We start from the raw sequence: 62,055 nt of genomic DNA on the forward strand, positions 1-62,055 counted from the left end.
TTGTTGACAGTTTTATATGTATGTAACATACATATTAATAACTGTCCTTTGTTTTGTTTTGATCGTCAATTTGTTTTATGTTTCAATTTCGTTTTGTTCCATTTGTTTTGTATGTGGCCCTACAAGAAGGGAATGTAATTATGTTTAGTTAGTTGACATTTAGCCGGCACCCTCAATCGACAAATAAAATTTGTGAATATTAATTTTGTTTAATTAAAAACCAAACGCGTTTTTCTTTTCGGGAAAAATAATAAATCTTTCTGCGCAACATTTTGGCGACCGTGACAGGACGGTGTGATAAAACTAAAGTAAATTAATTATTTAAATAATTAATTGAACAAATAAAATAAAAGTGACTCTGTGATCCAAAGTGGTAGTTGTTTTGTTGTTGCTCAACACCTTGCTGTTGGAACATAAATACGCATTCGACGCTTTATTTATAATTTCGTTGATTGGTTTTAATCACAACCGTAAACATTTATAAAACTTTGAAAAGAATTATTGTAATAAATTCTTTAGTGGAAAGAAATTTGTGACCCAAGGAAAAATTATATTACGCAATCGTGGTTATATACATAGACCAGTGTTTCGTGGAAATATTGGAAAATATATTTGTGATTGTTGCTCAATAGTACATAAAGACACCATTTTGAGTGACATTTGAAAATAAAATTGGCGCATTTATTTGTAAATAGAAGCCAACTTTTCTTGTTGATTTTCGTGTTACAAATTGCTCTGAGTTTCTCAAAATGCCAAAAGAGAGTGATATTGAAATGATTGAAGAGAATGCTAGTGGTTCGGGTATGGCTTCTCTTAAGCAGCAACGTAGCTCTATAAAAAAGAACATTTCAAATATTCAAAAGAAAATTGAGAAAGAGGGCTCGAAAATGGATTCGACCATTTTAGAATGCCGACTTGAAATTTTGGAATCCTATTTTAAACAATTATGCCAAGTGCAAAGCCAAATTGAATCAATAAATCCAAACGATAATTCAAGAATGGAACTAGAAGAAGCATTTATTGTGGCAAAGGCAAAAATAATGAAATTATTAAATAAAAATCGTGGCTCTGTGTCAGTTGATAATAGTTTAATGAATGCTTCTATGGCTTGTGGTTCTAGTTCTCGGTTGCCCTCACTAAAGTTGCCAAGATTCGATGGAAAATACAGTGAATACAAACGGTTCATTACAGCGTTTAACAATATGGTACATGAAAATCCATCAATAAATATTATTGAGAAATTTAATTATTTGTTGAACTGTCTCTCTGGTGCAGCATTAGCCGTTGTGGAGCCATATCAAATCTGTGAAGAAAATTATGAAAAGGCATTAGACAGACTGCAAGAACGATATGACAATAAAGTGTTAATATTTTTGGAACATATCGAGTCGTTGTTTAACGTTCCAAAAATGCAAAAAAGTGACAGTGTCTCATTGCGTCATCTTATTGATACAGTTTCTGCAGTTCGTGGTTCATTGCTGTCGCTCGGTACAGAAGCAGATGTAATGAATGCAATTTTAGTTCATATGGTGTTATCAAAAGTGGACGGTGATACAAAGGAGAATTATGATGAAAAACAAGACTTTAAATCGTTGCCCTCCTGGGATTTGTGTTATGAACTTTTAAGTCGTCGTTGCCAATTTCTCGAAAGTCATAGAAAAAGAACTGAAGTGTCTGACAGAGTTGTTGCTCAAAAACCCAAACCAAATCCTAAATTCAACCGGTCTGCTCATACATTTGTCAACTCAAATTCGATTTGTTCATATTGTAGCTCAAGTGAACATAACATTTCAAATTGTTCGTCATTTGCAAACATCGTCGTTTCGGAACGTTTTAACTTCGTAAAACGTAGTGGGCATTGCATTAACTGCCTTAGAAAAGGACATATGGTATCGAAGTGTCCCTCAAAATCTCGATGCAGAGTTTGTGATTCTGCACATCACACGCTGCTTCATATATTTAGTAGCCCAGAACAACCAAGTACCTCAACATCGAACATTAATTCGTCGCAGACATCAACCAGCTCAAATCCAGTATCTCTCGTTGCACGTTCATTTAAAAGAGCGATAATTCCGACTGCTGTAATTCTGATTAAGGACAACTGTGGCTCATTTCAAACGGTAAGAGCATTGCTCGATTCATGTTCTGAACTAAATTTTATTTCTGAGGAAACCGCTAAGAGGCTCAAACTAAAATTTAGACCGTTTTCTCAAGAAATCTCTGGAATTGGAGAAGTTCGAACAGCAATAAAGTTTTCAGTAGAAACTACAATAAAATCGAGAAGTAGCTCATTTGAATGGTCCTCATGTTTTGCTGTTACCAAAAGTATTTCGTCACGTCAACCTGGTGAATTGATGAACACATCACAATGGAAGATTCCCCAAAACATAGAATTAGCAGATCCGCTTTTCTACAAGCCACAACGTATCGACGTTCTTCTTAGTGCTGAAGTATTTTTTGATTTGCTGTTAGATGGTAGAATTTCATTGGGAAATGGATTGCCGTGTCTCACGAATACAGTTTTTGGTTGGATAGTTGGAGGTTCGTCGCCCAGTCGTCCAAACTCAACTTCATTAACATGTAACTTAACCGTAAGTACACATGAAGAAAAAATTGATGAAATATTGAAACGTTTTTGGGAAGTTGAGGAGTATTCCAAGTCACCCAACCCATATACAGAAGAAGAACAAGCATGTGAAGATCATTTTGTCGAAAATAGTGGTTTTGACTCTGAGGGAAGAGTACAAGTTCGACTTCCATTTAAGAAATCTCCTAAATGTCTTGGTAACTCATTTGAAATGGCTCGTAGACGTTTTTTATCGCTGGAAAGACGACTTGAACGTGACTCTACTTTGAAATCGATGTATATAGAATTTATGGAAGAATATGTGTCTCTTGGCCATATGTCACCCTACACCCAATCGTTGAATGATTCGCACTATATTATACCTCATCATTGTGTTCTCAAGCCCCAAAGTGCTACTACAAAAATTCGTGTCGTATTTGATGCATCAGCTCGTAGCTCATCGAATCATTCCTTGAATGATATATTGATGGTCGGTCCAACAATTCAGCAGGATCTGATCACCACACTTTTCTCGTTTCGATTGCACAAATACGCTCTCACTGCAGATATTTCAAAAATGTATCGGCAGTTTCGCATAGATGAAAGAGATAGAAGATATCAACTCGTATTGTGGAGAAGTAACAAAAATGATGAACTCAAGGTATTCAAATTGAACACAGTAACTTATGGCTTATCGGCCGCCCCATTTTTGGCAATTCGTAGTTTGTTTCTCATTGCAGATAAATACAACACCACTCATCCTCATGGTTCGGATGTCTTACGACAAGATCTTTACGACGATGACGTACTTACAGGCGCCGATAGCATTGAGACTCTGGCTCTTAAAAGAGACGAGTTGATCCAAATATTGAAATGGCATGGTATAGAATTGGCAAAGTGGAATAGCAACCATGCGTCGCTCACTTCGAATGATGACGAAGAAATCATCATTAAAACATCGGATAACGACATAACTAAAACCTTAGGTATGTCCTGGAAACCTCAGCGAGATGTGTTCCTTTATAGATTCGAGTTGCCCGATGTCACAAATCCGACGAAACGATCTATTTTGTCGATCGTATCTAAAATCTACGATTTGCTTGGAATTTTGAGCCCAATTGTTATTCGTTGCAAAATTCTTCTTCAAGAATTATGGGTTCAAAATATTGGATGGGATGATCCTCTAAACGACCATCTCAAGGCTTTGTGGCTCCAAATCAAAGAAGATTTATCGTACATCCATCAAATAGAAGTCCCAAGATATGTACTTACGTTGTCCAATCGACATGGCGAAATACATGGTTTCGCAGATGCTTCTCAACGTGCATATGGTTGTTGTATTTATTATCGTGTCTCAGAAAATGGTATGTACAAAACCACATTACTGATTGCAAAATCAAAGGTAGCTCCTATCAAAGCCCAATCTCTACCTCGTCTCGAATTGTGTGCTGCAGTGTTACTCAGTAAAACGTGGCTCAAAATCAAGTCTAAAATTGAAAATTTCGTCTCATCGTTGTACTTTTGGACTGATTCGAAAATAGTCCTCCAATGGCTCAAAATGCATTCGTCAACTTTGAATTGTTTCGTGGCAAATCGTGTCTCTGAACTCCAAGAAGAAACTCGAAACATCATTTGGAGACATGTCCCAACGAAAAGTAACCCAGCTGATATCGTATCTCGTGGTTGTTGTGCTCAAGAATTGTCGAATACCATCTGGTTTCGTGGCCCATCGTTTCTAGAAGAAGATGTCTCAAATTGGCCAGGAACTGAAGACGAGATGACAATTGAAGTCCCAGAACGCAGAAAAGCCGCCGTCTTTAAAAACACAGCCTGTGAAAACAATGTCATTAATGACATTCTGGATAAGCAATCTTCATATTATAAATTTATTCGAATAATTGCTTATGTTTTTCGTATTTTCAACAGGTATCCCATAAGTCGTTCTTTGAAAGTCAAAGATGTTGTCCACATAGCTCCTAAGGAACTTGAAGACACCTTTTGGAAGGTCATCTCACTGGTCCAGCGGTCATGTTACTCATCGGACATACAAGCAATTGAAAGTGGAACCGTCGTTCATCCATCTCTGCAAAAATTAACCCCATTTTTGCACAAAATGAAAGTGGGAAATGAAGAGATCAATGTTCTTCGAGTTGGCGGACGTTTAACAAATGCTCCGATTCCGTATGATGCAAGATTTCCTGCCTTGTTGCCCAAAGACCATCGATTCGTCAAGCTGTTTGTAGAGCATTTGCATCGAATTCATTTGCACGCCGGTCCAAAGGTGTTGTTGGGCATTTTACGCCAGAAGATATGGGTAATCAATGCCAGAGAAGTAGTTCGGAAGATTGTCCGAAAGTGCGTGCACTGTTTCCACTACAAGCCAAAATTGTTGGGGCAAATAATGGGAAATTTGCCAGTTGATCGTCTTCGAGCTCAACGTCCATTCTTGGTAACTGGAGTTGACTTTTGTGGCCCTTTCATGACGTCGTATAGAATTCGAGGGAAGTCGCCCTACAAAACATACGTAGCAGTTTTCGTTTGCTTCAGTTCCAAAGCTACCCATTTGGAACTCGTATCGGATTTGTCAGCAAACAATTTCATATTGTGTCTCAAACGATTCGTGGGAAGACGTGGAATTCCCCAGAAGCTTTATTGCGACAACGCAACTAATTTCGTCGGAGCTTGTAACAAACTGAAAGAGCTCAAAGAATCATTTTTTAATGATGAAGTTGTCCAAAGAATGAAATCATTTTGCTGCCAAATGGGTCTAGAATTCAATTTTATACCTCCACGTGCCCCACACTTCGGCGGATTGTGGGAGGCAGCGGTAAAATCTACAAAAACGTTGCTCAATAAGAACATAATGGAGTCGTATCTTACATTTGAAGAGTTACAGACACTGGTAGTCGAAATAGAGGCAATATTAAATTCTCGTCCAATTGCTCCCATGTCAGACGATCCCAACGACGGCGAGGCGTTAACTCCAGGTCATCTCCTTATTGGCTCATCTCTGGTGGCAATACCTGAGCAACATCTTGATGTTACCAAACCCTCGTTGCTAAATAGATGGCAACGTATTTCGTACCTGAAACAACAGTTTTGGCAAATGTGGTCCAGGGATTATCTTCTGTCTCTCCAGCAACGGTCAAAGTGGTTCACCGACGAGAAGAATATTAATGAAGGACAATTGGTCATCATACACGAGGACAACACACCCCCTCAGCAGTGGCTCTTGGCTCGAATAATTAAAACAATACCAGGTCGTGATGGAAAGGTCCGAGTGGTCGAGTTAAAAACGAAAAATGGAACATCGTGTCGCCCAATCCATAAAATAGCCCCTTTACCAAGCGCAGAAGATGTTTGAAATTTTGGCATTTCAACGGGGGGAGGATGTTGGAGGAGATTATTTTATAATTTTTTATGTTTTACTTTATTATTTTAAATTTTAATTCATTTATTATAATTTCATATTTTGTTCGGCCCACCTTAATGTTTTTTGTTAATTTTAATAATCGGCCCACCCTAATGTTTTTGCATTCTTTTTTGTCGCCCTTTTTGTCGTTCGTCTTGTTAGGAAAGCAACAACAACAATATTCAAATATTGTTTGAATATTTGCTTGTTACTGCTTTCCTAGTTCTTCGTCGTAACAAAACAACAACAATGCAGTGATCTGTCGTTGACTGCATTGTTGACAGTTTTATATGTATGTAACATACATATTAATAACTGTCCTTTGTTTTGTTTTGATCGTCAATTTGTTTTATGTTTCAATTTCGTTTTGTTCCATTTGTTTTGTATGTGGCCCTACAAGAAGGGAATGTAATTATGTTTAGGCAGTTGACATTTAGCCGGCACCCTCAATCAACAATAAAAATTTGTGAACTTTTAAATTAAAAACCAAACGCGTTTTTCTTTTCGGGAAAAATAATAAATCTTTCTGCGCAACATAGGGGGCTTGCGTTTTATGGGCATCATTATTGGTCATTTTGGGTAGTGAAATCATTTTTAGCACAGATATGTGGAGGTACCGTTACATAGGGGTACATACAAACTTGGTTCAATGTTAATCATTTTTAGTACATGTGCTATACAATAAACCCTGTGCCACAGTGCGGTAAAGGGTATAAAAACATGTTAAAAAATCCCATAACACCGAATATGGGGTAGTACCATTAGACGTATCCAAAACCTCCGTTATATGGGGGCTACACCAAAACGTGGGTTTTAATGGCATTTCTGAGAAAATACGGATACAGTTCTACATGCTTCCTCAATGATGAGGCACTGTCCATGGCAAAACTACAGCAATGCAGTCTTATTTTCTCAGAAATGTTATTTAAAATCTTAAAACCGAAGAAAATTTTCTGGATATCTCCAACGGCACAGGCAAATAAAATAACAATAATGTTGCAATTTAAATGGTGGTTCTATTTATACCCTTCACCACTCTGTGGTACAGGGTATTATGTCTTTGTGCATATGTTTGTAACGTGCAAAAGGAATCAAGATAGAGTCATGGTTCCTTTTGAAAATATGCATAGAATCACTTTCTGAGTCAATTTACGATTGGGACACAATTTTGCACAGCGCACTGAATCAGTTCCATACTTTTGTATGCAAAGTTTTGTTGGAATCGGTTCAGATTTAGATATAGCTGTATATATATAGTTGCCACCGTTTTTGTTTTTTTTTTTTTTTTTTTGTGAATGATGCACCAAACTCCCAATATTTGTCCGATTGAGACAAAATTTTACACAGAGTACTGAATTAGGTCCAGATTGATGTCTGCCAAGTTTTGTAACAAATCGGTTCAGATTTAGATACATCTCCCATATATAGTTTCGTCCGATTTTATGTGAATGACGCACCAAACTCCCAATGTTTGTCCGATTGGGACATTATTTTGCACAGAGTACTGAATTAGGTCCAGATTGATGTCTACCAAGTTTTGTAAAAAATCGTTTCAGATTTAGATATAGCTCACATATATATTGTTTCGTCCAATTAGGACAACATTTTGCATAGGAATACAATTGAGGAAAAAAAATGTGTGATAAGGTTTGTTTAAATCGTTTCAGATTTTGATATAGGTCTTATATATTTTTTCGTTCGATTTTATGTAAATGGTCACCTAAGGCCCTATGTTTGTTCGATTTACACGAAATTTGGCAGAGGGTATTAAATTTAATATAGAGGGATAAGAAAAATCACATGGTGTATGCAACGGTTTCTCATTTAGGTCCATGTGTTTATATATAGCTCCCCTGCATAATTTTACTCGATTTCATATAAATGTTACACCAAAGAATCCAAATCTGCCCGTTTGACATGCAATTTTTTCAATTGATTCAAATGTCCATCTATCATTTAATTTCGCCCGATTCCATCTCAATGGTCCTCCAAATATTCTATGTCTGTTCTATCTACACGATATTGTAGATATTAACATCTCTTGTATGTACCCAAGTCGGTCCCGTCCTACTTTTGAACTTTCCTTACTGGTTCATTTTTCTATCAAGTCAGTCAATCCGTCAATCGCGTTACCCTTTCATTAGTATAGATTGCCGGGGAAGATGTTTTCTTAGAAGACATAAACCTTTTTCTGCATGAACTTTAGAGTTACAAACAAAAAACTCATCACGCCATTGCTAAAATCCTTGACTTATGTCGAATTTGTCCTTCTAGTTCTTAATATACGGGCGAAATTTTATTCAATGGACAAAAAGAGCACTGTCCATTGCATAACTACAGCAATTCAGCCGCATTTTCTCAGAAATGATATTTAAAAACTTAAAACCGAAGAAAATATTCTGGATATCTCCAACGTTGCAATTTAAATGATGGTTCTTTTTTAGTTTTCAATTAAATATCTGAATAGTATAGATATTCCGATATTCCGATATTCCGTTTTCCGTTTGTATATACCTCATAATTATCTATGCCTTTAAAAATATTAGGTTGGGGAAATCCATTATTTTTCGTCGAAAATGTCGATAAAATCGGCTAACCAGTGGCTAAAAACCATACCATAAAACCATAAAAACTATTTTAAAACATTTACCCAAACCTAGATTTAAAAAGAAGCTCGATGTTTTTGTGCCACACCAATTAACATAAAAAATAGGATGAATCGAATTTCCATCTGCGAAGCCGTTTGGCCAAACGGAATGAGATAGACACATTCTTAAATGGATGGTGACTGGATATGACAAATGGATCAAATACGATAACCCTGTGCTAAAACGATCGTGGTCAAAGAGCGGTGAAGCACCTCAAAGGGTGGCCAAACCCGGTCTAACGGCCAGGAAGGTTCTGCTATGCATTTGGTGGGACTGGAAGGGGATTATTTATTATGACCAAAAGCTAAATTCTGATCTCTACTGTCAACAACTGGACCGTTTGAATATAGCAATTGACCACACACATCTACAATGACTCGCCAGAATATTCGGGAGCTTGGTTGAGAAATTTTATTGCATCCGTCATATAGTCCGGACTTGTCACCATATTTTAATTGTATTGCAGAGTTTCTTTAATGATAAATAATTGGAAGTATTGCGAAAATCAGGACTTTTATGAGAGATGCACTATGAAGTTACCTCTACAATGGCAACAAACCATACAAGAAAACGGTGCATATTTGGGCCAAATCGGATTGTCCGAAGCATGTTAATAAAATTCCTATAGTTCTTATCTCCGTACCAAAAATTATTAATATTGACCCAAGTTTCAGGGTAGCCATCATATAACAGTATCCCTCAGTATTCGGTATTTTGGGGATTTTTGGACCAGTTTTCTAACCAACTTGTCTGTAATTTTGTATTTTAGGTTATTATAGCATATCACATTTCCGCCCCCTTCAATATTGTACCCCCAATATTGGCATTTTTACACGTATTTCAATGAAAATGGCTCTAATGTGGTATTTGTATACCATCAGCCTTATGGCTAATGAGGGTATATACCGTACGGTAAAAATGTGCCTCATCGAAATATTGATTTTAGACCCCATGTTTCTTTAGACCAAATACGTTTCAGAAAATTTTGAGTCGATTTACACATGTTCGTTCGTCCGTTGTCCGTCTGTCTGTCTGGTTGGTGCGCACGATAACTCTTGAAACTTCGATTTCATTCAAACTTTGCTCATCTTAATATTTCTTCCAAACTTAGTTTAAGTTCGAATATGGGAAATATCGGCCCACTCCTTCTGGTACCTCCCCCACCAAATGGTCAAAATTGTGATAAAATTAATTTTATAATTACATGCACACGGACTATCCGATTTTAACTAAACTTTGTACAACATATTATTTTTACCAAGCCTAGATCAAGTAGGAAGATGGGCATCATTGGTCCACTCCTTCTGGTACCTCCCCCACAAATGATCAAACTGTTCAATATTAGTAAATACAGTATCAGGCGAATGGAATTTTTGATTTGAACAAAACTTTGCACAACCTATTATCTTTACCAAGATTTGATAAAACTTGAAAATGGGACCCATTGGTCCACTCCTTCTGGTACCTGCCCCACAAATTGTAAATATTTTCAATATTTATAAATGCAATATCAGGCTATTGGAATGTCATATTTCAAGGTAACCTTGCAAAACCTATTATCTTTACCAACCTTATATCAATTCCGAAAATGGGACCCAGGAAGGAGTGGGCTACTTCCGGTCCACTCCAAATTGTCAATCTATACTAATAAAAGAGTAAAGAGATTGACTGACTGACTGATTTAACGATTCGTCAACGCCCAGACGAAACGGCTGAAGCTAGAATCTTGAAATTTTGGGTGAGGGTCACTCTTGGTCCAAATGTTTTTGGAAATTCGTACTAGAACGGTACGAAAAGTACTAAATGCGATACCATTTGTATTTGGCGAACCGGTGGAGCTAGAACTCTGAAATTTGGGTTGGTAGTCGTTGATGGAGTGTAGGATAGATGTACTAAAGGGTTTTTGGAAATTCGAGTTATAACTATCTGAAAAGTTCGAAAATGTACTAAATTTTGTACAATAGCGCTAAAAACTGAAATTTGGACTGTGAATTATGGTTGAGTAGTAGGTTCCATTTAAGGAGATGGTTTTGAAAGCGTGTACTCATGTGTACGTATGGTACTATATTCACAGAAAAAAAAGCCACCCCGAAAATTTTGATTAAAAGCTTCATCAGCGTTCGACAAAAATATGTCGATAACATATTTCAAACGTAGTCGGAAATGTTTATCAAACACCAACAATTCACAAAAAACCATCAACAAACGAGTTTGACCAAAAAAATTATTAAATTTGTTGGACAATTTTTAATAATTTTGTTGTAATATGCCATATTATTTTTTATTACGTTATTACAAAGTACTTTGTTGAATAGATTGTAAAAGATGGATAACAAATATAAGTTTTTATTCGGTATAGAGCTACACATTTAGTTTAAAGCCGTTAAAATACTGAAAATTTGGAGTTATTTTTGTGGGAGAGCTGTAATAATAAGGGTAAAAGTCGGCAATTGCTGTTTAAAAGGTTTTGTATCGTACTACAAGAAATTTAATTTGAAATAATAATAACACAGTGACACATTTTTCAACTTTAAAATCTTGAACCAATCGAGACCCCCAAAATCTTGAAGCTTGTGATGGTGGAAGAAAATCCCTAGCTGGGTTTTGCATTATTAGCTAAGGATTTCTTTTAAATTAATTTTTAAAATATTCGACTGGGGCGGATTTTAGCACAATTTTCGAATAATACGTACTTATTATTGAGTCTATATCTCGTGAACTATTCGAAATATTGCTGTTCTCTCTTAAGCAATATTTTTCCTCTTAATTAGGTCTACAAATTTTCTCTTGAGATAAAATCAATTAAACAACATCATACTGAAAATAGCACAACTGCAAAAAAAATTAAAATTTAGACATACTTTTTCCATGTTTTTCACACTTATTTCAGAAACTGCTACTGACTCGGACAAAAAATATATGACAAAAAGATAGCCAATGGCAAATCAAACAACTCTTCTTAAAACCCCGATTTCATTGGTTGACTCCTTCACATAGTTATAGCCTCACAAATTCATCAAAATGAACCAAAGAAATTCACTCCCAATTGTATGTTTATAGAAATAAAAATTGCTATGCTTTATGAGCGCCTAGAAACAGCATATGACCGTTGCCCTGGCCATGACATTAAAATTCTGCTAGGAGATTTTAATGCAAAAATCGGAAGGGAAAATATCTTTGGCCCCACCGTCGGAAAATTCAGCCTTCATGAAGAAACATCCGATAACGGCATGAGGTTGATTGACTTCGCGGCAGCAAAAAACATGGTAGTTAGCAGCACCAGATTCAAGCATCTCGATATACACAAGGCCACCTGGATTTCTCCTGATCAAGTAACGAGAAATCAAATTGATCATGTTGTGATAGACGGAAGGCATGCATCCAGTGTTTTAGACGTCCGATCGATCCGAGGAGCGAATATCGATTCGGACCATTACCTTGTGGCAGCCAAGGTACGCACCCGTCTAAATGTTGCAGCAAAGGTGCGATCTAATACAACACGGAAACTCGACGTCGAAAAGCTGCAAACACAACAGGTAGCCGAGGCCTACTCCGCTCAACTTACCCATCTGCTTGAAGAAAGCACTTCTTGTCCCGATAATAGTATAGAAGCACAATGGCAAAGAATTGCCCACTCCCTACAAACTGCAGCAAAAAGAACAATTGGGTACCAAAAACCACCACCAAGAAACCCATGGTACGATCAGGAGTGTCGTATTGCTACTGATGTGAAAAACGCAGCGTATAGGGCAACCCTGCAGACAGTAGCAACACGTAACGTGATGGAGAATTATCGGGAGAAAAGGAGAGAGGAGAAACGTGTTTTCAGAAAAAAGAAGAAAGAACAAGAAAAACGTGAGCGTGAGCAAATCGAGATGTACAGGAGTCAGAATGAAGTCCGGAAATTTTACCAACGAGTAAAACACCAAACCGAAGGCTTTGGTGCAGGCACATCCTCCTGTAGAGATGAAGAAGGAAACCTGGTGACAGATACAGACGAACCAATAGGAGATGATGGTATAGAGCGTATACCACCTAGCCAAGATGAGGTCATAAAAGCAATTAATCGGCTCAAGAACAACAAAGCAGCAGAAGCCGATGGGTTACCAGCCGAACTATTCAAGACTGGTGGCCAGATGCTGGTCAGGAGCATGCACCAGCTGATTAACACAATTTGGCTAGATGAATGCATGCCCAATGATTGGAACCTCAGCATCCTGTGTCCCGTGCACAAAAAAGGAGACAAGACGATATGTGCCAACTATAGAGGAATAAGTCTCCTTCCCATCGCATATAAAGTGCTATCCAGTGTGCTGTGTGAACGATTGAAGCCAATGGTCAATGACATCATCGGACCATACCAATGCGGCTTCAGACCTGGCAAATCGACCATAGACCAGATTTTCACTCTGCGCCAAACCCTGGAAAAGACCCACGAAAAACACATCGACACATATCACCTATTTGTCGACTATAAAGCCGCATTCGACAGCCCTATCCGTTCAGAGGTGTTTAAAGCCATGTCTGCGTTCGGCATTCCTGCAAAATTAATACGGCTATGCAGGATAACTTTAAGTGGCACAAGGTCAGCCGTTAAAGTAGGAAAGGACCTATCGGAGCCCTTCACTACCGAACGAGGATTCAGACAAGGTGACAGTTTGTCGTGTGATCTTTTTAACATCCTACTGGAAAAGGTCATACGAAACGCAAAGGTGAACAGAAATGGCACTCTGTACACCAAACAACACCAGTTACTCGCCTACGCCGATGACATCGATATAATGGGTCGAACATTGCGAGCGGTAACAGCCACCTTTGAACAAATTGAAAAGGAGTCTGCCAAAGTGGGTCTGGCAGTAAACGGCGAGAAGACCAAGCTGATGGTATCAACGCGCAAGACGTCCAGTAGACTCGGACCAACTGTGGAACTTGAGAACTACAGCTTCGAGGTAGTTAAAGACTTTATATACCTTGGTACCGCCATAAATAAAACGAATGATATCAGTTTTGAAATTCGGAGAAGGATTGTGATGGCCAACAGATGCTACTATGGTCTAAGTAAGCAGTTTAGAAACAAGGCCACCTCTCGCCAGACCAAACTCACACTTTACAAGACGCTGATACTACCCGTGCTATTATATGGATCAGAAGCATGGGTACTTGCGCAAGCAGATGAGGCAGCGCTTGGGGTGTTTGAGAGAAAAATTCTCCGAAAGATCTACGGGCCGATCTGCGTCGACGGTGAATATCGGCGTCGAATGAACCACGAGCTCTACAATTTATACGCAGACATCGACATAGTCAGTCGTATTGAGCTGCAGCGACTACGGTGGCTAGGCCATGTTGTGCGGATGAATGAAGAAGCCCCAGCTCAAAAGGCATATAAAAATGAGCCTACGGATGGTTCCCGTAGAAGGGGAAGGCCACGAATTAGATGGAAAGACCAAGTAGAAAACAACATCTTGGAACGTGGTCTTCCAAATTGGTGGACTTGCGCACAAGACCGGCGCGCTTGGAAATCTTTTTTAAGCTCGGCTTATGGAACAACCGTTCTGTAACAAGCCAGCTAAGTAAGTAAGTATGCTTTTTTCAATAAATAGGTACAAAATTGAAGTAAAAATTAAACATGGAAAAAGTAAGTCGAAATTTTAATTTTCTTGCAGTTGTGCTATTTTCAGTATGATGGTGTTGTTTTATTGATTTTATCTCAAATGAAAATTTTTAGATCTAATTAAGAGGAAAAATATTGCTTAAGAGAGAAAAGCAATATTTCGAATAGTTTACGAGATATAGATATAGTATTATTCGAAAATTGTGCTAAAATCCAACCCCAGTCGAATATTTTAAAAATTAATTTAAAAAAAAAAAACTTAGCTAATAATGCAAAACCCAGCTAGGGATTTTCTTCCACCATCACAAGCTTCAAGATTTTGGGGGTCTCGATTGGTTCAAGATTTTAGTGCTGCACAGTGTAATAATTTGATAAACAAGATTGTCAATATGAAAAATATTTTATCCATTAACAAAATAAAATTCAACAAAATTTTTAGTATATATGAGAATTGCTTTATCAAAATATTTTCGAATGGGATTACATTTTTTTTTATTCGAAAATTGTGCTAAAATCCAACCCCAGTCGAATATTTTAAAAATTAATTTAAAAAAAAACTTAGCTAATAATGCAAAACCCAGCTAGGGATTTTCTTCCACCATCACAAGCTTCAAGATTTTGGGGGTCTCGATTGGTTCAAGATTTTAGTGCTGCACAGTGTAATAATTTGATAAACAAGATTGTCAATATGAAAAATATTTTATCCATTAACAAAATAAAATTCAACAAAATTTTTAGTATATATGAGAATTGCTTTATCAAAATATTTTCGAATGGGATTACAATTTTTTTTATTCGAAAATTGTGCTAAAATCCAACCCCAGTCGAATATTTTAAAAATTAATTTAAAAAAAAAACTTAGCTAATAATGCAAAACCCAGCTAGGGATTTTCTTCCACCATCACAAGCTTCAAGATTTTGGGGGTCTCGATTGGTTCAAGATTTTAGTGCTGCACAGTGTAATAATTTGATAAACAAGATTGTCAATATGAAAAATATTTTATCCATTAACAAAATAAAATTCAACAAAATTTTTAGTATATATGAGAATTGCTTTATCAAAATATTTTCGAATGGGATTACAATTTTTTTTATCGGCGATTGTAAATATGAACATTATTTTTATCGGCGAAAAATCAATAAAATTTTAATTGGATTTTTGAATTTTTTTATCAAATGGTTACAATTTTTATACCCTACACAACTATGTTGTCAGGGTATTATGCCTTTGTGCAGCCCCAAATGTTTGTAACGCCGCGAAATATTGGTCCTAGACCCACCTTTAAGTATACCGATCGTCATATCTCGACTAGCTGAGTCGATCTAGACATGTGTGTCCGTCCGTCCGTCTGTCCATTATAATTTGTAAACACGATACAGGCCTCAGTTATGGACCAATCTTCACGAAATTTTGCATGTAGGATGGGTTCTGGCCAATGAAGACCCCTATTGTTTTTGGAAAAGATCGGTTAATATTTAGGGGATGAAATGGACCAAATACTAAATTTTTGTCGGTTTTTCTGGTCGCTCCAGAGGCCGCAATTATGGCCCAAACACCGCGAATATTTGCATGGAGAAGGGGATCGGGCCAGAGAATAAGCATGCATGTTTTGATAAAGATCGGTCAATATTTAGCGGGTTAAATGGACCCTGACTTTTGTGTGAAAAATGACAAAATTTGTATTCTATGGCATATATATTTACTCCTGGAGGATGTAGACCCCAGGAGTTGATAGCATATCCAAGAGGAGTGGTTGGCCTTTAAATTGATACCAAATATAGTGATGTATCTACTCAGATGTGGGAGTTACAGTCAAATATTTACAGGTGCTTACGTATTCAGATATTATTTAGTAACCCATTACCACATTGGAGGGAGAAATATCGCGCTGATGGCTTTGAAATTTTTCATGAAGTTCCAGTTATAGTCAAGAACAACGCCTACAATTTTCGGCGATGATCAGATTAAAATTTTGGGATGAAATGGACGAAAAACATAAGTTATTGTGTGTTTTCGAGTAGAGTATAATCCGAAAATCACAACACAACCCACCGTGAAGGTAATCTGGACAAGTAATTAGAAGGACTGTACTGAATATTCGAAAAAAGTAAGAAAGAGGTGTTGTTAACCTCTAATCGGACAAGAGGGGGCAAATGGCACGAACTATTACTTAGACTCGGAATAAACATCCTCAGAAAGTTAGAGTTCGTGGTAGTTGTGTAGGGTATCGTATGGTCGGCCCGTCCGACTATACTGCTCCGCTCACTGGTTTTTTTCTGTGTTTGGTGCAAATTTATTTTGGAAGTACAAATCGAGCTGGAATCCTGAAATTTGAAATTAACATTACCGTCGGAGTGCAGAGCGGAAACAATGAAATTTGGAGTCAGGATCACTGTATGGGTGTAGGATTGGGGTCAGGATTCAGTTTAAGCAATTTAGATTCATGGGTACTAAATGGTGCTAAATTTGATACAATTTGAATTTTAAGTGATCCAATAGAGCTAGAATCATGAAATTTGGAGTCATGATCACTGTTGAGGTGTAAGATCGAGATATGTAGAAATTTTTAAAAATTTTTACTAATGTGTACTAAATTTGGTAGAATTTCAATTGTGGGTGAACCGATAGAGTTGGAATCCTGAAGCTTGGATTTAGGAACACTGTGGGAGTGTAGGATTGGTGTGTGTAGAAAATTTTGGAAATTGGTACTACTGTGTACTACTTTTGGTACAATTTAAATTGTGGGTGAACCGATAGAGATGGAATCCTGAAACTTGGAATTAGGATCACTGTGGGGGTGAAGGTTTGGGGTATGTAGGAAGTTTTGGAAATTGGTACTACTGTGTACTAAATTTGGTACAATTTGAATTGTGGGTGAAGCGATAGAATTCTAATCCTGAAACATGGATTTAGGATCACTGTGGGGGTGTAGGATTGGGGTATGTAGGAAGTTTTTGGAATTTCGTGTAATTTCGAAGACCCCCGCAAACCATCGTTTGGGTGGTATGTGTCTATCGGCAACACCGACTGACACTTTTATACTTTTTGGTTCTCATAACGGTATCACATCATCTCCGCCCAAAAAATTTTTAATATTGGCCCAAGTCGGTATTTTTGACGCGTTTTCAACCGAATTGGCTGTTATTTGGTATTTTGTATTCTCATTGGCTATCAAATCTCACTACTAAATAATACCAACACTGATCTCTGTTTTCGTTTAGCCATTCGTTTAGAATTTAAATCATCACAAAGTCATGTTCAAGATCCTATCATAAAATAAGTTGTCTCATAGGGACCCCCATTAATTTTACATAGTTCGGCCGTGCCGAACCTAAGATCCGTTTTACTTGTTTATATTAAAATAGTTAACAGATTTATTTCGCGTGTTGGAGTTGTACCCATAAAACCGTGTTCCATTATAGTATTGAGAATATTCTGAAGTCGAAGTTGTCAGTATGGAATTCTATGACGGTTTAGTATTTTCCGTCAGTATTGTCATACTACCTTGGATGGGTGTCTAGATAAAAAAAAAACTGAAATATCAAGTTCGAGATCGAGATTTGATACTTAAAGATAAAGTTCGAAAATGAGCTATATCGGACCACAATTAGGCATAGCCCACCATATAAGGAAACCCCAATTTTAAGTATAGCTAAATTGTAATATGTTGTAAATTTTAAACCCATGTCCTACTCTAACATGCTTTATCAAAATATATATTCTAATTTTAAGATTTTAAGGATTTTAGGAAAAGTTTATAAATTGAGTCGCTTATTTTGAAAGTGAAACGACTCATATCTCCTATATAAATATGCCGTCAGTTTTCTTTGTTTTCTGTTAATTAAAATTAAAAACAGTTTTATAATTTCCACACAATATACATAACTCGTAAATATGTATTTCCAATCAAGGATATTCGTATTTGTAAGTGACAAAGAAAAAAATATAATTAACCGGATTAGAGTCGTTTTTTTATGTGTGCAAAGAATCCCTGCATGCCCACAGCATATTTACAGCGATCTCAATTAAATTTTAAGTCTATAGAATAAACAAATAACATCAGTAAAATCAACACCAACCATGATGACCATCAATCAACTGTTTATTGTGTACATACAAGCGATTAAAGTTCGTACAGGGTATGCCGTATGTCAATATAATAATAAGTACTTGTTGATATGAGATATGAGGAATATACCACGGTTTATAGTGTGCCACACCATTTGAATATGATGTCTGACGTCGGATGTAAATGTCAAAATAATACAGAAAAGTGGGCGGCACCTTTCTATGAAGGCCATGTCAAAGTTGATATGACGAACATGATGCAGGACCTTTCTGTGTGGAATATATAAAAATTTTAACAAACATAGGCAATTTGCCTCCAATTACGCTTAATTGCCAATTATGGCAATAATTGATATGAATCGTTTAGAACGTTCGGATAAAACCTTAAAATGCCGGATATGGATCGGTATCGTAATGTATGAGCTACACCGAAACGTAAACAGTTATTGATAATTGTTGGTAGGTGGACTTGACACCCCAATTAGAACCTGAACCAGTATGGAAGAATCAAAAGTCGGACGAAGCCGTCTAAATGATACCATTCACCACTTTGGGTACATACAAGAGATGATAATGTGTACATTGTCCAGTATATAGAAGAAGCATAGCATAGACATACCAAACTGAACTTACTTCAGTACGCTGTGGAAAATTTTGTCTAAATCGGACAAATAGTGGGTATTTGTTTCACCATTTACATAAAATCGGACGAAGCTATATCTAAATCTGAACCGATTTCAACAAAACATCACAGACATCAAACTGGACTGGATTCAGTACTCTGTGCCAAAATTCGTGCAAATCAAAAGATATATATGGACTTTGGTGCACCATTTACATTAAATTGGACGAAAATATTTATGGAAGCTATATCTAAATCTGTTCGGATTTATTCGAAAAATAACACACACCATTCTGGACCTAATTCAGTACACTATGCCAAATTTCGTGGGAATTGAAGGAAATATAAATGCCTTAGTTCACCATTTACATATAATCCGACTATAATATATCTAAATCTGATTTTCTTAAGTTTCGTGAAAGTTGGACTTCATTCTAGACTTAATTCAGTGCGCTGTGCCAAAATTCGTGCAAATCGAAGGATGTGTAGGGACTTTGGTGCACCATTTACATAAAATCGGACATGTCGGTGGAAAAGTACCGACATAAGAAGGAACCATTATATGGGGACTAGCGGTCAACATTAAAAAAATTAAATAGTGAGAGTTTCTTCTCAATGAAAATCAATAATATAAAATTTCAGTCAATTTATTTGAAAACGTCCACGAACTTAACAAAATCCCAAAATTTGGAATGCGGCGTTATATGCAGGTTATCATAAAAAGAGAGCCCAGTGAGAACCCAAAATACCAAATTATAACTGACTAGGTTTAAATCGTTACTAAAAGCTTCCAAATATCGAATATTGGGGGGTTCGGTTGTAGTGTGGCTACCAAAAAAATTATGATAATTTTAAGTACGAACATTTTCAACCCGGTGAAAACCCCCAAATACCAAATTACAGCTGATTAGGTTGAAAAACGACCCAAAAGCACCAAAATAACGAGGAACCGTTATGCGCTGTAGTCCTTCAACCGAATGCACGCATTTTTCGCAAGAACGCATAAACATACACTTTTTCTTCTTCTTAATCACCATAAACAAAAAGGCAATTCTTTAAAATGTCTGAACAAGAAGTTGCGGGCAGTGTTCATTAAAAATAAAATCAATTTTATATGTACGATGCTATCATTGCAATCGTCAATATCATTTTTCGCCTTGCTGTTCGCTCTCAGAGAGCTCATACATCAGCATGAGCAACGTACGGAAAACAGATTGGAGATTTCAAAGATGTAAACCAGCAAAATTACCGAATGCACATATGATCTCTGACTCGAAATCTGTTGAAAAAGAACGAGAAGAACAAGCAGCATGTACACCACAATCAAAACAACAGCGGAGTGAGAACGATGAGACTAGCATCAGCAAAAGATTCAAAAACGCGAATACCCCGACTACAATTATATGTAGAGCAACACAGCATGTAACTCATGGGAGCGACATAAAAGAGCTTAAAGAAGGAATGCAAGAAATACGATCGTGGTTAAAATAACTCACTGCAAATATATCAACAATGAGTTCTGAAATCAAACAGCACATCGCAGATATCAACAAAAACGTCGCGACTATAACAACACAAATCACTGAACTACAAGAGGGAGATAAAGAGAAAAGCAAACAAATACAAAAACTTAGCATGAGAGTAGGTAAACTGGAACAGAAGACGCTAGATAAAAACATTGAGATAAGCAACATTACGAATATGAATATTGAAGTGAGAGATATTGTAGCAAAGATAAGTGAGAGAATTGGAGTGGAAATAGAAAGCAATGACATAGTGAGAGCACACAAAATACAAAAGAAGAACAAGATCATTATTGAGCTATCAACTCTCAACAAAAAGAATGAGATAATGAGTAAAATTGGTCGTCATCGTTTGCAACTTAGCAATGAAGATGATGAAAATAATAAAAATTAGAGCACAATATATTTGAACGACGAGCTTACTCCACATAATAGACGTCTTCTCTGGATGAGCAAAACTAAAGCCAGAGAATGTGGATGGAAGTATGTGTGGGTCCGTAATGGATGTATCTATGCACGTAGGGTAGAAAATGCACATTTCCTTTAAATAAATAATTCTGCAGAAACTAGAATACAAAATTACAGCTGATTAGGCCCAAAAGGCATCAAAGGTACCGTTATACCCTAAAACGTGGACCGGTATATCCCACTTTCTGCATCAAACATTTTAATCACTTGATTATTTAATTTATATTTAGTATACCCTACCGCAAAGTTTTAAAATATGTATTTGATAATTATTATTTGTGGTGAATTCATTTCCCTACGATTACTAACTTTGAGATACCCTGTTGAACAAGCTTACCATTCGCTGGGCTTTTGTAAAAAGCAACCCGGTTTAAATTATTATTATTCAATTGTTTGTCGTATTATATTATGGCCTCACGGCCGCATGGTGAGAAATGGAAAAAGAAAGACGCGTAGTTGGCAAAACGTAATTCCCTGTTAGTTTGATTTTTTGATGTCCACTCTTGTGATTAATTAACACTGATTCCGTGAACAAGAAAAACAACACAAAATTTTAATAGCTTTTAATTAACACTAGTATCTTATTTCCATGGGCCGAACTGTAACAACAAAAAACAGAAAAGAAATAAAACAACAAATGCTTAGAACGTATTATCCGGATGGGAATATTACAGTAGATTTAAATAGCATTAATCGATAATCAATTTTCGAACCTCTAAATAAATGGAAACCAGGCAGCACAGCGTGAATGTCTTAGTGAGAAATTATTTATAAAAAATATAAATATTTTCGATCTAACAGATTTATAATTAATAGATCTGAACCGACGTGACACGCCCCCATTCTAGACCTAATATAGAATAGTGGCCTATCTAAAAATGTTCAATTTTTTTCAGACAATTCTAGTGTCAATGGATATTTTTAAAACCTCGACATATTCATATGGAGGATATGCCAACACAGGAACCTATTTAGAAAATTCAGTGGGGAAATATTGCAAAACGTAAAAATGTTCGGATATTGACGGGATCTTTATAGGGGGCAATATGAAAACTTTTACTAATATAGACAATTTTTCGCAAAAGTATGCTAACCCTCCAATTATCCTCCAATGTCCTTCATACGAGTACCAAATTACAGTCATATCGAAAATGGGTCGGTATCGTTATATGGTAGCTATATTAAAACGGGAATTTTTGATAGGAAGATTTGACATCCCCTGAGAACCTGTGTAATCAAATTAGAGCCGTTTAAAAAACGTAACAACAATAATTTTTGGTAGGACGAGTTGACACCCCATAAGATAACAGAATAGTGGGTGTAACATTATATGGGGCCTATCCATAAACATTCTTGTTAGGAAATTTTCTACTCAATGATATTTCAAAATATAAAATTACAGATAATTTGGTTGAAGGACGTGTCCAAGCTCACCAAAATACTGAATTTTGGGTGTAACGTTATATGTTGTTGAACCAATAAATAAATCTGTTTAAAATACCGAATAATTGGGGTTAACATTATACAAGGGCTAGTCGGAATTGCTCCCAATTTGGTTGAAATACGTACTCAATCTCCTTAAAATACCGGTCTTTGGAGTGCAGCGTTATATTGGGGGCTTCCCTAAAAGGTGAAGCAATATTGATATATTTTAGTAAGAAGATTTACTACCATAATCCAAAACAACCAAAGAGGTACAATCTTAACCCAAATAGGTGCAATTATGTGTCCAAAACCATCAACATACCTTATCTGGGGCCTACCCTGAAACATAAGCCATTGTTAATCATTTTTGTAGGCAGTTCTGATAGCCATAGAGAATCCAAAATACAATATTACAGCAGATTATGTTGAAAAGCGTGTCTAAAATCCCTAAAATACAGAATAATGGGGGCACAATTAAAAGTGGAAGATTTGATACCCTATGAGAACCAAACGTAGCAAATTTTAGCCAATTCGGTTGAAAAACGTTGCATGGGGGCTATACCAAAAAGTGAACCAATATACCCCATTTACAATACCAACCATACTAGGAGTAATAGTGCAACATTTCAAAACTCAATCTCTCAACCTGGACCAATATTGAAAATTTTTAGTAGTAAGGTTTTCTATTCACCGAGAGCCTGAAAAACAACTACTTATCGCTATATGGGAAGTATTTGGTAAAATGAAATGGTATCGGTCCACTTTTATCGAATTCCATTTTCAATTCAAAACATCCTAGGAGTAGTTGCAATGTATGTTCAAATTGGAGAAATATGGGGAGTTTGGTGCACCATTTACATAATTATTTGGAAGTTATAACTAAATCTGGACCGATTTCAACAATACTTCACAGACTTAGTGCAATTTTATTTTTTTTTTTTTTTTTTTTTGAAATCAAACTAATATTGGGAATTTATGCAACATTTACATAAAATCGGTCGAAAATATATATGGGAGCTATATATAAATTTGAATCGATTTTCTTCAATTTCTATAGGGTTCGTTCTTGAGCCAAATAAGTGACTTGTGTCAAATTCCATTCAAATCGGATTATAAATGCGACTTGTACTTTGTTTACAATTTCACATCTACATCTCATTTCCTTTTGCCTGTTACAAACATATACACAAAGCCATAAACAGGGTATCATAGAATCAATTTCTATGTCGATTTATGCATGTCCGTCCACCTGTCCGTGTTAAATTGGAAACAAAGTATATATCGCATTTATGATCCGAATTGAATGAAATTTTGCATAGGTCACTTATTTGGCCCAAGGACGAACCCTATTGAAACTGAAAAAATCGGTTCATATTTAAATATAGCTCCCATATATATTTTCGTCCTATTTAATGTAAATGGTGAACCAAAGTCCCTATATATATTTCGGTTTGCACGAAATTTGATATAGCGTAATGAATTAAGTATATAATAATGTGTGTTTAAGTAAATGGTGTACCAAGGATACAAAGTTAAGCCGATTGACACAAAATGTTGAACAACGTACTGAAGTTAATATAACCTAGAGTGTGGAAAGTTTTGGTGAAATCGGATCAGATTTGGATAAAGCTTCCATATATATTTTCTCCCGATTTTAAGTAAATCATGCACCAAGAACTCAAAATGTGGCCGATATGCACAAGACATACTAATCGGTTTAGATTTCGATATAGCTTTTATAAGTATTTCCGATTTTAAGTAAATGGTGCACCAAACTCCATATGTTTATCAGATATTTATCCAAATAATCAAAGGGTGTCCGATTGATATCTGCTTTAAATTGATTTACATAATTTTGTCCCATTGTAAGAAGCTACTTTATATCTGAAAAAATTAAAAATTTAGTATGGCTTGCAGAATGACATGTTTATGCGTCCAATTTTATGTTAAAGTTCCTTTAAAAATGCGTCGTCTGCGAGGATTCATCTGTTGAATATACAGCAAATGGTGAAGGGTATCATATAGTCGGCATCGTCCGGCTTTACTACTTTCCTTTCTGGTTATTTATTTAGAACAATTTTTTGTTCACAGATTTAATGCAACTATCCTAAATAGGATTTGACCAAAATTTTACATCGCTACATCCTTGCGTTCGGGAGATACAGTACATTCTTTCTGAAAAATAAATGTCCAATATCAAGAAAACCAAATGCTAAATCGACAAAAAAAAATGGATGAAATTTAATGCAACTCATTTATTTGGCCCAAGGACGACCCTATTGAAATTGGTGAAAATCGGTTCAGATTTAAAAATAGCTCCCATATATATTTTCGTCCGATTTTATGTAAATGGTACCCTGAAGTCCCTATATATCTTTCAATTTCCACGAAATTTGGCATAGCGTACTGAATTTAGTCTAGAGCGATGTGTGCTAAGTTTCGTGAAAATCGGTTTAGATTTGGATCCGATTTTAGGTAATTGGTGCATCAAAGTCCCTATATATCTTTCGAAATTTGACATAGCGTACAGAATAAAGTCTGAAATCGATTCAGATTTACATATAGCTCCTATATATATTTTCGTCTTATTTTAATTAAATGGAGCATTAAAGACCCATAGTTAGACCTATTGACACAACGTTCTAAAATTAATATAAATTAATCTCAGACAAGTTTCTATAAAATCGGTTCAGATTTAGATATAGCATAACTTCCATATATAAAATTTCGACCTATTCATGGAATTCATGAGATTAAATTTTAAACAGTGCTGCACACCGAACAGCGTGTGTCAAGTTTGTTTAAAATCGATTTTAAAAGAACTAGCATAGTAGGTATGGATGTTAGTCGGATTACATATAGATTAGGATCACATATTTATGTTCGTTCAATTTCATGTCAATGTTCTTCCGAAAAGGCGGAGTCTGTTAGAAGACATATGTAGAATATACCAAAAGTGGTGAAAGGTATCATATTATCGGCCCAGTTCGACTTTACTACTTTCCTTTCTGGAATGAAAATGGAAAAAAACTTTTTTAGTCATTAATAGGCAAAAGTACTTACAACTGAAAATCATTTTTGAGCAAAATTGAGCCAAAAAGTCATCACTCTAGTACACACTTGCCTCTTTTGTTTCGTCCGATTTTTGGTAAATGTTGGTTTTGTGGAAATCGGTTCCGATTTTATGTAAATGACGCACCAAACTATCAATATTAGTCCGGTGGTGACAAAATTTTTGACAACATACTGAATTAAGTCCCGTTTGATATCTGTGAAGTTTTATTGAAATCGGTTCAGATTTAGATATAGCTCCCGTACATAATTTTACTGGATTTTATACAAATGTTACACTAAAAATTCAAAGTCTGCCCGATTGACATGGAATTTTTCATAGATTTCAGAATAGTATGTGTATGGCGTTTTAATGGGTTAGATATTTAATCTATGTAGATCACACATTAAATTTCGCCCGATTCCATTTCAATGGTTCTCTAAAGATAATATATCTGTTCTTTCTACAAAATATAGTATATATATATATATATATATTAACATTTCTTGTATGAACCTAAAGTGGTGAAGGGTATCATAGAGTCGGCCACGTCCGACTTTTGATCTTTCTTTACTGATTTTAGTTGTTAATAGGCAAAATTATCTACTATCGAAAATCAGTTTTGAGCGAAATTGTCAACAAGTCATTACCTTAGTACACACATGCACACCTCTTTTGGTTGAGAATTTATCCGGAATTTTTTCAAACCTACACCGTGAACATGCTACAGCATGTAAAGATATATCTGAGGTACGGTATATATGTATGTATGTAATATAAACACGGATTTGTAATGTGAATGCCAAAAATAATACAGTTCTGCTGTTCCCATGTGTACCTCTGTCCCATCGCATTGCAATGAATGACAATAACAACAATAACCACAACCAAACAGCTGGCACCCACCACTACTACTAATACTCTACGTACAATAGAACTGCGAACTGCGATTGATTACCAGGCCCGGATGCTTGTCACTGCTGCATCGTGGTTGCGCTGTTGCACTCGTCATTCATTCGATAATGGAAGAGGCATTCAATGGGGGCAGTGATTTGAATTTTGTTGTTGATTCTCAGTTGGAAAAGTTAATTTGATGTGAACGGTTTCATTTGTCCAGTGATTTTCGGTTCTATTAGCTCTGTGTTTTTGTTTCGATTGTCTGGTTTTGGAATTCTTGGTGTATGTGTCTGTTTGTGTTTATTTCATGCGTTCGTAAATTGCAATGTATTTGTGTGTACTGTATGTACGACGTGGTAATGAATGTTTATTATGTGATGCATGGTGTATTTGGGTGGCCATTCTTAGCGACCTACAGATATAAAAGTGTAAATTCCAAACTAAAACAAGGCGATGCCGCAAATAAAATTTGATATTTTCAAATGTGGTTTTAAAAGCGAAAACATTCTTTTTTAATTGACAAGCAAGCAAAATAATAAATATTGTCAAATTGCCTATCAATTTGGACATTAGAATATGAATTTAAATTTAATTAGAGTAATTCAAATTTAATGTTCTGAGAAATCCGAAAATATGGATATCGTGTACAAACGATATCCATATTTTCGGATTTCGTGGGAATGTATATTAACATTTTTGCTTCGGAATATACACCTGCATTTCCATAAAATATATAAATAAATTCCGTTACCAAAACTGTATTGTGATTTGAACTACGAAACAACAACTTGATCTTGAATAAATCACAATCTAGAAATGCATTATTCACCAACCGTCAGACAATAATAACCACAACAACAAATATTAGTAGCAATACTGTGAAAAAATATGTACAAATGTATATCATTGCCTTACCGTTATTATAGCAGGTGAAATGAAATACGAAAACAATTTTCAAGAATGGAATTATTAGGTTGTGCGGAAACCAAATTGTTACAATGATTTTCGATACGGGTTTGAAAAGGAATTTCGATTCATTCCAAATATAAGTCCGGATTTACAATCTATATTTTGTTTTTCAACTCTTTCGCCCACAAACTGACAATTGCCGCAATCAATGTCGCCTAATATAATTTTGGTAAAATGGATGAGTTTGGGTCGGGTCGATTCGCTATTTAGAAGTGTATGGAGTAAAGTCAATGGGGCCGACTATATGACACCCTTTACCACCTTGGCTATATTCGCATTTTTGAAGGACCATTGACATGAAATTGGACTAAATTATATATGTGATCTGTGTCTATATGTGAACCGACTTAAACCTGCGATCAGTTACCGGGTACATTTTTTCGAAATAATCATTTCCGACCCTATAAGATATATATATATATATATATACATTTATATATAAATATCGGTCCACTTTTTTGGAGTTCTTGAGCGCATTTTTCAATCGAATCCGCTAAAATTTGGTACATCAATCCGCACACATGTCCTCGGTAACCTATGCCAAATTCCATTTCATTATGGCAGATTTAGAGTCGGGACAAAATAATGCAAATTAATTTAAATCAATCTATTAATTATACGACAACACGGGGCGTTGTTCAAAAAATAATCTCAATTGGACACCAGTTCATTATTTGGTGCACAATTAACATGAAGTCAGCCGAAAATATATATAAGAGCAATATTTGCATCTGAATGAATTTTTACAAAACACACTATTCTAGTCTCATTTTAATACCTTCACATAACACATGTTAGGCTATATTAACTTTAGAATGTTGTGCAAAATTTTATGGCAATCCAACAACCATGAAAAGTTTGGTGCACCATTCACCTTAAATCGGACTAAGATATATATGGGAGCTATATCTATATCTGAACCAATTTAATCTAAACTTATCAGATGTTATTGCAGACTCATTTCGATACATTGCTCATAATGGTTTGTCAATGGGATACACTTTAACTCTATGGTGCTAAAAATCGGATGAAACTACATATGGGAGCTTTATCTAAATCTAAACCGATTTTAATAGAACTTGGAATACATTAAGCTATCCTAACTTCAGTAATTTGTTCAAAATGTCGTACCAATCGGCCTAAATTTGACTCTTTAAACGAAAATATATATGGGAGCTATATCTAAATCTGAACCCATGTCACAAATTTCAATAGGTTTCGTCGTTAGACCAAAAAAAAAACGTTCTGGACTAAATTTCATCTCATTCGGATAATAAATACCACCTGCACTTTGTCTACAATTTAATATGAACAGACGGACGTAGGGACGGACATGCATAAATCGACACAAAAACTAATTCTATGCATATTCTCAAAAGGAACTCGTTCCCTTTTGCCTTTTACAAACATATGCGCAAAGACATAATACCCTGTACCACAGTGGGTATAATGAAACAGATGGAAAATATGTATGGGAGCTATAACCAAATCTACACCCACGACATCCATTATGGAGGAGCATATAATAAATTCGTCACTCCGTTTGCAACACATCGAAATATTTATCGGAGACCCCATAACGTATATATTCCCGGCCTGATTAAAATTCTTGTTATTATAGGATGGTTGGTATTGCAAATGAAGTATATCGGTCTACGTTTTAGTATCGCCCCCATATAACGGTACCTTCAAATATTCGATATTATGGTACTTTTTCAACCGTAATTGTCTGTAATTTATTATGTTTGGTTCCCATTCGGTATCAAATCTTCCTGCCGAAAATGATAAAAATTGTCACACTTTTAAGGGTAGCCCCCCATATAACGTTACACTGAGTAGAAAATGTCCCTAACAGAAACGATCAACATTGGATGGTTCGGTGTAGCTCTCACATCTCATTTTCGTAATTTTGAAGTATTTAGCGGCATTTTCCAACCGATTGTTTTTCGGTAATTTGTGATATCGGAGTCATGGTGAATGGAAAATAAATTTAATATTGTCCCGTTTAGATTTTCCAACTAGAATGTTTGTAATTTGGAACACAATTATTTCGGAGCATAAACAACCACCCTACTACCACGTAACACCATAATATAGTCCCCCTGTATATACATATGTCCCGATCGACTTAAGAAATTTTGAACGCACCCCACGAGGTGGAGGGTATAAAATGTTCGCCCCGGCCTATCTTTCGAAGGAATTGAGTTAGGGAGCTGAATTTCAATAGTGGGCTATACCGGTCCATGTAAGTTTAAAAAAATTGCTGGCGAATATGAAAAGTTCGATCCGACTGTACTAAACATCTACTACACTTGTTGGTTTTGCTTCCGAACAACCCAATAACTTTTGCCGCACATGATATTCTATCGTATTGGAATCCACAAATTACCCAATACTCTTAACATATGTATGGGTGTATGTTTGTTGAAAAAAGAGATGTGTGACAAATAACAACCACATCGCATTGTTATTGAAATTGTGACATCTCAATGGAAATTATTCGTAGGTGAAAAATACAAAAAAGAAATATGTGAAACGGAAATATAAAGCAGTGTTCGAAAAGTAACCCAGGTACCGATACATTGAATATGTTTCCATGCAAAAAAAATGGTAACATTTTTAATTTTTTTTTTTTTTTTTTTGTAAAATCCGGAAAACATTAAAGAAAGTAGTAAAGTTGGACGGGCCGACTATTTGATATCATTGGTCTTTTTTTAGACTTCTGAACCGATTTAGCAATACTTCACACATTAGTACGTTTTGAAAACATTTTTGTTAATCGGCCATATTTTAAGTCTTTGGTCCACTATTTACTTAAAATCGGTCGATAAAATATGCAGGAGCTATATCTAAATCATAACCGATTTTTCCCAATTTCAATAGAGTTCGTCCTTGGGTCAAGTAAGTGATCAATGCCAAATTGCATTCAATTCAGACCATAAATAAATGCGACCTGTACTTTGTTTACAATTCAACGTGGACAGACGGACGAACAGTCATAAATAATTTTCGGAACGTAATATTTTTTTAAGCATAAACATCCTACTGCCAACAAATTTACAATAACATGTTCCCCATATGCAGGTCCCGAACGATTTAAGGTATTTTGTATGCTCCTTAAATGGAGAATGGTATATAAAATTCGGACCAGCAAAACGTACCGACAACTTATATATTATTGTATATTTGTCATTCCGATCACAACACCTCGATATATGCAACGTATCAGCATAAAATTCTCTTTTGATTTAGCCATGTACTATCTATTGAAATAACGATAAAGTTCACTTACAAAAAATAGAGCGTTCGAAATTGTATACGTGCATTGCTAGCACTCCCAGGACAGTGGTTCCTAAATTTGGTTTCTCATCAAATCTGCCTACCAACATCTATCAATATCTGTCCACTTTTGTTATAGTCCCTTTATAACCTTAACCTATTTTTTTAGAATTTCAATGATTTAGTTATGTTCTAGATCCTAGTCCAATTTTCCAACCTGAGAGTATGTCGAGGTTAGATATTTCGTTTTTATACCCTTCACCACACTGTGGTACATGGTATTATGTATTTGTGCATATGTTTGTAACAGGCAAAAATAATTGAGATAGACCCATGGTTCCTTTTGAGAATATGCATAGATTCACTTTCTGAGTCGATTTATACATGTCCGTCCGTCTGTCCATGTTAAATTGTAAACAAAGTACAGGTCGCATTTATAATCCGAATTGGATTAAATTTGGCACAGCTCATTTGTTTGGACCAAGGACGAACCCTATTGAAATTGGGAAAAATCGGTTCAGATTTTGATATAGCTCCCATATATATTTTCGTCCCATTTAAGGTAAATGGTGTACCCAAGTCCCTATATATCATTCGATTTGCACGAAATTTGGCATAGCGAACTGAATTAAGTCTAGAATGATGTGTGCAAAGTTTCGTGAAAATTGGTTCATATTTAGATATAGCTCCCATATATAGTTTCGCCAGATTTTATGTAAAAGTCCCTACATATCTTTAAGTTTGCACGAAATTTGGTACAGCTTAATGAATTAGGTCTAAAATGATGTGTGTTAAGTTTCCTGAAAATCGGTTTAGATTTGGATATAGCTCCCATATATATTTTCGCCCGATTTTAGGTAAATAGGTCACAGCGTAATGAATAAGTTCTAGAATGATGTTTGCAAAGTTTCGTGAAAGTCGGTTCAGATTTCGATATAGCTCCCATATATAGTTTTGCTCGATTTAAGTAAATTTGCACGAAATTTGGCATAGCGTACTGAATTAAGTCTAGAGTGATGTGTGTTAAGTTTCGTGAAAATCGGTTCAGATTTAGATATAGCTCCCATCCGATTTAAGGTAATTGGTGCACCAAAGTCCCTATATAGGATACAACTGTTGAATATACCCAAAGTGGTGAAGGGTATCATATAGTCGGCCCAGTACGACTTTACTACTTTCCTTACTGGTTTCATATTGGTATACAGTACTTAACGTGATGGTATGGTAACATAATGGACATTTTCGAACACTGATATAAACACGTCATTTAAAAAACAAAAACAGAATAAAAGAGAAACAAAAACAACAGACCTATAATAAGAACAAGAAAAATAACAATAATAACAAATAAATAACGGATAGCAACAATAACCTCGACATATGCAATCACAACAATAACAGCAACAACAAATGGTTAAGGGCACTTTTATGCTTCAACAGCGAACATGACACCAGATATTACAACAAAACCGACGATAACGGGTGCATCCACAAGTGCAACAACTGTCGCCGCTGCAGTCGCTACCGGAAGAACAATGAAAGCAAAACTATCAGATGTAAAAATGCTGTCATCGTCGTCGACGTCGCTGTCAATATCAATGTCACCGTCAACGTCCAGTGTAAAGCGACATCTTTTGACAATTGAAAAGCTACGCAACCGTGTGCGTCAAATATTACAATGCGTAATTAATTTGCACATTGACATTTTGGTAAATATTAAAATAATTTTCATTTATTTTGCATTTTATTATAATTTTTTCATTTATGTATATGAGCATATGACACACTTTTACAATTTACAATTTAAGGAGGTAACACATAGGAGGATTTCAGGCATGGCATGTTAAGTTGACATTGTTTAATTGAAAAATAATAAAGAGGAACGACATCCAAATTCATGTTTGACTCTGATATAATGCATGCCTGAAATCTTCGTATGTGGCACCCCCTGTAGTCTATCATACGAGAGCAGTTCGGAAAGTTCTTAGTCTAGCACAAAAAACGCGGTATGAACAGAACAAAAATAAATGTTTTGGAAACTTCCATCTCTGTTATGAACACATGTTAAATTTTGTTTCGATCTGGCAGCTCCTACATATAGAAACTGGTGTTCAAAAAAGACGCATCCTCAATTTTTTACTCTGAAAGCACGCATTTCTAATTTTTCCATTGTAAAAAAATGCATTATTACACAGAATTATGCGTTTCGGGTCCAATATAAATATATCCATTGCATTTCCGAAGGTGGACCGATATAGCGCATCTTCGAACTTGACCTGTCTGCCGACAAAAGACGAATCTATGCAAAATGTTGGCGAACAATCGATTTAAACAATTTAATTTAATCGATTTAAAACATTTTCCAAACTTCCGAATATTTTGGAGTAACGTTATATGGGGTTTTGGTGTACCGTTGTATTGGTTGGCGATGTTAATAAACCTAGTTCGAAATCCATCCTATTTCGAAATCCGTTTGAATTTTCGGTTTCGGACAGTATAGTCCGCAACGAAACCAATTTTTTTATTTTCAAAAAAATTTCAATTTTTTCTTAAGGTAGAAACAGATAAGAGGAATCTCCTTTATTCTTTTACAATAAAAGAAACCAACTTAATTTTATTGTAAAAGAATAAAGGAGAATGGCGTCCAAATTCAAGTTTGACTCTGATATTCCTTTACAAATTGACATTTCATACGAAGCCGACTTAATAAGGCAGGCCTGAATCTTCGTATGTGTTTCCACCTTTAAAGTAAAAAAAAAGATTAAGGATTTCGGCATGTTCAAGGCCTCAGACCAATTTTCCAACTTTAAAATGAGTAGTTTGATATTTCGTTTTCTCCTGACAGTAATTTACAATGACAAACTGATCCGATTTAAGGTACTTTAAATGTCCACCTCATGGTTATAAATACCTTAAAAATTCCAGAAAAATTGTCCTTAGTAAAAGTATTCTGAAAATCAATTGTTCCATTTACTTTGGCTCTACACCCATTTTTTTATTTTTCCATGGTAATGGTAGTGTAGAATTGACATTCCGATAATAGTCTTTTATATAGTTTCAATTTATTATTTATTGTTTTCAATACAAAATAATTGCATGCTTTAAATCATCTCGTGAAACACAACCAATTATTTTTTGTAAACCATTTCATTGGAAACAGAATTAATCCATATAAGCGTCTACTGTTTGGCAATTGGATGGTCGTTTTAATTCTCGCAATTACATAATTTGACAGAAATTGGATTCGGCCAATGTTCCCCTGACATTTTAATTAAAAAATTCACATTAAAGTATTATATTGCAGTCAGTGTGCATTCCCTTTTTTGTAAAAAAATATATGTATATCAAACAACAATTAAAAGGGGTAAACCAAGTAAAAAAGGAATTTAAGAGCGGTCAGCTCGGACCTGTTACAGTACGTTCATTTCATTGCATAAATGTGAAATAAATCCTAATAAAGTAGGTTAACCCGGTAAAAAGTTATAATGTAAATGCCGTTTTATACCCCCATAATCAAATAGACAACGTAAACCTATCAGAGTAAAGGGTGAAACACATAAGATTACTTCAGACTTGGCATGTTTTTTTTATTGTAAAAGAGTCAAGGAGAACGGCGTACAAAATGAAGTTTTACTCTGATATTCCTTTATAAATTGATATTTCATACAAAGCCAACTTAACAGACAAATCCGGAATCCTCCTATGTGTTTCCCCTTAAGTAAGTTTCAAGGTGACTGTTAAAAATTTGGAATGGCGATTCCACAACCACAAATAAGATTCTTTAAACTGCTATTTCCGAATTTGTTTCCGAAATAAAACTTTTTTTAAAAGTTCTTTAAAGTTGGTTGGACTATAAATATTTAAATTATATCAGAATCCGTCAAGGACTTACTGTATTGTCTCCTTCATTGTAATCCTCCTCAGATATAACACGCTTATGCCAGTGTTTTTGTTTTTTCTCGAAATATTATTTTGAAGGCGGTGCCTACTTTAGATCGGATTTTGTTAAAAGTTAATTTGAAAAAATTATAAAAATTGGGTTTTATTTGGCTGAAAATCCTAATCTGCTGTATTTGAAAAAAAAAAACTCCACAAAAACCAAAAATCGGATAGTTTCGTCGATCGCAGTGTTAAAAATATATTCTTTATCAATAGTATATTCTTTATCCAAATAAAATTCTATGTTGATTTATGGGTACCCGTTTTCTGTCTGTCCATCTGTTGAAATCATGATATTTATGATAGAGCTCTAAAGTTTTGCACAGACGTTGCCATATAATGGTTATATTCGGTTTTTAGGCGATTTTGGACATGTTTTTCAGCCCTCACATAGGGGTCCAATTCGTTTTTCTAACGAATTGGGTTTGATTTGGTATTTTGGGTCCACATTTCATAGCACATGCTTGTACTAAAAATTATTAATATTGAACCATTTTTTTTGCAAAATAGTCAGGCATTGTCCGCCGAGGGGTAAGGCAGGAAAGACTATAGTTTCGGATCTCGCTACTGATCCTCATCAGTTCCGTTAGTTTTTTCTTGGGATATTCTCCCCAGAAGCTATTTATTGCTTATTTACAAACCATGTTTATGTTTAGCCCCTACGATCTCTGTACTAAAAAAAATAATTTCATTACCCAAATGCCCCATATTGAAAATTTTGAATGTCATCCTCATGTTCGAGTGTATAAAGATTTTTTTGTAATTATTTGTACCACACTGTGTACAGGGCATGGTATAATTATTACAAGGTAGGGCACAGGTACTTCTGATCACAATTTCTTTTCAAGGTGGCTTGTTCAATCAAATCAAAATACATATTTTATGTATGTGTGTGTATTGTTTTGAATACAATGTCAAATAAATTCAAAATAAATTGAAATAAACTCAAGTTTAATTGAAATGAAAATAAAGTTTTTAACACGTTCGTCTGGAAGTAATTACTTTGTTATGGATGAAACAAACATTTTATGGTATTCCCTACTGGATTTTGGGAAGAAATCATAACCTTTCATTCATTTTTCGCGTTTTTAGTTGAAAAATGTCAAATAAACACAAACATTTGTTGCGAATATTTATTTTATTTTTGTTGCGAATATTTATTTTATTTTTGGCCACACGTGCATAGTTGTTTTTTATACCCTTCACCACACTGTGGTACAGGGTATTATGTCTTTGTGCATATGTTTGTAACAGGCAAAAGGAAACGAGATAGACACATGATTCCTTTTGAGAATATGCATAGAATCACTTTCTATGTCGATTTATGCATGTCCGTCCGTCCGTCTGTCTGTCTGTCCATGTTAAAATGTAAACAAAGTACAGGTCGCATTTATGATCCGAATCGGATGAAATTTGGCATAGGTCACTTATTCGGCCCAAGGACGAACCCTATTGAAATTGGGAAAAATCGGTTCAGATTTAGATATAGCTCCCATATATATATTTAACCGATTTAATGTAAACGGTCCCTATATATCTTTCGATTTGCACGAAATTTGGTACAGCCTAATCATTTAAGTGTAGAATGATGTCTGCCAAGTTTCGTGAAAATCGGTCCAGATTTAGATATAGCTCCCATATATAGTTTTGTCCGATATCATGTAAATGGTGCCCAAAGTCTTTATATTTCTTCCGATTTGCACGAAATTTGGCATAACGTATTGAATTAAGCCTAGAGTGATGTCTGCCAAGTTTCAGGAAAATCGGTCCAGATTTAGATATAGCTCCCATATATAGTTTCGTCCGATTTCATGGTCCCTATATATCTCGATTTGCCGAAATATATACTGAATTGAGCCTAAAGCAGGGTTAACCAACCACCACATATGCATTTGCTTTGATTGTGTTTGTCTCACAGACAAGGCCCGTGGTGATCATTTTTCGTGCTTATTTAAGAAACAAGCGACAACACAAGCTCCTTCATCAATTGCTCATACGAGTAATCCCGTACTGGAATTAATGGTGAGCAAAACTAGAATGATGCACACAGAAAGCGCCCGCGGGCGCTGTGGTGGCGATGGTGGGCCTAAAGTGATGTCTGCCTTGTTTCGTGAAAATCGGTCCAGATTTAGATACAGCTCCCTTTTATTATAGATATAGCTAGGAACAAAACGTTCTGAAATTAGTATATCCTAACCTGTGACAAGTTTGTTTGAAATCGCTTTATATTTGGATAGAGCTTCCCGATTTCATGACATCAAATTTTAGGTACTTGGACATGCCCCAATGTCTTTATGGATAGATCTAGGTAGATTCACATTTATATATCCATATTTTATTTCATCCAATTTCGATTTGCAGGAAATTTGGCATAACGTACTTAATTGAGCCTAGAATGATGTCTGCCAAGTTTCATGAAAATCAGGTCGCATTTATGATCCGATTTAGATAAAATTTGGCATAGGTCACGAACCCAATTGAAATTGGTTCAGATTTAGATATAGCTCCCATATATATTTTCGTCCGATTTAATGAAAATGATGCACCAAAGTCCCTATATATCTTTCGATTTGCACGAAATTTGGCACAGCGTAATGAATTAGGTATAGAATGATGTGTGTTAAGTATCCTGAAAATCGATTCAGATTTAGTTATAGCTCCCATATATATTTTCGTCCGATTTAATGTAAATGGTGCACCAAAGTCCCTATATATCTTTCGGTTTGCACGAAATTTGGCGCAGCGTAATGAATTTACGAAGTTGACACGAAGTCAGGCGCCAACGAAACGAACTTCTCATTGGGGTCGTATCGCTGGTAACGTAAGAACTTCGAATTGTCACAAGAGACATTTGGGATTGAAAGGTTTTTTGTAAAGAAGCTATAAATAGCTTCTGGGGAGAATATCCCAACAAAAAACTAAGGGAACTGATGAGGATCAGCGGCAAGATCCGAAACTATAGTCTTCCCTGCCTTACGCCTTGGCGGACAATGCCATACATTCCCCACTAATAAATAGTTGTTTTTTATAAAAACAACAAACTGGGATTCAGCCTGACTATTTTGCTAAAACAAAAAAGTTATGAAAAATAAATGAAATGTTATGTATTTCAAATCAAAAGTTAAGAATTTCAAATGGAATTATTTAAATTTCAAATGGAATTTTTTTAATTTCAAATAGAATTTTTTGAATTTCAAATACATTACTTGTAATTTCAAATGGAAATTTGTGAATTTCGAAAGGTATTATATTAATTACAAATGAAATTCTCGAATTACAAGTGATATGTTATGAATTGCAAATGGAATTCTCAAATTGCAAATTGTATGTTGTGAATTACAAATGGAATTCTTGAATTACATTTGATATGTTTTGAATAACATGTGAAAAAGGTGTAGAACTGATGAAAAATTTTAAACTTTTTGGAGAAGAAAATTTTGAAATTTGATATGGATTTGAGTAAAGCACGTACGTAATTTCCAAATTGATTAATTTAAAAAGCTATTTTGTCAAAAACCTAATGGTTTTTGGTGGGTTTCCGATGTTTCTGACGTATGTATTATACGTGGGAAATGTATATCATTTACGTCACTATTTCTGACGGACCATTTCTGGTTTAAGTTTTCTGAAATCGTTGAAATCGGTTCAGATTTACATATAGCTTCTATAGCTGACCAAATTAAAAATTTGGTATAGGTTAATGTTCCTTTAAAAATGCGACGACTGTTAGGATTCATCTGTCGAATATACCCAAAGTGGTGAAGGGTATCATATAGTCGGCCCCATCCGACTTTACTACTTTCCTTGCTGTTTTTTTTTTTTTTTTTTGTAATTATATATTTTTTTCTATAAAATTATAAATAATTATAAAGAGTTTTTTTAGTAATAACTTTTTTTTGTAATTACATAAATATTTTTTGTTTTCTATTCTCCTTTTAGGTAATCGAATCGAATGTCAATCAACTGATAGACGACGTTAAAGAACTGAATGCCGATCTAATGGAAGTACAACGTCTGGACAATCTAATACAAACGCTTAGAGATTACAATGGACCCACCATATGCCATGAATGGCCTTTTCCTTTGGTCTGTCAAGGGACCATAGACGAAGCTGATCTTGCACAATCACTAAATACTAAAGAGATGTTTAATTCTTCCATTTCACAATAAAGAAATGGTTTTGAGATTATATGTTTTTTAATGTGGTAAACTATTTATGTTGTTGTATGTAGACGTTTTTTAAATATTCAAATAGACTGGTATTTTTAATTTTATCTGTTAATATAAAATTATGAATTAAATAAAGTAAATCATTTTTTTTCAAAAATATGTACACTTGCTGGGTTTTAGCAATCCTAAGAACTATTAAATATCCCATATGAACGGAATACCCGATATGAACCCTTATAAATCATATTTCTTTGTAACACCGAACAAATGTCGTTGTTGACCGACCACTGTACACGTCTATCGACAATTGTTCGCATCCTTGGATTCATTTCAATAACAATAAACAAAACATTATATTTAGAGTGCGTTGTGAGCTTTAAATTAAAAAAGAGAAAATGCAAAGAAATGAATATGGTAAACATCATCCGCAGCACCATAATCAACAGTTCATATGATTGTTCGGAAGATCAGCATTGCCACCGATAACCATAACTCGGTTTAATTCTTTTTTTACACGCCAAATAATTCGCATACGAATCTGTAAAACTGTGAACTCTTTGTCATAACCACAACGCGGCATTTTTTTTTAATTGTCAGTATACGAACTAACTATCTGAGTCAGATTTTTATGTGAACGACTTGCCTTGCATTGCTGGTCAATGATAATGAAAACAGACAATCTTTCAATGGTTTACGGTGAATATCCGCTGCGGTTTTTTTCTACAGACAGTAACAGATTGGCCACCAACCGATACGAAAATTAATTATATTTACATATGTACGCACATACATAAGTACACGCAGAACAACTTTTCAGGCTATTTCACATTTCATTTCATTTATTATCATCAACGTTTCTGTGGTCTTCCATAAGTCGTTTGTTTCGAATGGTGATCGAGTTACGAAGAAAACGAAGTCAAGCATTGATAACTTCATTGACATGGTAGACTCGAGCATTCAATTCGGTTTTAAAAACGTATGCAAAATCCTCCAAATACCGAAAATCGGGGAGACCGGTGTTTACTGTAATAATGGTCGCCTGTAGTATGCAATATTTTATCTCTTTGTATACCCTTCACCACACTATGTACAGGGTATTATGTCTTTGTGCATAGAGATAATCCTTTTGAGAATATGCATAGAATCACTTTCTGAGTCGATTTAAGCATGTCCGTACGTCTGTCTGTCCGTCCGTCCATGTATTTTTGTGAACTAATTACAGGTCGTCAGATTAATTATAGTTTCGTCAGATTTTATATAAGTGCTGCACTAAACTCCCAATATTGCTCCGATTGAGACAAAATTTTGCTCAGAGTACTGACATAGGTCCAGATTGATGTATGTGAAGTTTTGTTGAAATCAGATCAAATTTAGATATAGCTCCCATATATAGTTTCGTCCGATTTTATGTGAATGATGCACCAAATTCCCAATATTTGTCCGATTGAGACAAAATTTTACACAGAGTATTGAATTAGGTCCAGACTGAAGTCTGCGAAGTTTAATTAAAATGTGTTCAGATTTAGATATAGCTCCCATATATAGTTTCGTCCGATTTTATGTGAATGATGCACCAAATTCCCAATATTTGTCCGATTGAGACAAAATTTTCACAGTGTGCTGAATTAGTTTCACACTAATGTCTTCGAAGTATTGTTAAAATCGGTTCAGATTTAGATATAGCTCCCATATATATGTTCGTCCGATTTTTTTGTGAATGATACACCAAACTCTCAATATTTGTACGATTGAGCAAAATTTTGCATAGAAAATGCAATTGATGAAAAAATGATGTGTGATAAGGTTTGTTGAAATCGGTTCAGATTTTGATATAGGTCTTATATATATTTTTTAAATTGAATATAGAGTGACAACAAAAAACAATGGTTTTTATATAGCTCCCATACATAATTTTACTCGATTCCATACAAATGGTACACCAAAGAATCCAAGTCTGTCCGTTTGACATGCAATTTTTTATTGATTTCAGAATGGTATGTGTATGAGCTTTTTCAATTGGTTCAAATATCTATCTAGATAGCAAATTTGTTTTCGCCCGATTCCATCCCAATGATCCTCCAAAGATTCTATGTCTGTTCTATCTACAGGATATTGTAGATATTAACATCTCTTGTATGTACCCAAAGTGGTCAAAGGTATCACATAGTCGGCATGCACAGCGTCCTGAAATTACTGCAGGTCGACATCCGCGAAATATTGTTGAAATCGGTTCAGATTTATACATAGCTCCCATATATATTTTCGTCCGATTTTAATTAAATGGAACACCATACTGCCAATATTTGTCCGATTAAGACAGAATTTTGCACAGCGTACTGAATTAGGTCTGGGTTGATATATATTTATATATATATATATATATATATATATATGTATATATATATGGGCAATATTGCCAATTTTTTAATATTCCATTTTCAAAAAATCAGCTTTTTTGTTTTTGTGGCACATCAATGATTTTTGGTACACATATAGAGAAAAATGTTCTGACTCCGAAACCGTTCGCGATCAAATTTTTGGTTGATGCGCGCAAAAGTTATCGAGGTTTTAATTTTGGGCATAAGAAAAAAATCTTAAAATTACGCCGTTTATTATATTGACCAAAAACGTTGATATATATCTTCCTCCGTAAAATAAGAATATGAATATATTATAATAATCACGATAAAGTTGCACATATTCGCGAAATATGAAAAAAGATAAAAAAAAATATAGCAGATTACATCAATATTTTCATTATATTAATGACATACACACACCTAAAAATTAATTTAAAAATATCTACATAATCTAAACGCCATGATGAATCAAATGATATCAAAATCACACAAGTCCGTGTAGCGGTTTGTAAATCACAGCGACAACAAAACAAGATATTGAGGAAAACTATTTGTTTTTGGTTCGAAAAAATAATGTCATCATATTTATTTTTTTAATTGTAAACAAGAAATTTCAGAAAAAAATTTTGGGGTTATTTTGTATTTTACCCGAATTTCACCGAAAAATTGACATATATAATAATAATCACTTTTTGTGTATAAGTTTGCCTTGCGGATTATATCAAGACCCTTCTGATAAATCTTAGAATTCTATAAATAGGAATAAATCTTAAAATAAAATAATATTATGAAATATACATTTTAAATTGCGTGTAAATCGCGTAATTCTCAAAATCGTTTGATGCGCATTTTTGTTAACAAAGTACAGAAGTCGTATTTATGATCCGATATATATTTTGCGAAAATTTGGCACAGGTCACGTTACATTGAAGCCCAAAAAATCGTAAAACGCCAATAATTCCCGAACCATTGAAATTGGTGCACCTTAAAAAAAAATCGATCTATACCATTTCAAGATTTAGATATAGCTCACACATATATATTCTCTCTTTCCAATTTTTAATGTAAATGGTGTACCAAAGTCCCTATAAATATTTCGATTTGCAAAAAATTTGGCATAGTGTACTGAAATGAGTCTGGAGTGATGTGTGTAAAGTTTCCTGAAAATCGGATCAGATTTATATATAGATCCTATATATTTTTCTTCCGATTTTATGTAAATTGTGCACTAAAGACCCACACAATTTTGTACAATAAACTGTAGTTAATATAAGTTAACCTCTGCCATTCTCATTGAAATCGGTTCAGATTTTGATATAGCTTCTACATATATATTTTTCTAGTTTTATTTTACACAAAATTGACACAAATTTTGCACGTGTTTTTAAAGTTTTGAAATGTACCAAAATAAAGTTTGGAGGTCAATATCAGATTTGGACAGATCAATTAACCCAAAACTATATATATTTTAGTTCCCGATTTAAAGGTAATTTTGTCCCAGCTATGTTAAAAAATTGGCAATATTGCCCATATATATATATATATATATATACGATATATAGATTTCATTTAATGTTTAGGTATACCATTATACGGGGATCCTACCAATGCGAGACAAGATATTGATCACAAATGGAGCTACTGTTATATAGGGGCTGCTCCGAATCTTTAGCTAATATCATTAATATATAATAGGGAGATTTTCTGCCTACAAACTTTTAATTGAAAACCTTACCCAAAATCCCTAGTACCGAAATTTGGGAGGCGCTGTTTTAAGGCGGTTACCCGAAAAAGTGGGCCAAAATTAAATATTTTATATTAAAAACGAGTTTTTTCATCAAAGTGGATATAATTTGGCATATCAATTCCTGACCTTTTTTCAGAAATTATTCAATAAAGGTTAAAAAGTGGACCACCTAAAAGGAGGTCCTCCATACAAATGTTTCGTTTAATTTTCGGTATGTTGAAGTTCCTACCGCACATTTTCGACCTGAGAGTCTGTAATTTAGAACATAATTTTTTCAGAGCATGACAAATCTACCCCCACATAAAGCAATAACATAGTCACCATATAAAGGTTTCGATCGATTTAAGGAATTTTGAAAGCGCGACATGAAAAGTTCGGCCCGGCCGAACTTAAAGACGTTTTAAGTTGTTGTTGGTACGTTGAGTATCTGAAAGTTCGCAACACCTCATGGTGGAGGTTATTATAAAAAGTTCGGCCCGACCGTACCGTTTATGAACTCGGCTTTACCTTTTTGATGTGTGTCGAAATTTCGTTTGGCCCCAGTGTATGACATGTAAACAAAATTAAATGAATGATTTGTTGTATTTCTAGTTCAGCACAGGGGAAAAACTATAGCAACCGTACATACAAATAAAGGCACAACGTCAAACAAACAAATATTAAAAGAAAACTCATATTGTCAGTCAGAATTTTATTCACTAATATCTAGTATCTCAGTTACTGAGTTCAGGACAATTGTACAACAATAAAATTTCAGAATTCTTTTGTAAAAGAAAGCTGATTGTATTGAATTGATCAATAGCAAAAAACTAGTTATCTACTAATCTAAAACAATGACCAACACCTTTTTTAGTAAAAATGTGAGTTTGTGTTAACACAATAGAAAATTGCCAACGGGACACACAAAGGACCATAAAAATGAGATCAAAAAACAAGTGCTGATACCATATTTCGGGTGGAAATGTGATTACGAAATCGTATTGCATTTCATATTTGTGAAATGTCTATATCAAAAATCCGTGTGAGATCTGCCATAACAAAAAATTCCAATCCGAACAATGAGGCATATAATATTACAAATTCCCCGCTGTCTGGTAAACCAAATAAAACAACTGACCGCACGACCACACCCACTCCTACTGGCAATATTTTACAACATCAGGACACACCCAAAAAAATACAAAAGCAAAAGTCAAATTTCGCATCTGTTGCTGCAACAAATGCTAAGAAAATATTACAAAATACCAGCATGGCTGCCATAGCAGCCGTTCCAATATTAACCGGTCATGTAACAAACACTGCCATGGCGAAAATTAGCATCCATAAAAGTGTACTACCTCAGAACACGGGAAACACAATGACAACCACAAGTTTGCTGAAAATAGAACCATTTGTTCCTAGTTTAAATGCCACACGTCCACCTTATAATAACAATACTAGTAGTAGTAAGACTATTAGACGTTCGTATAGCACTTTATCTACAGCTGCCCTGAAGAAACGCATGCACACAAATTTCGCCATAAATCTGGCAGGTTCGGCAGCTTCCCATTATGATGGCAGCAGTGTTGGAAAACTGACAACCTCGCCAACGCCGAAAATGCTAAAATTGAAAGCCGCCCATCAAACACCCAATGTACGCAGACGACCACCACTGCGTGGCAATATGAATCGTCAACGCTCCAAATCAACATCTTCATCGAACTCGGCCTCAAATCGGCCTAATACATCTATGGCAACAGTGAGCGCACTCAACATGGTTACACCACCCAGCTGTACTACCCCCAACAGTACGATTGTCATACCGCAACCCAATGGCATTTGTCGCATACAACGCCATGCCAGAGACCAGGAAAAGCTACCCGATCGCATTAATTATGATAAGCGTGGACTAACCGCAATACCCATATTTGAAAATGAGCCAAATTTACGATTGTTGTCGCTACAGCATAATCTCATCAATACATTCCACATACCCAAGGAGGAAACGCAAGAGGTGGAGCAGGTAACGAAAGTGAACGCGAACATGGACATTTCCAAGGAAAATCAACAACTCCAACGCCAATTAAATAGCCAATTACCAATAAGCCATGATAAATTTAGTTTGCCCATAAATTCACCATCTCATGATTTAAATAATCGACCATTGGTACATCCATCCTCCTCCTCCTCCCCGATGGCACTGAACAATGTAAGTAATGTGTATGGCGCTGCAAAGTTGAACTCCTCCTATGTGGCGACACAGAAAAATAAGCTGTTGCAACGTTCCGCCAATTTAAACCACTTAAATCTACAGCAACCTACCAACCAACAATTAGCCTGCAACACTTCTATGCGTTTTTCAATGCGTAAGTCAAAAAGTTTTGTCAACAATTTCCAACTACAATATCAACTAAATAAACGGAACCTGAAAAATCTCAACACGAAAGCTGTTTTCAAAAGACTGGAGAATTTCGGTAATTTAAAAAGTTTCGACTCGGCCTCTTCGACAGCCACCACAAGTAACACCACCACCCTTAGCACCATCGACGCATCTGCAATCTCGTCTAACACCACCGACTCACCCGGTCCCGAAAACGAGGACCATAACATCGATGTCGCCAGCTCCGAACTGGAAATAAAAAACAAGCAACTGCTCATCAGTTATGGCAATATTTTCAGCAACTTGGTTTTTCTCGACTTGTATGACAACCAAATTGAACGCATATCCAATTTGGATGGTCTCCGCTCACTCAGCGTTTTGCTTTTGGGTAAAAATCGCATTTCCGACATTTCCGGATTGAGTTCTCTAAAATCGACACTAAGAGTCTTAGATCTACATGGCAATAAAATATGCTCCATTGCCAATAAGATCAATTGCCTGCGCGAGTTGAAGTCCCTGAATTTGGCGGGCAATCAGATACGTCAAATCAATCACAACGATTTCATGGGTCTTGCTAATCTCAAGGAGCTGAATTTGAAACGAAACAAATTAAAGCGCATTAATGGCTTTCAACATCTGTGTGCCCTGGAACGGCTGTGGCTGTGTCACAACGATCTACACAAGGTCGATGATATGTCCAGTGTAGCCCAAGCACCGAATATCATTGAAATCACCATCGAAAATAATCCCGTATCGCTGGCCGGTGATTGTGTATCGTTTCTGGTTAGCCACCTGCCGAAGTTACAAAGCCTTAGTCAAATGCCCATAACGGAGCAGGTGCGCGAAGCAGCCATGATCTGGCGCAACAACAAAGAATTATGCCAGCAGAATAATCAGCAAGGCAATAAGGAAGCCTTCAATTTGATACGGCGTGAAGAAATTATTTCCAATGCCCGTACCAATTGGGAGCTACTTAGGTCTCAACAATTCCTACAAAATTCCCCATCAGCTACTACTAATACCACCACCCCTACCAGCAGTGGCAAATGTGTCAACAAATTTAAAGGCCATAAACGCAACAACAACGAACTGGAAAAAATCAATGAAACCAATGAGCAAAGCTATGAGGAATTTATAAAACTACCACCCATAGAAGCAGCCACGGCTAGCGACGATAAGTCCGTTACAAGGGATGAACATAATTCGTCCGCAGCCTCCAGCTTAGGGCCCAATGTCAATTCGTCTTCCAGTTGTTATACATCTGCCGATGAACAGGAGGCCGAAGAAGATAAGAACCCAACAAATCAAGCTGCAATATCACCGCCAAATACACCCATCGATCAAATGAACGTCGAATCGAAGGCTATCAATGCTCCCACTCTAAACATTGAATTTCCTCTGGGCTCATCTGACTGCCACAACATGTCGCAGCATCAGACTCAAAATTCAAATCAAACATCCTTAATAAATGCAAATCCATCTTCAAATACTCCAATGTCATTGATGGCCACTACAACGTCAGTGACCAAGCCAAAGCCGTCTGCAGCCGCAACTTCTGTGGGCAAACGTCATATACCTGTGCCTTTAATGAGATCACAGACAATTGTGGGTACTGGTGGCTTCAATGGAGGATGTGCGATTAAAGCAAATGCCAATATGAGCAACAGCAACAATAAACCCCAAGTCAACATTACCACCACAATTTTGACCACCAATAACAACAACAGCTGCAACATTTTACGCTTTCAATCGGCCAAACTGAATACGACTAATGCAAGCAATCAGCAACAGGCAGCCGCAGCAGCAGCAACTGTTCCCCAGCAACATGTAACTTCACCACACCACATAATGCCATCAACATCCGTAAATGAGGATGCCAGTCCAGCTAGTAGCTGCAATTCAACAGCAGCATCATCATCAACAACAACAATGAATGTCAACAAGCTAAGCCCGATGACTACAACAGCAACAGTATATCCGGCATGCACAAATCCCAATTCCAATGGCGTAACAGCAACATCATCGAAAGTCACTGCCATTGAACGTGAACGTGAGCAGGGCGGTGATTATTTGATTGAGATTTGTGGTCGTTATCTAAACATTTATGGCCAGGGTGCTTTGCGTTTTATCGACAAACTGTGGAATCCCACAAAAGCCAATGATGTTCATACCTTAAATTTTAGCTACATCAATTTCAATAACATCACAGCCATATTGTCACGCGTAAAAGTCCGTTTCCCGCATGCCGAACATTTCGTTTTCCGTGAAACGAACATCCATTGTCTGGGCCAATTAAATGCTCTGGCCGAACTGCAGGGCCTTACCTCGCTCAATATCGATCCGGAGGGCAATCCGCTGACCAACAAAGTACTGTGGCGCCAATATGCCATTTATCGCCTATCCCATTGGGGTCTTAAAACGTTAAATGGTCTCGAAGTAACAACGGAAGATGTTGACCAGGCCAACATCATTTATGCCGGTCTTTCCGATTTGATACTCTGGTCAATGCCCGATGCAATGCTGCATCCCTTGCTGGCACGTTTACGTTTGGATGAGTCGTGTTCGGCTAGTAAAATGCTGCCCAAGCAATGGCTACTGAAACCGGACAACCGGTCTTTACGTTTAGTGGTTGGCAAGGAGGCACTGCAATGGAAAAAGTCAATTCATGCCAACCCCCACCACCACCATCACCCGCAACAGCCAGAGCCACATATCCTTCCCACACCCCAACAGGTGAGGCAATTACAATTGCAATTTCTTCAGGCAGCAACAGCCAGTGATTTCAATCAACAATCATTAGTGTCATCGTCGGCATCGTCTGCGCTGCCATCGCTATCACCTTGGTATACACAGGCCAACACTACCTCATTATCCAGCTCATTATCTACGCCAGGTAACGTGGTGGCTGGCGCATCGTCATCTATGGCAACATTAACACAACGGGAACGTGGTAAAATCCATTTCACCATTATTATGGAAAATACTTGTCATGCCGTAGAGAAACTACACAAATTGGAACAGCTATGGCCCATGATGCTGTTGAATATTGTACGCACCACCCTATTAGACTATTCACAATTGGACGTGTATATACGTGATCTAATGGCCGAAATAATGAAGTGAAGCAATCGATTTGAGTTGAATATTAAATTTGACCGAAGTTAAAGGAGTGCAAATTTATTTCACATATGTAAATACTTGGGTACCTAGCATATATACATATATCGTCATCATAAATGCAAACGGACGTAACTACACTTTTACAGATTTTACAGGAGAAGCAAAAAAAAACTTTATGAAATCTATAAAAGTGGATCATTGCTCGAAATTTTTTCATAGTTTAACCGCACTCTAGAGCCGTATTTATTTTTTGAAAAAAAAAATTTTGGCTTTTAAAGGTTTTATGTCAGTTACGTCCTTTTGACTTGATATTTCCTGAAACAAAAGGACGTAACTACAACTCAGTTGTAGTACAACAAAATTAATAATAATTATCCGAATGAGACTAAAATGTGTACAGTGTACCAAATTGAGTCCGGAGTGACGTGCGTTATTTTATGTAAATGTTGCACTAAGGACATTAATTATTTCTCCGATGCGATAAAACTTTGCACAGGGTACTTTTCCACCCACTGGGAAACAAAAATACCTAATTATAGCTGATGAGTAAAAAAATTAAGAAAAGCCTTAAATTTGGGATACCGCTATATGGGGGCTGCCGTAAAAATGGCTGATATATCTCATTTTCAATATCAAACATCCCAGAAGTAACATTAATATAAGTTCAGAATTTCTATCTTCAATATTGCGAGCTTTAGTTTTTTACAGGAGTGTAGTTACGTCCGTTTGCATTAATAAAATCAGTAAGGAAAGTAGTGAAGTCGGACTGGGCCGTCTATATGATACCCTTCACCTTTTTGTACATATATATCCTTACAATTGTATGTCAAAGTTCTCTCGTAGGAACTTACTCATGTCTTTCTGCAAACTATGATATATTAATTTCATTCGGGCAGATTTAGAGTCGACTGCGTACCATGGGACAAATTTATGGAAAACGATTTATAGCAAAATTGATACACGCTATTCGTTACGCCGCACTGTTAAAAATTTAATTTCAATCGGACACCCGTTCGAAATACATGTGGAAGATATGGCTGCATCTGAACCAATTTCAAGAAAACCCAGTAACACTACCATTATATTAAATCAAACGAAAATATATATGGGAGCTATATCCAAATCTGAACCGATTTTCACGAAACTTAGCACACATCATTCCAGGCTCAGTCCAGTGCGCCGTGACAAATTTCTTCCATATCAAAAGATATTTAGGGACTTTGGTGCACCATTTACCTTAAATCGGACGAAAAATATATATGGGAGCTATATCCAAATCTGAACCGATTTTCACGAAACTTAGCACACATCATTCTAGGCTTAAGTACGCTGTGCCAAATTTCTTGCAAATCGAGATATATTTAGGGACTTTGGTGCACTATTTACCTTAATTCAGATGGAAATATATGTGGGAGCTATATCTAAATCTAAATCGATTTTCACGAAACTTAGCACACATCATTCTAGACCAAAATCATTAGGCTGTACCAAATTTCGTGCAAATCGAATGATATATAGGGACCGTTTACATTAAATCGGACAAATATATATTTGGGAGCTATATCTAAATCTGAACCGGTTTTTTCCCAATTTCAATAGGGTTCGTCCTTGGGCCGAATAAGTGACCTGTGGCAAATTTCATCCAATTCGGATCATAAATGCGACCTGTACTTTGTTTACAATTTAACATGGACAGACAGACGGACATGCATAAATCGTCTCAGAAAGTGATTCTATGCATATTCTCAAAAGGAACCATGTGTCTATCTCGTTTCCTTTTGCCTGTTACAAACATATGCACAAAGACATAATACCCTGTACCACAGTGTGGTGAAGGGTATAAAAACATACTACTGTAGTTACGTCCGTTTGAATTTCTTTAATTAGATCGCTGTTTTTGACGTTAGATGTCTAAATTTTTGTGTGAACATGTAGTTTGATTAGACGAACAATAATCAAACAAAAAGTCAATTTCGAATTTTTCTGTAGTTATCTATTGGTCTGTTCCCGTACTGCAAGAATCTACTATTTTTTACTACGATAACACTTTTTCCTTTATGATATCGAACAAAATAGTAAAATGGAGTAGATTCTTGCTGTACGTGAACAGACCATATGATGACGATATATTGTATGTATTTATATAAATATTTTCTTTGTTATACCTGACTAATAGGACATAACTACTCGGAACCGATCTTCCGTTGTCGGTTTTGAAACACATACTTCGAAATAAGTATAAAAGTAGTAAAACAAAGAACATTCAAATCTCAGTCTTATTTACATGTTTGTTTATAGAATTATGTGAACATCATAATTTTTCTAGTTTATGGAAATAAAAAAATCCCGATAGTCTTTGTAAATGTTCGTGTTAATGGGACAAATATGGAGTCTTTGGTGGACTCTTAACATTAATTCAACTCAACTCTTATTTGGCAAAAATTTCTACCAAAAACTATAAAATGGATTTAAGTTGTTGGTGGTAGGTCCAATATGACGGCATCTTTGAGATTTTAAATCAGAATAAATATAGTTTTCTAAAAATAATTTTCAAAAAGGCATCTTAAATTGAAATATAAAAAATCAATATTAAAAAAAAAAAATAATAACAAATTATTATTTTAACAGTATGTATAGTGTACCACACATAGAAAAAGTAAATTAATAAAAAAATTCACATTATTACAATGTTTATAAAAAAATGAATGATAATAATAACACATGTAGTTATCTCACAACATCGATGTGAGATGTGTATATCAGAAATTGAACGACAAGTCATGCTATGGCATCTAGGTATGTGTAGTTATTAGCATAATTGTTTTTAATTAACATAATAATTATAATTAACTAAAGTAATTTAAAAATAGACGATGAGATATGTATGACAGGACCAAAACACGTTTACATGTAGAATATATTATAATTGTGTCATTGTAAAATAGATTTGTTTTAAATAGGAAATTAAGCATATTATAAATATTAATAATAAATACATATGTACATGTTTCGAAAATAACAGAATTTTTACAGGAAATCGCACATATTTAAAATGTTCCCCACATTAATACTAGATTTATTGGGTTTTAATTTTAAAATGTAGCTGGCATTTAATGGGTTAATGATACGAAACGTGGGAGAAATAATAGTTGTGTCAGTTTACTCGTTATTTAGTAACAATTGTTTCCAAATATTACTAAATGTTGTCTGTTTACCCAAAAATCCAGTAAAAGAGAGCCAAGTGAGAGAGCAAGTTTGACAGTTCAACAACAAACTTACTGGAGTTTACTGAAAGAATTTTATGCAGTAAGATTTTGCAAACTTAGCCATTTTTGGATCAGCTTTTTTATGACCGAACACAAAAATTATTCAAAATCTTTTTTTTTAATTTTTAATTTAATTTTTTAATTTTAATTCAAAAATGTATACTTTCTGTAAATAAATATCTCCCTTTTTTATACCCTCCACCATAGTATGGAGGGTATATTAATTTTGTTTTTCCGTTTGTAACTCATCGAAATAATCATTTCCGACCCTATAAAGTATATATATATATATATATTCTTCATCAGCGTAAAATTTCATGACGATATAGCCATGTCCGTCTGTCTGTCCGTCTGTCTGTTGTAATCACTCTAGCGTCTAAACGAATTGAGATAGATCGCCAAAATTTTGCATAGAGTCGTCTTTTGTCTGCAGGCAGGTCAAGTTCGATGATGGGCTTTATTGGTCCACGTTTAGGCATAGCTCCCATATAAGGGTACCCCCAAATTTTCGGTATTTTGGGGTTCTTGATCGCGTTTTTCAACCGAATTCGTTGAAATTTGCAACATTGGGTTCTTATTGGGTACTTAATGTCCACTTTTTCTGGTAGCCGCCATATAACAGTACCTCCTAATTGACAGTATTTTGGGGTTCTTGATCATATTTATCCGCCGAATTAGCTGTAATTTAGTATTGTGAGTTCTTATTATGTACCAAATCTCTCCACAAAAAATTATGAATATAGGTCCATTTTTTCGGATAGCCCCCATATAAGGGTACCCCCCAAATATCGGTTCTTGAGCACGTTTTTCAACCGAATTCGCTGAAATTTTCAACATTGGGTTCTTATTGGGCACTTAATGTCTCCACAAAAAATTATAAATATAGGTCCACTTTTTCTGGTAGCCCCAATATAACGGTACCTCCTAATTGACAGTATTCTGGGGGTCTTGATCGTATTTATCCGCCGCATTAGCTGTAATTTAGTATGTTGAGTTCTTATTAGGTACTAAATCTCTCCACAAAAAATTATGAATATAAATCCATTTTCTCGGATAGCACCCATATAAGGGTACCCCCCAAATATCGGTATTTTGGGGTTCTTGAGCACGTTTTTGAACCGAATTCGCTGAAATTTGGTACATATGGTTCTTATTGGGTGCCAAATATTTCCACAGAAAATTATAGATATAGGTCAAATTTTTCTGGTTGCCCCCATATAAGGGTACCCCCAATTTTCGCTATTTTGAGGTTCTTGAGCACGTTTTTCAACCGAATTCGCTGAAATTTGTTATTTTGTAGTCGTATATGGTAACAAATTTCCCTACGAAAAATTATTAATATGCACCCCCTTTTTGGGGTAGTCCCCATATAACCCCCTTTTTTATATTAAAATAGTTATGCAATTTGTTCCGCGTTTTGGGTTTGGTTTTAAGACTCTTTTGTAATCATATCACCTGCGGAGGATATCGAAATAAAAAACTAGAACGTAAGTTTCTGGTACCTCCCCTGTGTGGGAGGTACCAGAAGGAGTGGACCGATATTCCCCATCTTCGAACTTGAACTAAGTTTGGAAGAAATAATAAGATGGCCAAAGTTTGGATGAAATCAAAATTTTATGAAACAAATTTGGTCCAAAGAAACATGGGGTCTAGAACCATTTTGACCGTGTCAATATATCGATGAGACACATTTTCACCATGTTAAAGTGTATACGCCCTCATTAGCCATAAGGCTGAGGGTATAATTATCCATTAAAAATTTCTGAAATTTGTATTATGGTTTACATAATCCGTTTTTAGAAATGTCGGTATAGGTTCACTTTTTGATATGTTCCCTATATTTTCATTTCTAGTACCTGTCATTATATCTATGGTGGAGGGTATCCAAAGTTCGGCCCGACCGAACTTAACGCTTTTTCACTTGTATTAATATTGCTCTTATTTCATTTAAATTTTGAAAGCTGAATGTTGCCAAAAGTAAAATTATGAAAAAAATTGGAATCATATGTCCGCATGAAACTTCCTTGTGTAATTATGCCATGAATTTGAAATTAATACTATAGACAGACGACAGCCTTAATTTGCATTAAAAATTTCTTAAGGGAACCCCCCCCATTCTCGGGGTTAATTTTTTTTTTTTTTTGATTTAAGGGAACCCCCCATTCTCGATTTTTTCAAGATTTTCAATGGGCTGGTAAATGAATACAAATGCTTGTTAAGGTTTGTAACTTTGCACATATATAATTGAAGATTTAAAAGAGAAGAAAAATAATTTACAAAAAATTTTTGTTATTGTTTTGTTGTTGTTTTTTGTAATTAAAGAAAAGTCCTAATTTTTGATGGCGGGCATGATAACTCCTCACTGGAACATCGGAATCCGAAAATTCCAACGGTGTTAGAAAGAGTACATGTCTGGCTCTCGTATGAACTAGGATTATTGACTTCGCTCTAAAATTAACAAAATGGTGGACCTTTGAAAAAATATTTTTGGAAAATCGCCGATTTTTTATCAAAAACCAAGTTAAAAAATAAGGAAGATCTTCACCGATTGGCTTTATCCTAGTTCATACGAGAGCTATACACTCCCAGAGAAACGTTGCAAAATTTGGAATCGATTGGGTTATTAGTTTTTGAGTTATCGTGCGCGCCATTCACAAAAAAATGTTTAAAGAAAAACGCGTTTAAAGTTCGAGAAGCCCTTCAGCCGTCACTTGATGCTGACACAATAAATCGGCTATATCTTCAAGAGTTCTTGAGATTTTCCCTTGAAATTTTGTAGAGACATTCTTTAATCAGTGTAGATTATATCAACAAAAATGTTGATACCGAGAATGGGGGGGTCCCTTAAGTTGTATAAAAATTACAGAAAATGGAAGAAAATTCGTAAGTAATTCAATGATTCATTAAATTAGAAACTAATTCCTTATATTTTTAGGCTAGTTCCAGAAAGAGGGCAATGTATTGATGCAGGAAGCTTAAATGTTCCCAGAAAACATACCAAATCAATTTTTTCTTTTATAGTTCATTTTATTTTTAATATTAAATGCAATACAAATAACAGGGATGGAAAATAAAAAATGTGAAAAGGTACCAAAAGTGTACTTTTTTTAATAAAAGAGTACTTTTTTCAAGAAAATACAAAAAAAAACATTTTACTCAGTTTCATAAAGATCGATTTTCAAGATATCACTTAGTGTATCTTTCTGATGGTAATAATATGAGAATTCTTGCTTCTTTCGATTGCATTTGAATATGTATGATATTGACTAATTTTAATTTCATTACCTCTTTCTCGAAAGCCAATATACCCCAAACTAACATGAATTTCAGTTCCAAAGTGCTCTTGAAATTATTGAAGTAATCACGACGACTAGGAATGTCATCAATTTGCCTACCTCAGGAGATAGCACAGAGTATGGCAAATTGAGTATCTCACAAACATATACATTTAAAAAAAAATTGGAACTCATTAACTTAATTTAATGTTTGCAATTTTAATCATAACTGAACAGTTATGAGTCGAAAACCTGTTCATTTTTTCAAGAGAAATATTGCAATCACATCAATATCTTTATCTGCATATGTACTTTTGTCAGTCAAATCAATAACAAATTCTAATCCATATATATATATATATATCATGGTTTAATAAAGGATTGGAATGGTACTGAAATGGTCACGGGGGTACTACGGTATTTTTTTTTTTTGTAAAAAGTTACTGAAAAAAGTACTATTGTAGTGAATTTTCCATCCCTGACAAATAATTGTGTTCGTCCTTTGTTTGTGTTCGTCCTTTGTTTTATATTATTTTGGCGCAAATAAAAATGTTTTCTTGCATCAGCTGTTTATTTGCTGAATCTTACTAAACGTTGTTAGTTTACTTTTCTCAGTATTATCGAAAAAGAGAGTAAAAAAGGCTTACTCTCTGAACCCTCTGAGTCGATTTTTTGATATTCGTCCGTCTGTCCGTCTGTTGGTGTTAAATTGTAAACAAAGTACAGGTCGCATTTATACGCCCATGTGACATGTTCCGAGAGTTTTTGAATTCTCATACTTTTTTAAATTCCCATGTTGTGCAAAATGGTGTGCTCAATTTCGAGCGAAATGTGTTCAATAAAAAACATATGTTTCATTGGAATTTGCAATTTGTTTAACAACAACAGTAAGAAAAAATATGCCTGCTGGCTTATTAATTGCCCTGGTTTCTACCATAAAAAGTCTAATGATACTGGAACGTGTTAAAATAAGCATTTATGAATATTTTGAAAGGAGTTGGTCCTTTCATACACAAGGGTACCATTCCCGAAAGCCTGCAGTTAGCAGCTACCATAAGATTCCTGGCTGTTGGTGGATTTCAGAGGGTAGTTGCAAATGATTTAAAAACCAGGGGGGTTACTCTGTATTGCGATGCGTAAGAAAAATTCTATCTCATCGCATAATTGGTACTCTCTAATTCGTTTTCGTATCTCCTTTCGCATCTACTTTACGCAAATGTGGCATCACCGCAATCTGTAATACGAAAACGCATGTCAAACTCGTTCGTTAAACGCAAATATCTTGCGTTAACAAAATAGCAAACGCAAATGAAGCGAAACATTAAATAAGCACTATTAAAGTTTTTATTTACATCTAAATTGATAATTATTTTGGGTGAAAGCCAAAAAAAGTTACAGTTGACGACTCAGCACCGTCAGTTCCAAACTTTAGTAGATTTTATGGTGCAACACAGCGATTTGGCAAGGGGCCAGTTGTAGAGTTCAAATGCGAAACGACGCGCCAAAAAATTGTAGAGAAAACTGGATGATGACCTTAATTCAGATGGACCTCCTGTAAGAGATGTCGCTGGTTGGAAAAAAGTAATGTTTTATATTTTGTATATAAAATGTGAAACTATGTGTGCATATTTACAGGTTGGTGTTGATAACCACCTTGCCCAAGCAATTTCAAAGCAGCGTCCACTTTTATTGGATTTGGAATTGCTGTGGATCTATTTGGAACGACGAGGTCATTTTTAATAGCGTTTATTTATTGTACAAATTTATAAAAATTAAATATTTGAAAACGTTTGTCACATTATTCGTACTTCTATTTTCATACCCGTGTTCACTTAGGTAGAGTATATTTGATCGATCTCTTAAAATTCTTTTTTTTAGTTGGTTCATCATTTTTGTTTAAAAAAAACACTCGTACCACATAAAAATATGTTTTAAATGTTTAATGTTTAAAAAAAAACACTCGTACCACATAAAAATATGTTTTTATTTACAATTTTTTGACGTTTCCTTTTGTCATTTTTCGTTATTGTTTACTTTGTGGTGCCATTGTTGCCCTATTTTCGATTTATTTTGCGAATGCGTTTGCGTGAGCGATACAGAGTACCAAATTGCACTCTTAACGCATTTAGCTTTCGCATCGCACTGGCTTTCGCAACGCAATACAGAGTAACCCCCCAGTGTTCGCACAACAATGAGTAAAATATTGTGGAGAGTAATGAAAGTCCTGGAAGACAAAGTGTGTGCAAGCTGTGGACAGCTGCAGACCAGGAGGAGCCCTTTTTTATTTTATTTAATTTTACTATAAAAACTAATGTAAATACTGTATTTTTTAAATAAATATTGTAAAAACACGTTAAATATTACTTCAGCGTTCTTTTTCAACTTGTACGTGCTCAGAAAAACACGTACGATCTCATTTCGTTTTCAATCCACAAGGCTATATGTGCTCGAATTATATTCCCAATATTTTTTTGGGAATTCGGAATGGAGCACACCAAATTTGGGAAAATGTTTCACATTCGAGCAAACTCGAAATGCAGCACATGGGCGATAATCTGATTTGATTTAAATCTTGGCACAACTCATTTGTTTGGCAAAAGGACTAACCATATCGAAATTTTATTTTTGGATCAGCTGTTTTATGACCGAACACAAAAATCATTCAAAACCTTTTGCGCCAAAGTCCCTATATATCTTTCGATTTGCACGAAATTTGGCATAACGTACCAAATTGAGTCTAGAATGGAATGTGCTAAGTTTCATGAAAATCGGTTCAGATTTAGATATAGCTCCAATATATATTTTCGTCCGATTTTAAATAAATGGTGCACCAAAGTTCCACATATCTATCGATTTGTACGAAATTTGGCACAGCGTGAGTATAAAAAGATGTGTGCTAAATTTCGAAAAAAATCGGTTCAGATTTAGATATAGCTCCCATATATATGGTGCATCAAAGTCTCTATATATCTTTCGATTTGCACGAAATTTGGCATAACGTACTGAATTGAGTGTAGATGAATTGAGTGTAGATGTGGAGTGGAGTTTCATGAAAATCGGTTCAGATTTAGATATAGTCCCTATATATATTTTCGTCCGATTTAATGTAAATCGTGCACCAGAGTCCCTATATATCTTTCGATTTGCACGAAATTTGATACAACGTACTGAATTGGGTATAGAAGGATGCTAAGGTGCTAAGTTTCGAGAAAATCGGTTCAGATTTAGATATAGCTCCCATATATATTTTCGTCCGATTTAATTTAAATGGTGCACCAAAGTCCCACATATCTATCGATTTGTACGAAATTTGGCACAGCGTGAGTATAAAAAGATGTGTGCTAAATTTCGAAAAAATCGGTTCAGATTTAGATATAGCTCCGATGTATATTTTCGTCCGATTTTATGTATATGGTGCACCAAAATCTATATATATCTTTCCATTTGCACGAAATTTGGCATAAGGTACTGAATTGAGTGTAGAATGAAGTGTGCTAAGTTTCATGAAAATCGGTTCAGATTTAGATACAGCTCCCATATATATTTTCGTCCGATTTAATTTAAATGGTGCACCAAAGTCCCCATATATCTATCGATTTGCACGAAATTTGGCACAGTGGGAGTATAAAAAGATGTGTGCAATATTTCGAAAAAATCGGTTCAGACTTAGATATAGCTCCCATATATATTTACGTCCGTTTTTATGTAAATAGTGCACCAAAGTTCCTATAAATTCTTCGATTTTCACGAAATTTGGCATGGTGTACTAAATTAAGTCTTGAATGATGTATGTTAAGTTCGGAGAAAATCGGTTCAGATTTAGATATAGCTCCCATATATATATATTTTTTTTTTTAATTTCGGGTCACTGTTTGTAAATATAAATATTCTATGACCGATGATTCATAGTTATAAATATAAAAATCTCAAGATCACTCAAAGGTGGCAGATAAGGCTGGCTTTTTGGTACTGAATGTGGCACGATATGTATTTCGCAAACCGGTGGAGGTAGAACTCTTAAAATTGCATTGAGGGTCGTCGATGGAGTGTAGATGTTCCAACGGGTTTTTGGAAACTATAAGTACAAGTACTAAAAAAACTACATTTGTTACTATTTTGTAGCATGTGAACGTATAGAGCTAAAAACATGAAATTTGGATTTAGAACTGGAATAATACAAATTGGAGTGTAGAATTGAGGTGTGTAGGTAAATGGTACCAAATTTAGTAAAATTTGAATTTTGTTAGAACCGATAGAGCTAGAATCTTGAAATTTGAAGTTAGGATTCCTATTGGGTTGTAGGATGAGTACTAAATTTTACACAATTTGGATATAGGTGAACCGATAGAGCTGAAGTACTAAATAGTTGGAATTAATATTAATGTTGGATATGTACATAGTTTTGGAAATTCATACTTAAATGGTACTAAATTTGTATTTAGCGATAACGGATAAATCTGGAATCCTGAAATTCGAAAATAATATTTCTAGATTGTATGATGTAGGTGGAAATGGAAAATTGTTCTTCTGTATACTGAGTGGTACTAAATTTGATACAATTTGGATTTAAGTGATCCGATAGAGCTTGAATCCTGAAAGTGGGATTAAAATTAATGTTGGAGTATTTGATTGAACAAGGGTGTTGTTCTAGAAATTTATACTCATGGGTATTACATGGTACTAAATTTTGATATAATTTGGATTTAGGTGAACCGGTAGAGCTGAAACACTAATTTTTGGAAATAAGATTACAACGGCATTATAGAATTGAGGTATGTTGGTAGTTAGGTAGTTTGGGAAATTCGTACTTATGTGACGAAAATGTGATGAAAAATATTGTAAAAATTGAGTTTCAGAACCTAATGCCAGAGAATATTTAAATGGTTATATCATCAATCTACGCCTTGTTATGTTCTCTGTCAAGAATATTGCGACCGTTAACTTAATAGTTATTTGAATTTTAAAATGGAATGAAAATATTAAACTTAAAATTGAAACAAATTAGTATCAAATTTAACTAAATTGGATTCAATTTCCTATGTTATGTTATCATTGGGTAGTAAGTGTTCCTGACAAAATTGAGTACCCAAAGGTTGGAAAATTTCATAGCACTATCCGTTATTCGGTATTTTTGGTTTATTTTATTTGATTTTCAAAATCTAGGTTCACATTTGTAATCGGTGACCGTAGCTCTATAAAACGTGCTCAAGAATCATTTGAACGCCATTTTCAATTCACCCTATTACATTTTGACTTATTCTTGTAGAATCGTAATCAGCGTAACTCTTATATTGAGTTGGGGAAAAAGAAATTCATTATTTTTTCGGCAAATGGCTGTACTTAAAGTATCGATCAAACAATTTCGGATTTATGCTCGTCGGTTGTGAGTTACAGGGTGTTAAAAATGGAATTGAACAAAAATTTTTTTCCCCAAACTAAACCCGATTACGGGTATGTTCTGGAACTCACTGCGTGTTCTTTTCACTTCACACATACACTTCACCTCAGAAGCTACCTCCTGTTCTGCTTCTCACGTGAATTGAAATTTTGAACTGCGACAAAAATAAACGTCGACATGGTACTTTGCAGAAGTAGAGTTGCCATACAATATAAACTGTATTCGATTTTAACATTGTTTCTGTATTAATTCTAACGATAATTTTATTATTATTTTTTAATATTTTATTATTCGCAACATAAAATATATGTATGAAAAACTCTGTAATATCATTAATTTGTTGACTGATTTAAGGGGAACATTTGGTAACCCTATCTTCCTCGGCCTTACTTCAAATCAGATGTTTGTGCCAAGCAAGAAATTCAGTTGAAGAAAATTCAAGACAAACCTTAGTATCTATTTAAAATTTGTTTTTAATGGCGTTTCATGTTTATTTTGTGATTTTAAACAATTTATACGCAATAACAACATATCAATCTATCATAATGTTCCTTTTTTATTTCAAAAAAGATTTTATTTTATATGGAAAAACATGAATACACCCGACTCTCACTATGAAAATGTAAGTGTAAAGAATACACCTCAAATGGGTGTAAAGTGTGTTACAGAACACCTCGGCGTGTGTTCGATACACTTCTGCCGTTGAAGTGAATGTCAGAACATGCCCGAATATGTGATATTTATGTATTGCATCAACCCACTGCTTCAATTATAGACAAAAATGGGATACATCAGGAAGCATGGATTTACTGTCCTGCACTATTTTTTAATAAAATGGGTGCTCACATCGTATCTGTACAATTTTGTAATACTCACAAAAACTCGAAATCCTCATTGATAATTCATCATCGATGTATATTGAACAACAGATGTTAAAAAAGTGGATCCCAAAAAATGGTTTTTAGAAATATTATCGCATTATCAACGAACTTTACTACGAAGCTGATTTAATAAAGATTTTCTTTAAATCACTTCAGATTTATATATACCTCCTAGACATAATTTCGTCCGATTCCTATAAATGGTAATGAAAAAACACCAAATTTTATGTAGACCACCAAAATAATACTATCGTTATTTCAAGAGACAGACAGACATAGATTTTTATTCTGATGATGAATATATTCAGAATCCTTTTATTGGACAGCCGTAATTACAATGTAACAAAATATTAGTTTGCAAAAAAAGGTTAATTTCAATATAAATTAAATGCCCTTGAATTTTGTAAATCTGTCTAGTTTCCAATGAAGAACAAAAGCAAAATATAGTGGCATCAATTGCATTAATGTACGTTTATGGTGCACACTCAGGAAACGTTCATTAACTTAGCACAAAACTTTATCTTACGGGAGGGTCAACAGTAGAAAAAGGCAACAGCGTATTTTCAGGGCGTTCAGTACTTTCTGTTTACAATACAAGACAAAGCTATTCACAAGAGGGAGTAACTTTTGCATACATTCAGTGAGTTTGTTAGCTTTTTTTATGCTCATACTGACTACCTTAAATGGGAGGATCCTATAGAAACTATCGGGTATGTTCTGGAATTCACGGTGTGTTGTTTTCACGTGAATTGAAATTTTCAACTGCGACAAAAATAAACCCCAACATGGTACTTTATAGAAATAGTGTTGTCATACATTATAAACTGTATTCGTTTTTAACATGGTTTCTCTATTTTTTTACTAATTACGTTAGTTCTAACGATAATTTTGCTATTATTTTTTAATATTTTATTATTCGCAACATAAAATATATGTATGAAAGACTCTGTAATATCATTAATTTGTTGATTGATTTAAGAGGATCATATGGTAACCCTG

The 62,055-nt window shown here is 35.1% G+C and overlaps 3 protein-coding genes across 3 annotated transcripts; all 3 read left to right on the top strand.

Annotated features, from left to right (window-relative positions):
- The first annotated feature begins 749 nt into the window (after positions 1-749).
- LOC133326809 (uncharacterized) lies at positions 750-5,930 on the top strand. Its single transcript, XM_061535413.1, has one exon. The coding sequence runs from the start codon at positions 750-752 to the stop codon at positions 5,928-5,930; it is 5,181 nt and encodes a 1,726-aa protein (XP_061391397.1).
- Positions 5,931-31,986: 26,056 nt separating this feature from the next.
- On the top strand, positions 31,987-38,650 carry LOC133326810 (uncharacterized). Its single transcript, XM_061535414.1, has 2 exons — positions 31,987-32,250; positions 38,420-38,650. Exons 1-2 carry the CDS (start codon positions 31,987-31,989, stop codon positions 38,648-38,650), a joined length of 495 nt encoding a protein of 164 aa, XP_061391398.1.
- A 5,107-nt stretch (positions 38,651-43,757) lies between these two features.
- On the top strand, positions 43,758-48,239 carry LOC133326811 (uncharacterized). The gene is made up of 2 exons (XM_061535415.1): positions 43,758-47,854; positions 47,993-48,239. Exons 1-2 carry the CDS (start codon positions 43,758-43,760, stop codon positions 48,237-48,239), a joined length of 4,344 nt encoding a protein of 1,447 aa, XP_061391399.1.
- The last annotated feature ends 13,816 nt before the right edge of the window (positions 48,240-62,055 follow it).

Source organism: Musca vetustissima, unplaced genomic scaffold (assembly GCF_032173495.1).
Source record: "Musca vetustissima isolate MV318-11 ecotype Yass unplaced genomic scaffold, APGP_CSIRO_Mvet_v1 utg2717, whole genome shotgun sequence".
In the NCBI taxonomy this organism is placed as follows: Eukaryota; Metazoa; Arthropoda; class Insecta; order Diptera; family Muscidae; genus Musca; species Musca vetustissima.

Bases quoted from the DNA above. Each gene is read 5' to 3' on its own strand.
- LOC133326811 (XM_061535415.1), top strand. From the start codon at position 43,758: ATGTCTATATCAAAAATCCGTGTGAGATCTGCCATAACAAAAAATTCC. The intron at 47,855-47,992 runs GCAATTACAATT...CTCATTATCCAG, and splicing joins CCCACACCCCAACAGGTGAG to CTCATTATCTACGCCAGGTA.
- LOC133326810 (XM_061535414.1), top strand. From the start codon at position 31,987: ATGACACCAGATATTACAACAAAACCGACGATAACGGGTGCATCCACA. The intron at 32,251-38,419 runs GTAAATATTAAA...TTCTCCTTTTAG, and splicing joins ATTTGCACATTGACATTTTG to GTAATCGAATCGAATGTCAA.
- LOC133326809 (XM_061535413.1), top strand. From the start codon at position 750: ATGCCAAAAGAGAGTGATATTGAAATGATTGAAGAGAATGCTAGTGGT.